Here is a 72,089-nt window from a genome sequence, read left to right as displayed (position 1 = left end):
AAACTGCATACTGAATAATAAACTTTAAGTATAATAAGGCCATTTAAAAGAAAATTATGAAAGCCTGTCTCAAAGCAAAGTACAAAACCTGAAACAGTAATAACAGGACAAAACAGGAAATCTTACATATCATCTTAGGCATAAGAACACAAAAATTAACACAACATTTTTATTCAAAAAAAAATCTGTAAAAAGACTAAGAGAAACAAATATATACAGACCTTTTTAATGCCACCAAACCATTATCTTACAATTTTGCAATGCATAATTAATTATTCTTGATGCCCATAAAGAGAAATGGTAACAATGTATAAACAATTTTTACAGATTTCCTAAAGAAAGGGAAAAAAAATTATATGAAAGAACCATTAAATTTATTACAAATTATATATATCAAAATCATTTCAAAGTTTTCCAAATTCAGATGAACTATTCATATGCTTCAGAATAAGATAAGATTAATAGTGCAAAAATATAAATATGGAACACATATTTTTAATAATAAAACTCACGTGTAATAACATTTAACATGCACACTTTGTTTCCAATCAAAACATTTTTGATTTGAATATTTTCAGAGAATTATCAGCTAGAAATATTTTTCTGTTCCTAATGAAACAAAATGCAGAAAAAATAAACTATGAAAATAAGAAAAAAAATTCATTCTTAATATCACAAAGTGGTTATCAAAATTTAAAATGAAACAAACAGTCCTGCAGCTTAAGAAATTTTTTAAATTTTTAATTTGAAAATTTAAGCAAACAGAAAATTTAGAAGGTAATACTTTCACAAAAATATTTTATTTCAGAATATTAAAATAAACAAACAAAAAAAAACCTAAATAAATTGATAAAATAAATAAAGGACATGGTCAACAAGAAAATTTTAATTGATTTTGATACGAAATCAAAAATAAATAACAATGCTTTTGCATCATTTTTCCCACCTTCTACAAAATTTGAAAAGAATAATAACTCGTAGCTCAAAACAGGTAGTGAAAAAATATATCTAAATTAATAGTACAAAATTTTCAAAATTTAAGGCAAGCACAACAGGTGAAAACAGGAGAAAACAATTAAAAATCATTTAGCATTGTTTTCTGATAGCTTAAAATCATAATTTTGAAATTTAAAACATATTACTCAAGTATAGAAATTTTCCAAAAGAGTTTTTTTTTAAAAATCAGCGCAATAATTTTCATTAAATTTATTTGCTTTTGCATAAAATCCAGTAATATATTTATGATATAAATGAAATGAATTAATAGCTCTTTATGAAGCACACTTACTTTACTTGAATAGAAAAGAAATAAAAAAAATTCATTTGTATGCAATTAAACCTAATAGTCAAAATTAAATCAAACACAGGAAAAATATATGTGTCCAAATAACATTCTGAAGCCAAATTATTTCAAATTTCAGTAAGGCTTCAGAACAAAGTTTAGCTTTTAGCTATGTAAATCAAAATAGAGTACATAGTGGGAGAATTCACAGAAACTTAAATCTTCCATTAATACTAATTTGAGGAACATCCTCATTTTTAAGGAAATACCAGGCGATTCCAAACGTAATATCACAGGGCAATTAATGAAGGTAAAATTTGTATCATCACTCACAATAACATACATGTAATAGATAAAAATAAAAAAAAATATTTAAAATTAAAAATACTACACACAAGTGATATATTCATGAATTAGTTAATAACACTAGAAATATTTTCAAGGAAATAAATTATAAAAATTAGAACAAACCAAATCTCAAATAATTTTCATTTTATTATATGATTTGATTTTGAATATAAATCCAGCTTGTTAACTGGAGGAGATATAGCGACTAACAATGAGTCATTTGCAAAAGAACAGGTCAAAATAAATGGATCATCTAAGTGAATAAAAGGAACCAGTTCTACATTTTCTGGATATGTCATTTGTTCATGAACGGCTGTGTGGATCCAAATGTTCAAGAGCCATTGAGTAGACTTGCTATTCGCCTTTATGAATGACTATGTAGAATTTGCTATTCTTGATCCCAAACCACCAAGAATTGCGGTACATCCACAGGGAGGGTGAGTAGGAAGAGGATGTTTCTGGGACTACAATTCATTCAAAAAAAGGGCAGTTCACCTTGATAGATAAGCAACATCATTGAAAAATTTTTCTCAGTGATTCACGATTCTTACCATCACTTGTCGTGGAACTGAGAAGGATTGGAAGGAGGTGTCCATTCCATTGGGGTTAAAGCATTCTTTTGTTGAAACTATTGTTCCTAAGTAAAGATGTCAGAGTGTCTTGATTGAAAGGCAATTTATTAAAATGGGTACTGGAAAATAATTAGGATTGATTGCATAGACTGATGAAAATACATTTTCAAAATATAGTTGTTGAAAAATGTTTCCAGGAAATACAAAATTATAGGTAAAACGTTATTTGAAAAACTCAAATTTTCTTGTAAATTTATCTTTTAAATAAAACCTTCATGCTTCAGGAATAATTCATATAGCAATCTTATAATAAAATTTATTAAGAAATTATGTAATTTGATTATTCTTAAGTTACAAACATTGTTATCTTGGAACTTAAAGTGATGAGATAAACTAAGCAGAATAAATTACTTAAAATGGCAGGACAAACTATACTTATTGGTAAAACAAACTATACTTTTTCTGCAAATAGAAAATGTCATGGATTGATTTGTTTGTTTTAATAAAATACATGTAAGATTACTTTTCACTGAAATAATACTACAAAAGCATTGCCTTAACAAGCAACTGTACCTTTCAAATAAGTTTTTTTTTTTTAGTTTTTTTTTTAGTTTTTGCCATTTTTATTTCAATACAGAAGTTTGAGAAAGAAAAGAACTAAGGTGTATTTTTCTTCTTTTTCTAGTTGTTTGAATATTTTATAGTAATATTTGCTGAAAATTAAAAAGTTAAATCATTCATAGACACAATATAAACATTACATTGGAAAAAATTTAAAAAAATTTTTTTTATCATACAATCAATCAATTAAATTTTTCAATAAGCTATTCTTAAAAAAAAAGATTCTAAATGCTTATTCATATAAACATGCACTTTAATAATAAATTGTTTTGTACATTCTTCTAATCTACATCTTAATTAAAAGACATTTACATAAAAATTGAAATGTTATACTTTTCGTGATATGCCAAAAAAATCAACTTTACATTTTGAAATATCTTATATTCCAAAAAAGCAATATTTTCAGTTTTTAATTTTATAAGAAGGCTGAGAAAAGAATATACTGGAATGAGAAACATAATCAATCTTAATTGCACACAGAAATGTTCGAATATTTGAAATTAGAAGAAATAGTCTTAGAAGTATTTTTTTAAATATGAACATTTTAACTTAACGGTAAACTATTAAAATGAGAATAATGAGATCTAATATTCTGTTGCAGCAGCAACAAGCATAAGGAATGAAAAACACAAATAGAAAGTGGCAAGAAGTAAAAAAACATTGAATTTATATCATAAGTTCACGACTTGTTGTGTCTAGACACATTTCTTGAATTCATGAACAAAGGTCCAATTTATAATTCATGTTACTTTTTACCGATCTCTTACATTAGAACACATTTAAATATGAACACAAAGTGGTAATTATATAAAAACAACAACTTAAAAATACGAAAGAAAAACAAAAATATACACACCTTATTAATGTCTTAAGATTAGTTTAGCTTCATTGCATTTCAACTAAGTCCCTTCCATAACTTTTTATACCTCTAAAAGGGAATGATAAAATGTTTAAAATCAACATGCAGAATTGTTAAAGAAATGTAAAACAGAAACACTTTAGGTCATAAATAATTATTTTTAAAAATTCAAACAATTAAATATTTACACATCAAATCCCAATCTTAGTGTTTCGAAATACAGATAAATTACTAAGTTTATCATAGTAAAAGCCAATTTCATCCTGCATTGACATTAATATGTAACAGAGATATTAGATATAATTAAAATTCAAATGTAATAACAACTAAGCATATTTTTCGTGCTATGCCAAAAAAAAAAAAAACTTTTACATTTTGAAATACTTTATATCCTAAAAAAGCAATATTTTCAGTTTTTAATTGTATGAAAAGACTGACAAAAGAATGTACTAGAATGAAAAACATAATCCGTCTTAATAACACACAGAAATGTTTGAATATTTCTGTATGTATTTAGATGTATTTTTTTTAATACAAACATTCAAAGTGGACAGTACAATTAGAAGAAATATTAAAATGAGAATAATGAGATCGATCATTCTGTTGCAGTAGCAACAAGCATAAAGAATGAAAAATACATATAGAAAGTGGCAAGAAGCAAAAAAAATTGATTTTATATCATAAGTTCATAATTTGTAGCAACATTTCCTGAATTCATGAACAAAGGTCAAATTTATAATTCATGTTACTTTTTTCTGATCCCTTACATTAGAACACATTTAATATGAACACAAAGTGTAAATTAAATAAAAAAAAATCTTGAAAATATGAAAGAAAAACAAAAATATACACACCTACCTCTTAATGGCTTAAGATTAGTTTAGCTCTGTAGCAATTTGGTTATAGCGTGTAGCAAACTCGCAATGTTTGGCTTTGTAGCCGAGTAACATGACCACAAGACAGAAGTAATTACTCATGTCTTGTAGTTGTTGTCTGGCTTATAAAGCGTCACCACATTACTCCCCCGCGAGTGAGTCGGAGTTGAGACAAACGATATTTTGTCCTGTTTCTTGTTGTTATTAGTGGGGATATTGGCTGTTACACCTTACCCATCTTTATTGTCTGAATATTTATCAGCCTTTTTTGATGCTCAGTTATATATTATTATGAATCATGATTTGTTGTATCATTTGTCGAATTCTGAACACAAAATTGTAATTAAATAAAAATTAAAAAAAACCCTTAAAAATATTAAAGAAAAAAAAAATACACACCTGCCTCTTTATGTCTTGAGATAAATTATTTCGCTCATTCTTTGCATTTCAACTAAGTCCCTATCATAACTTTTCATACCTATAAAAGGAAATCAAAAAAATGTTTATATTGAACATGCAGTATTGTTAAAGAAATGTAAATCACAAACACATTAGGTCATAAAAAATTATTTTTAAAAATTGATAAAATTAAATATTTACACATCAAATCCCAATCTCAGTTTATTCAAAGGCACGCCAAGGTTAAAAAAGTGAGCCCTAAGCGAAAACGCATAAGTCCCAAGTGATTACCAGCATCTTAGAAACGTAAAGTCAGCACAAGTCCAAAGCGTCAAACCACACCTAAGAAACGGATATCCACAACTCCTCCAAGAAAAAAACCCCAAGAACCAGGAAACCATCTAAAAAAGTTGCCAAAATCAAGAATACTGTAAAATTAATAGCTGATAAATAATAAGCCAATAAATAAATCAAGCTGATAAATATTCAACCAAGAAATAAATAAATAAAGCTGATAAATATTCAACCAAGAAATAAATAAATAAAGCTGATAAATATTCAGACAATAAAAATGCGTAAGGCGCAACAGACAATATCACCACTAATAACAGCAAAATAAAGGACAAAATATCGTTCGTTTCACCTCCGATTCACTGGAGGAAGAGTAATGTGGTGATTAACGTTAATCAAAACTTAGTCCAATATCGAAGAACTCATCTTTAAGTCCCCAAATTTAATGGCAAACGATTGCCACAATTGTGGCGAACGTACTCTATTTCGAAAGAAATATTATGGAAATCCAATCTTAATATCACAGAGATATTACTCAGATACAATTTATAACTGTCAGACCTGCAACATGCCCATCTAAGCTAGAAATAAAAATAATTTAAAATTGTAAATGTATACAGGAAATATTTTATTTTTTCAGTTCACTTCGCTATCCTGAAATGAATATATTTCACCACAAATGTGCGTACATTTTTTTTTTTTTTTCAATATTCATCGCTTAGCACCATATACATTTGTATAAATTTACTTATTACTTTTTTAGTTAATTCTCTTAAAGTTGCTGTTTCAAACTTCACCATAAATTATTAGTGCTTATAAGAATATTACATTTATGATGAGTAATAACGAATGTTGTTACTCTTCCCCATATTTCACCATTTCAGGCAAACCATTAAGAATATGAGGGTATTCAGTTATTTCCTTACGCCCCGATTAAACATTTAGATTCCCTTAAGGTTATATAAGTTTCTTGGGCCTTTGATTTGGCAAATTCGAACTTCCTGAAAAGTTAGAGATTAGACCTTCCTAACTGAAATCTAGAGATGCATAATCCACGATTTTTTGAATAACAAATAATTTTACTATTGTTATTTTTAAATTTTTGTTCCAAATATCTGTTATTTCAATCATAATTTTAATTAAAATTTATTAATTAGTATTAAATGCAAAATTTATTAATTGTAATTATTATTTCATTTACTAATTTAAGTAAAGTGTGATTGAATTAATTTATCGATTTCAGCTTACTTCTTGAATATGATTTTTTAAAACTATTTATTTAATTTCTTTATTGGAGTAAACAATTTTCTGAAAAAATTTGAATTATATATACATGTCATTTCTTTAAAATGTTGACTTTAGTTCTCTATTCAACCAGCAGATGGTGCCAGCAGTAAACAGAATATATGTAATCAAAGTCATGTCATAAGCAATTAAAAATGAACTTTACGGAATAGTGCATCGTCAAATGCGAATATCGGAAATTCAAGGTCACTCCCATGAAGTGGAGCGGTGACTTCGCACTTTTCTGTGAAGCCTCACATTTTCCAGCGATGTCAAGGCTCCGATAAATTTCAGTGATACGATAATTCCAAGAATAACCGGTCCGTTCACTTCAGTGGGTAAGGGACTTTTCCTATGCATGATTGAACTCTTGTTAGAGAGCTTCCATTGGACAGATCGTATCGATTGTTACTTTCTAACGAGATCCAAGACCTGTAATCGGAATATCACCAGTAAGATCATATCAAGAAATTTGAATCCGCTTTGAAAAGTATTGATCACTGGTATTTGTCACTTTTTGATATTATTTACGTAATAACCGCTCGTAAAATATTCGTCATTCCTATTAAAATCAGATAATTTTTTTTTTTTAATTATTTGTGTGAGCAGTTATATGTAGCAAATTCCCATAATCTAACAAAACATATTATTATTGATTATATATATAATAATTATATTTAAGTTTATAACCAATAAAACAGTTTGTTAAAATATTAATAAAAGACAATATTATTATATTTAGATCGAAATTATTTTCAGAATTTCGAATTAAATTTTGAAAACGGTTAAATGAAAAATAATTGAAAATGCCCCAATTTGTTAAATTAATTTTAAATTGTTGAAGGTGATTAAGGTTTCAATCTGCTCCACTAATCAATATTATCATGTACTAAGTGTTCCATTCTTCTTTCTATTCAGGTGATAGTAATTGGCTTTTACCGTGGTCTTTCGTGGCGGAGGAAGAAAAGATTTTAGTTCATTTTTTACACAGAAAACAATTAAAGGAGTTCCTTAGAGGAGAAAAAAATGAGAAGGCCCAAGTCACAAATATTCCTATTACTTTCGTTTTTAGATAACATTAAATAGTCATTTAGACCGTACGATATAATTTTCGATTTTAATAAGTTTTCTATGGATTGCGGTGTTCCACAGGTATCGTTCTAATCATTTAATAATGGTTCAAAATTCCTATTTCCATATAAAAACAGACATAGGATAAATTCTAAACGAGATGTCATTTTTACTAAATGAATATGAATGCCTTTTTGAATCACGAAATTTTAATAATCCTGTTCTTATGAAATCGATAATAGAAATCTCTGTGTTATATATTTCTTTGGAGAATTTCTGATTAACAATTTATTGAAATTTCAAGAGGATGATCCATCACTTACGGCAACATATATTTAAATTATTCACTCTAAAATTTGTTATGCCAAGACACCTGGTTTAAAAGTTGAGACCATTGCGAAACTGGGAAATAATTATTTCGCATTTTCATATACTATTTTGTACCATTTGTTTCAGGTTTGCTTTTGTTGTATGAAATTATATCTGTTTTGGCAAAAAAGGAATTAGAAAATTTTGCTATCCTTCTTGATATTTGTATTTATAATTTAATATTCCACATCTAATGAGTTAAAGCTCGGTTTAAATTGAAATAAATAAAAATGCAATCATTATGAAATTCAATTAAAAATATTTTTTTTCTGATCCAAACTATAGTCTGTGTAATTCTGTAAGCGTTTCAAGGACACTCGTTTTCCGTACTATTCTCTCTTTCTCCTTCTCTATTGCCATGGTTTTAACAAAACTTGTTTTTTCCCACGTCAAGTACGTTTCAGTAAGGTCGTTAAGCTGGCAGTACCTTAACAGCTGTGTAAAAAAAAAGATTGACACTGTTATCTGCCTCAGCATTGCGACGCAGACAACCAGTACCGAGGTAGCAAACCTGACCATGTACCGCCCAGAGAAAATACATAGATTATAATAAAAAATGCATTCTATATAGAGAGCGCTAATGCCTGACGGTGACCCTTGAGAAAGTCTTCAGGCCGGATTCCTGATTTATTTCTTTTTGAATGAAACGTAATATTTATTTCTAATTGGATTGAGTGTTCTTAAAATGCGGAGTCATTGAATTCATGGTGTATTTTTTATTAAGATTATATTTATATATAGAAATTTTCACGGAGAAATTAATAGTTAAAATCTTGATGTTTTGTGTAATATGGCATTTTTTGCAATAAATTCTTTTTTTTTTTTTTTTTTTTTTGTCAGTTGAAAGGAATGCTACTCGAAAAAAGAAAATGTTCATTGATTACATTTCTTTCCTTCATTATAATAAATATTCTGTTATTTGACTATGTTTCTTTTCATCATTGTAATATTGTATTACTTTAAGTTGAAAATGTTTGATTTTTCTCTCCTTATTCAGATAATTAAGGATTTTAATTTTACCTAATATTGGGCCCAATTGCAACTTTCTAGACATCGATCGTGTAGTTGTCCCTGAATCTGTTGTAAAAATCCATTGACTGTTTGTATTCTCTATGGATGCCGGTTATTACGTAGAAATAAATTCTACACTGTCGGTCCTAGAATGTTGAGCTTTGGACTGATTATTCATACATTATCATGAGAGTAATTTGAAAAATTAGCCAAAATATAAGTTTAAATGATCCTGCTATTTAATGGGGTCAATTCATGTGACGTAAAAGTCACATGTCATATACTTCTTGCTCATGACATTTAAGTTTCATACTCACTGCTTTCGTTGATTAGTCTGCCATTAACGTTCTCCGCCAAGTAGGAAGCGATTTTTTGTTTACATTTGAAGTTATAATTTTGAGTCATTTTCTTTCCTCTTATTATGTGTTAAAAGAGGAGGTGTTCTGATGGATGCATGCTTTAATCGAAACACAAGAGTGACTGTCATGATAAAATGTTTTCTTATTTTCCTTTCAGCAATCCTGACTTCGGTTGATAGCTTTCGTATAGATTTTTTCAAGCCTTCGAAGTCGGTGATATGCTCCGATCATTTTGAAGAATTCATTCGGTGGGTGTCCATTTATTAAACATGGATGTTCCAGTAATTTGTTAGAAAAACTCTTCGAAGAAAAAGAAATCGGTAAGCGATTTGCCTTCAAAAACAATCAAACAAAATCGTGAGAGCATTTCTAATTTACTTTATTCACATTTGATGAAATTTCTGATGATTTTGAATATGTTTAGAAGTTTTTAAAATGTTTACATGAATATTACATTGCATTTTTCTACAAAATCTTATCTAAATTTAATTAATATAAGTAAACAAACTCCTGTTGCAAAAATAACAACTGCTATAATGCTAAACTTAGGTGGAAGTGAATATTACTAGTTTTCTAATGACATTTGCAGATTTGTGATGGATTCAAAGTGAATTTATATCAAACAACTTTTCTATTGCTTATTGTATTGTATCATAATATCATGTTATACTATTGTGCACCTCAGTGATTTCTGTTTTAATAAATACAGGTCTTGTCATTGAAAATCAATTTCCATATCAGCATTTATTATATAATTTTTATTCCCAACTTCATTGCTACATGCATGTTTCACTTTTTTTTTTCTATTTCTTTAACATATCAATTTTGAATTATAAAATTCTGTGAAAGCAAAGAAGTGTTTCTTTCAACTACTCTTTATATCCTATTTAACTTCTCTCTGTCTCTCTCTCTCTGTATATATATATATATCATGACCTTATAATTGTTTATTAAATTTACTGTATTAAATGTTTTTGTTTTATTTTATGATATTAATTCAATGTAATTTTTATCAATGTAACTTTAGCATTTAAAAGAAATTAATAAATGTTCTGCTTTAAAAGTATATTGTTCAACATTATGTTTTTATTGGTAATAAAAAAAACTGTTTTTTAGTATCCAGGATGTTTTTGTTGAATAAAATTGATTTCATCATTTACATTGACATTCTTGTCATATTGTGTTTATATTATTTCTTAGTGTCTAGAAAAATAAATGTTGATAAAAGTAAATAGTTTTTTGAATTAGTGAGTACATTGAAACATCCATTTGATCATATTTTTTTAAATAATTATCTCTCTAATATATTTATAACAATTATCTCTCTAATTTATCTCTCTAATATCTATCTCTCTCTCTATATATTTTTTGTAATGTGTAAATAAAAATTTTGAAAGCATGATTTTGTTTGTTTTCCTTTAATGATTTCTACAAATTAAAATGAAATTATTAATTCATAAGTTGCATAGATTTAAAAAAAAAGGTATCTATACCTTTAATTTTTCATAATTTGAAATTGTAAACATGATTTATTCAATATATACTAATCTGAGTTTCATGTTCTTTCCTCTGAGCAAACTAAAAACATCAAAGTCCCAATATTTATAAAAGTAATTACATAAGAAAAAAGAACTATATTCATAAGATTCAGCATTCAATAATATGTAAAAAAGAACATTTGTAATTTTTCAAAAACACTGCCATAGTCATTTGTCAAAATGTATCCTATGGATAAAAAAGGAAAAAAAAAGGATATGGGAAAAGAAAGAATAAAACGGCACCAAACGAATTAAAAAGCGATGTTAATTAATTATGTAAAAACAATAATTCCATTGAAAACACTAATTAAAATTTCAATATAAGAAATAAAATTATATAACTAAGAAAATTTGGAGAAAATAATTCAAAATAATATCTTTAAAAAAAAAATCAGAAGTTTTTAATAATTGATCGGCTAGCGTAATATTTACTAAACAATGGTTTCATCATCGTTATCGGCAGACATCACGAAATGCTCAGAACGGCTGAAAATTGAACAGAAGCGGTTTGTTTGGTACCTGACACGTGACCGTGAATTCAACCCATTCCAACTGACCCTGAAAATCAAGTCGAGATGGAAACGGGACAGCCCTTTCAACCAGTTGACAAGAAACACGGAGCAAAAAGAAGAAACTCAATAGATAACACAGCAATAGATACAGCCAACAAATTTCAGATCCTGGAAGACGAGATCCAACATTCAACTAAAGAATCTCCCCCTATCCACCTAAAACTAACTGAAGACTACAATCTAATCCTACAAGAGATCTGCAGAAAATATCCTGGTTACAGATTATAAGCTCACTAATGGATTCATCAAGATAACTACAACTTCAGAGTCGGACAGACTAGGCATCATAGAAATCCTCAATAAAAAGAAAAAAGAATATATATTCTCCGAAGATCCCACCAATAGACCAATTAAAGTTATCATCAAAGGGCTACCAGGAAACCACAACAAAGACGAACTCAAAAGGGAACTAGAAGAACAAAATTTCTCAGTAGTACGGATCTCGCAACTAAAAATCTTTAGAACCCAGACCTTTCACCCCATATTCCTGATTAAGATTTTTTAAAAAGTAGGAAACTACAATAATATATACAACATAAACCACCTGTCCTACATGAGGGTTAGGATTGAAACCTATAGGAAACCAGCCAAAGCCACGATGTGTTTTAGATGTTCTGGCTTTCATCACAGCGCGCGGAATTGCAGGTGCAATCCGCGCTGCATTAAATGCAATGGAAACCACTTGACGGTGGACTGAAGCATTAAAGAAAGAATTCCGGAGCCAGTCTGTATAAATTGCAAAGGGATAGGACATCTAGCTTCGTGGAAGGGGTGTCCTGCCTACCCATCTACAACAGGAACCAGAAGATCATATGCTGAGACCCTCAGAAAAAGAATCCCAGAAAGTAATCCCGAAATAACTCAAACCCCATCTACATACCAACAGTGGCCCAGGAACCAAAGGAAACCATCTGAGTTCAACCCAACAACAGCAGCCCATACCCGGATATCTCAGAAATCCATAGTATAATAGAAGCATTTAAAGAAATCAGGAAACTAGGCCTTCTGACAATAGCAGCCAAATTAAAAGAATCGAAGTCCAAAGAAGAACGGAAACTCATACTCCTCAAAGCACTTCTAGAATAAGCTTCAACACTCCCGCCCACCTGCACTTAGCAAACTCCTGATTCGTTGAACTCGTAAAATAGATAAACCACCACCTGACCCTCGGAACTCGGAAAATCCAGAAAACCTCACCCACTCCTACTCCACAGATTTGCTGCTTTTCCATTGGTCAAGAGAACTCACCCCCTCTCCCACTCCCAGTCTCTGCTCCCTGGTCACTGCGAAGAACCATCTCGACCTCAGTTTGTCACCAGTTCAAGGCATACTAAGACGCAAGGTCTCAACCGTTGTAAGGAAGGGGATAGCCTCACTTCGCGAGGCGGTGCTCCATAATCGCCAAATCTCTGAAGAATCATTCTTTCACTTACTTCTGTGTGTGATGGGAAAGGCTGCGGATCTAAGCGACTTTGATAGAGGGCAGATTGTAATGACTCGGATCAAGTATTTCCAAAACTGCACGACTCGTGGGTTGTGTGCGATCTACAGTTGTTAGTACTTATGCAAAGTGAATGAATGACGGTGAAAGCAGCAGTAGACGACATGGTGTTGGACGTCCACACGCTATCAAAGAAAAAGGTCGTCGGAGACTGCCTCGCATGGTTACGCAAAACCGGAGCCAGACAGTGGCTCAGCTGACAGCCCAATACAATGCAGGGCCAAGTAGAATAGTATCGGAGCACACTGTTGGATATGGGGCTACGCAGAAAACGTCCCACTCGTGTGCCTTTGCTGACTAAGCGTCATCGCCAACTGCGCCTGCGCTAGGCCCGGGAACATTGAGACTGGTCCATGGATCGGTGGGAGACAGTTGCCTGGTCAGATGAATCACGGTTTGTCATGCATCACGCCGATGGCCGTGTCAGGATACGCCGTCTTAAAGGCGAACAGTTGCTCCCTCAATGTACAGTAGGTCATACACAGGCCGGTGGTGGCGGTATTGTGCTTTGGGGGACATTCTCTTGGGCGTCTCTGGGACCCATGGTTGTGGTAGAGCATACCATGAATGCTACAGGGTATTTGAACATCATTGCGGACCAGTTGCACCCTTACATAGCCTCTGTTTTTCCAGCTGGAAAGGGAATGTTCCAACAGGACAACGCCCCGTGTAACAAGGCTAAAATTGTGTTGGAGTGGTTCCAGGAACATGATGCTGAATTCCAGTTAATGTCCTGGCCGTCTAACTCACCGGATATCAATCCGATAGAACACCTTTGGGATGACATGGGACGGCAGCTCAGAGTTCAAAGACCGCCAAATTCGCAATATCTCGGATTTGCATGACCGTTGCTTAAACATTTGGTACAATCTGTCTCCGGCCATCTACCAAGGACTTGTGGCATCCATGCCAAGGCGGGTTGAATCGCCAAAGGTGGGCGCGCCTGTGTTGCGCGCCAAAGGTGGGCCAATTTGTTATTGACAGGTGGTCATAATGTTTTGGCTCTTGAGTGTATATATATATATATATATATATATATATATATATATATATATATATATATATTTGTATACCAAATATAGACAGAAAAAAATTGTTCTTTTCAAAAAATTTAACTCTCTCATTAAAATTTTTTGACTTTGAGAGAGTGCAATTTTATTTTCTCCTCAATAAGATTCTGTCTCTCAGTCTATATACACGGAAAGTAAAAAAATGGGAAGAGCTAGATGAATGAAAATTAGCATGCAACTTTAACATTAAGAGAATGCAAAAATTACTTTTAAATTATGAACTTTTGCTATATTATTTATTAAATTATGTTATTAAAATGTTATTATGTTATTTAATTAAATTTAATTTAATTAATAATTTCATAATTAATAAATAACATAATTTTAAATTATGTTATTTATTAAATTATGTTATTAAAAATTCATGATATATTATTTAGATTTTAAAGTAGTATAAAATAGTTTTGTAAAATAATATGCTAATTATTGACTTAAATCATAAAATTTCAATTAATTTTTATTTCATTAAAGATCTAATTTAAATTTTGAAAAATCCTTTCTTAGCTCCTGTTATTCGAAAACCAAGCATCAATTGAAGGATCTAGTCAAACGGTGCGGGGTTCTTACCTTACTATGGAAGGTCAAGATGTCGCCAATTTGTTTACCTTTCATGTCGGCAAATCAATCTCCTCACGGTTCTTTCTGGTAAACTCTGCGTGAAGTGGTATGCGCAGTAACGTATTCTTTTAAGGCGTACTTGATACATGTATTTATTGTGGAATGTGTTACGACGCAGTACGGAGACGTGCGGAAAGTTAAAATTAATTGGAACTAGTTTGGATGAGCCAATAAAGCTCTAACGTCATTTTAATTAGGTACATATTTTTTTATTATTGCAAATTTTGATATAATTAATTAATTAAAAATAATATTTAGATTATTTATGGGGTAAATATAGAGAATTTTAATGGAATTGCGTTGCAATCGCGGCCTAAGGAAATAACTGAATACCTTCATTTGCCTGAAATGGTGAAATATGGGGAAAAGCAACAAAGGTCGTTATTACTTTTCATAGTTGTAAGGTTCTTATGAGCACTAATAATTTATGGTGAAGTTTGAAACAGCAACTTTAAGAATGTGGTGAATAGCATATAAGCCAGTAACAGCTCTTCTACCCCAGCAGCTGTTTTGGTAGAATGGTTTAGTTACTGGACTGCTAACCACAAGGTGCCAGGTTCTATCCTAGCACATCCCATATCGCTAAAAGAGAATGAACTAAAAAGATAATAAGTAAATTCATACAAATGTATATGGTACAAAACGATGAATAAAATAAAAATGTGACTAACATTTGTGGTGAGATACATTCATTTCAGGATAGCGAAGTGAACTGAAATTATAAAGTATTACTGGTATACAATTTTAAATTATTTTTATTTCTAGCTAAGATGGGCCTGTTGCAGTTCTGATAGTTATAAATTGTATCTGAGTAATATCTCTGTGTTATTAAGATTGGATTTGCTTAATACAGCGTTTCTCAACCTTTCAGTATTTGCGGCCCAGTTTTCAATCATAATTTTCATCGCGCCCCCCTTAATGTATACAACAATAATGTATATTGAGTATTGTGGATTTTGTTTTTAAATTATTTTTAACTAACTGCCAAAACAAGAGTAAAAGCGAGCCAACGTTGGCGAGAAACCACATCTTGCATTTTGGACAAGCCGGCGATAGATGAAGAGAATGAAAGCGGGGAAAATATAAATATTATATTTGAAATGAAAGCCAAACTGGGAGATAACGTTAAAAGAATATGAAAGTAAAAAAATTCGTTAATGAAAGTTAATCTAGATGGGGTGAGCTAAATTTAGAAACTGGGAATACATTTTTTCGAATAATAAAAGAAATAAAAAAGAAGCATGACTAAACAAAAGTGAAAAAAATAAGCAATGTTTGTGGAAGGGAATAAACACGACCTATATCGTCTCGAGCATGCGCGGAGCAAATGTTTTCTTATAGGAAGAAGGAAAATGTTCGATAATGCAAGTTTCAATTCCAGCCAGTCTCATTCGAGTCGATCCTTTTATCACTATCGAATCTACAGTGAATGTGTATGTTATATATATTTTCGTGTTAATTGCAATTCACCATATTAAATATTCACGGCAGTAGATTTATGCAGACTCATGGATAAATTTTTAAGTGGAAGTAAGTAAGTATTAAACGATAGTCAAGCATTAACAAGTACACAGACGAGCGTGGTTCCGAAAATAAAATCAAGAAAATATTCTCAAGAATACTTAAATTTTGTGTTTACCAGTGCTGAAGTAAATGAAGAAGAAAGGCCCCGTGTACCGTTTGCTCAAAAATGGTGGCCGCAGGCAGCATGAAACCTAATAAACTTAAACGACATTTGGAAACGCTTCATAATGAGTACGTCAACAAACCTAGATAATTCTTCGAATTAAAATTAAAATCATATAAAACGCAAAAATCATTTTTAAAGAAACTTTGTCTGTGAATAAACAAGCTTTAATTGCATCTTACGAAGTTCATATAAAATAGCCAGATGTAAAAAAACCTCACACCTTTGATGAAGAGCTTATTTTGCCAGCAGCAATTGAGATTGTAGAAACTATGTTTGGAGATAATTTTTTAAAACAATTGCAGTTCATATCCCTTTGAAATGATACTGTCACTCGTGTTGAATGGGCGATATAGCCGAAGATATACGGTGTCAGCTTTTCTCGAAGTTGCGTGAGACAGAGAAGCTTTGGCTTCGAAAGCTGAGTCCTTGTCTGAATATTGTGTTAACTACGGTTGTAATCGTAGTAAATTATATATAAATGAGACCCCTCAAATCGAGAATCTTTTCCGCACTTTGTAAAGACATGGGTTTCAGTACATTCAGCATTACTATTTTACTGCGAGGCAAGATGGTCATGACATGGGAAATTTTTGCAACGTGTTTATGAATAAAGAGAAGAAATCGCCAATTTCCTTGCAGAAGAAAACAGACCGGAGGCCGAGAATTTTGGCAATGGTTTATTTGTGATGAAATTGAGGTACTTTGTAGACATATTCGAAAAATTAAATAACTTGAATCTTCAACTCCAAGGAGCAAATACACATATGTTGGATACGAGTGATAAAGTTAATGCTTTTTGTAGAAAATTGGAATTGTGGAGCAGAAATTTAAAGCAAAAAACCTAACAATGATTGCAAATGTGGATCATTGTACTAACAAGGCAGAAGAATAACATGTAAAAGTTGTTTTGTAACCATTGAAAATCTTTTAGCCATGCTGGTAAAGAATTTTAAAAAGTATTTTCTTGCTGACGACAAACTGATAGCAAGTTACGAGTGGGTTAGGGATCCATTTCATAAGACTCTCGAAGGACTCTCAATTGATGAGGAAAAAAAAATTCATAGACTTCATGATAAGTGGGGAAACTAAAAGACAATTTAGTAATAAATCGCTATTTGAATTTTGAACAGGAGTAAGGATGACTTTTCTGCACTAAAAAAAAAGGCATTTCACATTCTATTACCATTTTCAACATCCAACTTCTGTGAAACTGGATTTTCTGCTGTGGCTTCTTTGAAGACAAAATTTAAAAGCAGAACTGAGAGTGGGTATTTCTAACACTAAGCCTTCCTTCGAAAAACTTTGCTTCGCAAGACACGCCCAAGAAAGTCACTAATAATTATTAAATTTTTTTTTAATTTAGCATGTTTTGACTGAGCAAGTTGTTTTACTTTAATAAATTATTAAATATGTCAAAATGTATTTTGTTTTGTATGTGTATATGTGCTTTCCTTTCAGTCAGTTAACCAATTTTTTAAAATAATATTTTCTCTTGGATATTCTCGCGCCCCCCTAGGGGGGCGCGATCCACAGGTTGAGAATAGCTGGCTTAATATTTCTTTCGAAATAGAGTATGTTTGCCACAATTGTGGCAATCGTTTGCCATTAAGGTTGGGGACTTAAAGATGAGTTCTTCGATATTGGACTCAGTTTTGATTAACGTTGATCACCACATTACTCTTCCTCCAGTGCAGCGGAGGTGAAAAGAACGATATTTTGTCCTGTATTTTGCTGTTATTAGTGGTGATATTGGCTGTTGCGTTTTACCCATTTTTATTGTCTGAATATTTACCAATTTTTATTGTCTGAATATTTATCAGCTTTATTTATTTATTTTTTGGTTGATTATTTATCAGCTTGATTTATTTATTGGCTTATTATTTATCAGCTTGATTTATTAATTTTACAGTATTCTTGATTTTGGCAACTTTTTTAGATGGTTTCCTGGTTCTTGGTTTTTTTTTCTTGGAAGAGCTGTGGATATCCGTTTCTTAGGTGTGGGTGGACGCTTTGGACTTGTGCTGACTTTACGTTTCTAAGATGCTGGTAATCACTTGGGACTTATGCGTTTTCGCTTAGGACTTAATTTTTTAACCTTGGTGGGCCTTTGAATAAACTGAGATTGGGATTTGATGTGTAAATATTTAATTTTATCAATTTTTAAAAATAATTATTTATGGCCTAATGTGTTTGTGTTTTACATTTCTTTAACAATACCACATGTTGAATATAAACATTTTTTTTTTTTTTTTGTATTTCCTTTTATAGGTATGAAAAGTTATTATAGGGACTTAGTTGAAATGCAAAGAATGAGCTAAATAACTTATCTTACGACATAAAGAGGCAGGTGTGTATTTTTTTGTTTTTCTTTAATATTTTTAAGTTTTTTTAAAAAATTTAATTACCACATTTTGTTCAGAATTCGAGAAATGATACATCAAATCATTATTCGTAATAATATATAACTGAGCATAAAAAAAGCTGATAAATATTCAGACAAAAAAGATGGGTAAGGCGCAACATCCAATATCCCCACTAATATCAGCAAGAAACAGGACAAAATATTGTTTGTCTCAACTCCGACTCTCTCGAGGGGTAGTAATGTGGTGACGCTTTATAAGCCAGACAACAACTACGAAACATGGGTAATTACTTCTGTCTTGTGGTCATATTACTCGGCTACGAAGCCAAACATTGCGTGTTCGGTCCTCGCTATAACCAAATTGCTACACCACTAAGCTAATCTGAAGACATTAAGAGGTAGGTGTGTATATTTTTGTTTTTCTTTCATATTTTCAAGATTTTTTTTTTATTTAATTAACACTTTGTGTTCATATTAAATGTGTTCTAATGTAAGGGATCAGAAAAAAGTAACATGAATTATAAATTGGACCTTTGTTCATGAATTCAGGAAATGTTACAACAAATTATGAACTTATGGTACAAAATCAATTTTTTTTGCTTCTTACCACTTTCTATATGTATTTTTCATTCTTTATGCTTGTTGCTACTGCAACAGAATGATCGATCTCATTATTCTCATTTTAATATTTCTTTTATTTGTACCGTTCACTTTAAATGTTTGTATTGAAGAAAATACATATAAGACTATTTCTTTTCATTAGAAACATTCGAACATTTCTGTGTGTTATTAAGACTGATTATGTTTTTTATTCCAGTGTATTATTTCTTAGTCTTTTTATAAAATTAAAAACTGAAAATATTGCTTTTTTAGTATATAAGGTATTTCAAAATGTAAAGTTTATTTTTTTGGCATATTAAGAAAAGTATGCTCAGTTGTTATTACATTTGAATTTTAATTATATCTACAATCTCTGTTACATACTAATGTCAATGCAGAATGAAATCGGCTTTCTTTCTGATGAAATTAATAATTAATCTGTATTTCGAAAAACTGAGATTGAGATTTGATGTGTAAATATTTAATTGTATTAATTTTAAAAAATAATTATTTATGGCCTAATGTGTTTCTGTTTAACATTTCTTTAACAATACTGCTTGATGAATATAAACATTTTTTGCATTTCCTTTTGTAGGTATGAAAATTTATGATAGGAACTTAGTTGAAATGCAAAAAAGGAGCTAAACTAATCTTAAGACATTAAGAGGCAGGTGTGTATATTTTTATCTTTCATATTTTCAAGTTTTATTTTATTTTATTTTTTTATTTCATTACCACTTTGGGTTCATATTTAAATGTGTTCTAATTTAAGGGATCAGAAAAAAAAATAACATGCATTATAAATTAGACCTTTGCTCATGAATTCAAGAAATGTGTCTTCATACAACAAGTCATGAACTTATGGCATAAAATCAAAGTTTTTTTGCTTCTTGCCACTTTCTATTTGTGTTTTTCATTCTTTATGCTTGATGCTACTGCAACGGAATATTAGATCTCATTTTTCTCGTTTTAATAGTTTACTCCTAATTGTACCGTTCACTTAAAATGTTTGTCTTAAAGAAAATACTTCTAAGACTATGTCTTTTGATTTCAAATATTCGAATTTTTCTGTGTGTTATTAGGACTGATTATGTTTCTCATTCCAGTATATTCATTTCTCAGCCTTTTTATAAAATTAAAAACTGAAAATACTGCTTTTTTAGGATATAAGGTATTTCAAAATGTAAAGTTTATTTTTTTGGCATATCACGAAAAGTATACTGAGTTGTTATTGCATTTCAATTTTAATTATATCTGAAATCTCTGATACATACTAATGTCAGTTCAGAATGAAGTCTGCCTTTTTTCTGATGAACTTAATAATTAATCTGTATTTCGAAAAACTCAGATTGGGATTTTAATGTGTACATTTTTAATTGTATGAATTTTTAAAAATAATTATTTATGGCCTAATGTGTTTGTGGCTTACATTTTTGAACAATACTGCATGTTGAAATTTTTTTTTGCATTTCTTTTTTTAGGTATGAAAAGTTATGAAAGCGGTAATGCAAAGAAAGAGCTAAACTTATCTTAAGGCATTATTCAGGTGTGTATATTTTTGTGTGTCTTTCATATTTTCAGGGGTTTTTTAAATTTCATTACCATTTTTTGTTTATAAATAAATGTGTTCTAATGTGAGGGATCAGAAAAAAGTAACTTAAATTATAAATTGTACCTTTGTTCATGAATTCTAGAAATAAGTCTTGATACAACAAGTCATGAAGTTATGGTATAGAATCAATGTTGATTGCTTCTTTCCATTTACTATTTGTATTTTTCATTCTTTATGCAGCAGCAATTGAATATTGAATCTCATTATTCTCATGTTATACAACTACTAAACTCATGTTATACATTGATACAACTAGTAAATTGTTGTTTGAATACAGTGGGAGTATGCTATTCATATCAATAATTGGAAAACGAAAATGTGAGTTGAACATCAGTTTTTATTCCAAGACCAAATGAATATGTAAACTACATGGTGAGAACACTTCATATTGCAATTGAATAACGCTGCATTTTCAAAGCAGAAATTAAAAACTGAATGAAGTTTAAGCACCATATGAACAATAAATGACGTCATCAAGGATGGGAAAAATAATAACTATGCAAGTTAGTTTAGTTATGTTGGATTATTCAATATGTATAAAAACAAACTTATTGAGCAAAAAATAAATAAATAAATAAAAAATCAAATACTTATTGAATCAAAACTAAATATATTTTTATGATATTAGGTCAATTTGTTGGCTTAGAAGCAAAATAAATCAAATTATTATTAAGCTATAAATGGTATGAATTCCATTTTAATATTCTTGTATCTTATCCTTGGTATCTAATTACAAATAATAACAGAAAATCAAATTGAAAAATGGAGAATGTTTTTAGTAGAAAAATATACAAACCTTAACTTTTATGGAAAACATTTTCCACAGCCTGAAACTACCCAGAATTTTCGTGCTATAAACAAAAGGAAATGATAATCATTTGCAACTGATTACTTAAATGTACAATTATTAATTGCTTTTGTGAATAAAATGGCTGTATGTAATTTAAATCAATAATTGGAAAATGAAAATTTGTATTGAACATGAGTTTTTATTCCAAGATCAAATGCTTATGTAATCTGCATAGAGAGAAATTTTATATTGCAATGGAATGAAGTTGAATTTTAGTGGAATTAAAAACTGAACATGATTTGAAACCAAATGAACAATTTACGAGACATTCACCAAAAATGTGTTATATAACAATTAAGGAAATTATCTTTGATTTGTGGTATCTGTCGAAATGTACCAAAAACACAAACTTATTGTGCAAAAAGTTAATTATTTCAAATTCTTAGTAAATCAAAACTAAAAAGATTTTTAAAATATTAGACCAATCTGTTGACCTAGGAGCAAAATCAATCAGATTGTTTAAGTTATTAGTGGCATAAAATCGAATTTAATATTCATGTAAATCATTTATGATACTTGGTAACATATAAAATGTGACAAATAATCAAATCCATTTAAAAAAGAGAGCAATTCATTCTAAGCATTTAACAACAAAAAATAAAAGCAAACACCTATGAAATTAAAAAAAAAAATGCAGCCAAATAATAAAAATTAGACTCATCAAGCTATAAATAAAATGAAATGATAGTAATTTGTAAATAATTTCTTAAATATTCACACAATTATTAAACAGTTGTGTAAATATAATGCAGAATGTAATTTTTGTCTATAATTGAAAAATGAAAATAAGTTTTGAAAAAAATGAAAATGAGTTTTCAAAAAATTTTAAACACTTGTACGCTCTTAATGATAGTATACTACTCAAATATTTCCAGGATTTAATTATTAATTGATCATTAGATTTAACAACATTTGAATTTCATACGAGGGAAACAATTGTTTGTGAATTTGAGTGGAAAAAATGATTTCCAATTCCATAATACTGATTGTGTTAATTCCTGATTTTTAAGTATGGTCAAATGACGAGGGAAATACCTGAGCTATGCTTCATATCCAAATTTTCACACCACCAAATAGTACGAAGTAAGTGAAGTAGGCAATAATAAAGATTTTCTGAGTTACAGCCGATTCATTTTATTTATAGCAACATGATTTGACAGCAAATGAAGAATTAACGAGACATTAACTGAAAATGCGTTATATAATAATTAAGTAAATTATATTTGATATAAGGTATCTGTCGAAATGTATCAAAGAAACAAACTTATTGTTCAAAAAATTAATTATTCCATATTCTTAGTAAATCAAAATTACACATATTTTTATAATATTAGGCCAATATGTTGACCTAGGAGCAAAATCAATCAGATTGTTTAAGTTATTAGTGGCATAAAGTCCAATTTAATATTCATGTAAATCATTTATGATACTTGGTATCATATAAAATGTGACAAATAATCAAATCCATTTAAAAAAGACAGCAATTCATTCTAAGCATTTAACAAAACAAAATAAAAGTAAACACCTATCAATTAAAAAAAATGCCTCCAAATAATAAAAATTAGACTTATCATGCTATAAATAAAATGAAATGGTAGTAATTTGCAAATAATTTCTTAAATATTCACGCAATTATTAAACAGTTTTGTAAATAAAAGGCAGATAGTAATTTTTTTCAATGATTGAAAAAATGAAAATGTATATTGAACATCAGTTTTTATTTGAAGTTCAAATGAATATGTAATCTCTGTAGAGAGATATCTTTATGTTGCAATAAAATTAAGTTGAATTGTAGCGAAATTACAAACCAAGCACGATTTGACACCAAGTGAACAATAAATGAAAGATTTAGTTACGATGTGTGATATCATAATTATGTTTTGTGGTAATGACAAAATGTAACAAAGAAACAGAATTATAGTGCAAAAAAAAAAAAAAAAAATCCTAATTCTTAGTACATCAAAATTAAACAGATTCTTATAGGAAACCTCTCGTCTTTCAGCTTCTTTTAGAGAAGTACTGAATTCAACTTACTTCAATGCCGATATTCTTCTGGATCTTAATGGTATTCAGATGGAATTTTTATGTATCTTCCTATACGTCTGACTTTGAATTATGGAAGAAGGTATAAACTATATTTTACGCATACGAATTCAATTTTTTTCCTTCTGAAAAATAGAAATCATGATTATGTGGCCAAAGATGGATAGCAACGACATCATTGAGCTGACGGAAGAATATAAAAAGAACTCCGGAAAAATTTATGGAAGTGTGTTCTGTACCGTAGCAAGAAGTTGCAGAGGAGATTTGATCTGGAAAAAAGAAAATAATAGCTTCAACAGAGTAGCAGCATTCCAGTGAAATAAAGGCAATGCTGAAAGCTACTGTCTTATCAGCCTGATAAGGTAGTAGCTATACACACTCTAATTAATTTACTAATAATGCTGTGCTTCATTTTCGCCAAATTTCAAAGTGTATCCTAAGACCAATGTCTTTAGACGGTTTTATTGTAAAAAAAAGGCATGTATTAAAAATAGTAATATATATATATATATATATTGTGTGTGTGTAACGGGAAGGATTGACCTATTTTACATGGTTTTCTCTGGATAGATATTTTTTTTCTGCGTAACGAGGATGTAGCGTTCTTTCGAATAAGATTCTAGAACGAATTACGCTTATTACGCAAGGTACCACTGTACATGTTTCTTTATATATTTCAACAAAATTACACAAAGTATTTGATCAAATAAATGATTTAATAATAATTAAGAAAATGAAGGAAAAAAAGAGACAAGTTAATTAACAAATTCGGATTCTGCTTCTTGAAGTGATGTTAATTTTCACTTTAAAAAGCAATGTCTGGAATTTTTAATCGTCTTGATTTTTTGTCTTTATTTTGCTGTTGTTGTTGTTCTTTGTCTTAATTTATTTTTCACCATCTTGCCTTTGTTAAAGCTATTCATCATCATCCATTGCAGAATTAGAGCAAAGAGACATACTTCTCTTAGCAGTAAGAGAGCAGCGTGAAATAGAAGCAAACATTCTGATGAGAAATTGGATTAACATTGACTAATTATAAATGGCTCCTTCAGCATTTTAAACGAATTCCCTATGAAGACCCGTAATGTAAATATTGTATTTTTACCATTAAAATGTCAAATATTAGAGTAATATTTGAAATTTCAATCGTAATTTGGAAGATATAAAAAATTAAACAATACATTTATTAAATAATTTTGCGCAAAATATAGAAAACATTTTTCAATATTTTTTATTTATCACTTTTTCTTGTGATCAGAAAGCAGATTTCTTATGATTTTAGAAAAAAAAAATTATCATTTATAAACAGGAATATATTACATTCTACACACTTTGAATGCTGTCTTGGCTCAACTTCCCTAAAAGCATTCATTTCATATCTTCCTCTTAATGAGACATTTATTCCAAATAGTGCCGCACACATGTGCTGCCATCCATGAACTGAAAATAAAGCTTTGTGAAACTGGACTATAATGACCCAGAGGGTTTCAAAGTATTTATATTAATGCTGTATGCCAAGAGAAAAATGAGGAGATTTAAGAGTACCCTCAATAAATAAAGGGTTAATATAAAAATGTCTTAGGAGAGTTTCATTCAGCAACATATCCAGACAAAGAATCTGCAAAATATTTCATTTCATTCTTCTAAACACAGTATTTTAAAATAATTCTTTACTTTTAACTTCAATAATTTTAATCCTTAAGTTTCTTTAAAGCTGAAATTGCGTAATACGATTAAGCAGTCTCGGCAGATCAGATCCATGAATCGGGTTTGTGAGCTGAAAATTACTTAAAAAAAAAAACAATCCTTTATATATATATATATATATATATATATATATATATATATATATATATATATATATATATAAAATTATTTATTTATCGAGACGAACTTAAAAGTCAGAATTCATAAACTATTTTTTTAATCCTCTAAATGACGACTTTTCGAAAGTTAGTTGAACATTTTGATTTTTTTGTAAAATTTGCATGTGCGTACATTTATATTTATACACAAATAAATGCAATTTTATAGGAGACCACTGAATACATATATATATATTTAATGATGACCCACGAAAAGTGAAACGAGTTTTATTTCCCTAAATACTAACTCTAGGAGAAAATTAAGATTCTTTCCTTCATCTATCCACGCCCAGTTTCATGTTTTATATGCAAAATTTGCAGAGATATGCTCATTTTTAATTTTAGAGGGACTAATCGCCAATTTCAATGAAAACGTTTGTTTCTGAAATATTTATTCAAGAAATAAAAATTGTCACATTCAATTAATTTTCTAGTAGTACATCATCCAATTATCATAACCTTAAAGAAATTTACTAATAATGCATAAGATTGCTCACTTTAATTAGTCGTCAGTTGCAACTTTGATTCTATAAAATAAAGGTGGAAAAAACTTGAGAAACTGGACATTTAACACATCTAGAAGAAGCACTAGAAAGCCGTCTAAGAAAGTAAAATTATTTGCTTGCTCTCTGAAAAAATGATATATTCAGTAATAAGGAAAGTTTAGATAAGTTGATTTGTTCTGTATATAATCGTAATGCCGTCCTGGTTGTGGAAGAATATAATCATCGTTTTTCGAATCACTAGCATCCTTCTAGTAACTGTATTTACAGAACGAATTAAATAGCAGGATCATTTAAACTTATATTTTGGCTAATTTTTCAAATTACTCTCATGATAATGTACGAATAATCAGGCCAAAGCTCAACATTCTAGGACCGACAGTGTAGAATTTATTTCTACGTAATAACTGGCATCCATAGAGAATACTAATCTGAATATGGTGAGAAAAATCAAACATTTTCAACTTAAAATAATACAATATTACAATGATGAAAAGAAACATATTCAAATAACAGAATATTTATTATAATGAAGGAAAGAAATGTAATCAATGAACATTTTCTTTTTTCGAGTAGCATTACTTTCAATTGGTAAAAAAAAAAAAGGAATTTATTGCAAAAAATGCCATATTACACAAAACAGCAAGGTTTTAACTATTAATTTCTCCGTGAAAATTTATATATATATATAAGTTAATATAATCTTAATCAAAAATACACCTTCGATGACTCCGCATTTTAAGAACACTCAATTCAAACAGGTTAGAAATACATGTTACTTTTCATTCAAAAAGAAAGAAATGATAAATCCGGTCTGAAGACTTTCTGAAAGGTTACCCTCAGGCGTTAGCGCTCTCTATATAGAATGCATCTTTTATTATTATTCCAACACGAACAATCTCTAAATTAAAGGCAAGTAAATGCGCTTACCTTTGTTTTGTTGGTTGGAATCTCTTTTTGTTTACATACTGGTGTTGTTGTCTCCATCTGCAGCTGAAAATCTCAAATATCTAATTAGTGGCAGGTTCAGTGACTGTATGACTCATTAACATGGGGAACTTCTCTTTAAGATATTATTTTAATAGTTACTTGATTATAGGTTACATGATTAAGAATATATTTACAAGTTAGAAGAGTATAAAACGCGTTCGTTGGTTGCCGCCAAATCGAGAGGAAAGGAAGTCAACAAACCCCTGGTGGTGAGAAGGGAAAGTTCTTCACAGTTAAAACTGGTTACAGTTAAGGCCTGGTATCCAACACTCTCCCACCTTTGAGTTTCGTAAAGACTTTAGATACTCAAACCAATGAGTCTAGGAGAGCATTGGGCTTTAAAAGCCGGCCATAACGGGATCTTCTTGGTTGTCTCACATCTGAAACAGCATGAGAGTCACTAGAGGTAGGTGTACCATCAGGAATCATCATTGTGGATGGAGAATCACTCTTTGGGAGACACGGGATAGCAGATTTTTCACTTTGGCTGACCTCAAGAGGAAAAAGTCTCTGGATTGGACGTAGGAAAGACCCAGATTTGGTCTGGACTTCCACGAGACGAACTTTCTTGTCTTTTCCAAGATATAATTTGATGACTCTTCCCAAAGGCCAATTTATTCGCTTGACGTTACTATCACCGATGAGAACAATGTCTCCTTCTTTAATTTTAGATTCATTACGAATCTTTGAAAAGTCTCTAAGATGTCCAAGATATTCGATTCTGAAACGTTTTCTGAGATCTTGACACACTTTTTGCCTGTAGAAGAATCTTTTATTCATTCTCTTAGCATCTATTTGATCTATATCTGGAACTCCTATTTCTTTTACATCTTGTAAAAACATAGCAGGTGTTAATGCTATAAGGTCCTCATTGTCTTCACTTAAGTATGTCAAAGGTCTTGAATTTATAATGCCCTCAGCATCACATAGTACAGTGTACAATTCTTCAAATTGTAAGGAGGCCTTTCCAAGAATTTTTCTTAAGATAGATTTCAACATACCTATAAGCCTTTCCCAAAATCCGCCCCACCATGGGGCTGATGGGGGGTTGAATTTCCATAGGATTTTCTTTACTGAGGCATATTCTTGTATTTTCACCCAATCAACAGATTTCAGCTCATTAGAAGTACCCACTAAGTTGGTTCCATTATCTGAATAAATTGTAGCTGGTCTTCCTCTTCTAGAAATAAACCTTCGTAAAGCTAGAATAAAACTATCTGTTGATAAACTAGTTACCAGCTCGATGTGGACTGCGCGATAGACTGCGCATGTAAAAAGTACAGCCCAACATTTGCTTTTGTTTTTCAAATATAGTGGTCCGCACAAGTCAACTCCTACTACTTCAAAAACATAAGCATCTCTGACGCGATCTTCGGGTAGTGGAGCACTTGCTACTTCTAATGGCCGAGATGAAAAACGTTGACATATTACACAATTCCTTATTACTTGACGTATTGTCTTCCTGCTTTTTAAGATCCAATAATTCTCTCTTAAACTCGACATCAAAATCTGTATCCCAGCATGACTAAGTTCAACATGCTTTTCAAAAATAAGTTTTCCAATAACATCATGCTTTGAAGGCAGCAAAATTGGAAATCTAAATGTTGGTAGATCACTTCTTTGAGAAATTTTGGTCTTTACTCTTAATAAACCATCTGAATCCAGGAATGTCTGTAAGTTCAGTTTTTCATTCCCCAAAAAACATTGACTTTGAACTTGTTTTAAAATGTACTTTTCTGCAGCCTCTACTTCTTCAAAATCTAGGGTACCGAATTTTCTTTCTTTTTTCTGGGTTTTAGCATTTTTATAAAAACGAAAAATCCAAGCCGTGATTCTGGTCATTTTTCGGAAAGAAGATACCTTAGAAAAGTACTCTAATTGCTCTGTCGTGGTGTTAGTGACAGACACAATAGATTTTCTTTTTTCGGAGTTTACAACGTCGAAATCTGGCATAGTTTCCGAAACAGGCCAATCTTCTATAGGCATTCTCAGCCAATTTGGACCCTTCCACCAAAGAGATTTCACAAGTTCCTCTGCATTGGAACCTCGTGATGGAAGGTCAGCTGGGTTTAATGTTCCACTTATGTGCCTCCAGTCTTCAGGATTGGTGAGTTTACGGATTTCCAGTACCCTGTTGTAAACAAACGTGGCCCAATTCTCATTTCTTTTGATCCAATACAAAGCATTCATAGAGTCAGACCAGTAGAAGATTGGTATGTTCTCAAGTCCAAGTTCGGATATGGTTGCTTTTGCCAATCTAGCACCAATAGTACAGGACAAAAGTTCTAGGCGTGGAATAGAGATCTTTTTCAAAGGAGCAACTCTATTTCTAGCTTGTATTAACTGGCACGACGTGCTATCAGCAGATTCAGCTCTCAAGAAGATACATGTAGCGTAGGCACTCTGACTTGCGTCACAAAAAACATGGATGGAAAATTTGGAATCTTCTGCAAAGTCCTCACGTACACATCTTGGTATTTCAAGATCATTCAATTTCGGTAACTTCATCTTCCAGCGTTCGAATCTTTCAGTTATCAGCAGAGGGAGTTCAGCATCCCAGGACAGACCCAATTTCCAGCATTCCTGCAACAAAGATTTGGGCTCTAGAGTCACTGGACAAGAAAATCCTATCGGATCAAAGATTCGATGAACGGTTGACAGGATTTTTCTTTTTGTAATAGGTCCTTTATCTTCTTTCATCAAACTTTTCAAATCTAGAGATATAGTGTCCTTTGGTAAATTCCACAGAAGCCCAAGAACTGGAACCTTTCGGTCTTCTTGCCTTTCTTCAGTTTTGTCATCAGTAGGAGAATGCTCCCACCCTCGAAGTTCAAACTTGGCAGTAGATAATAGTGCTTGTGATTCCGAAATAAATCTAGCGAGTTCTTCTCTTCTGTTGACGCTGAAAACACAATTATCAACGTAGAAGGACCTCATAAGTTGCTGGGCTGTTTCCTTGAGATGATCTGGGGCGTTTTTTAAATGAAGTTCTAATGTAGCTCCTAGAAGGAAAGGACTGGAGGAGATTCCGAACACAACTCTTTTGTGCTGCAGGATCTTGATATTTCCGTCTTTTCTTCTATCCTTCCATAAAAATCTGAGATATGGTCTATCTCGTTCTTGTAATCCAATTTGCAGAAAGGCCTTCTTAATGTCAGATATCACTCCATATTTTTCAACACGAAAGCGATTTATGAGAGATGGAATGAGTTCTACAAGATTTGGTCCCTTTTCGAGGCAGTCATTAATAGAAGGTGTATTCTTTTCTTTAGCTGAACCATCAAAAACGGGTCGAACTTTGGTCGTCGAATTCTCCTTGAAGACAGGATGGTGAGGTAAGAAATGCTGTCCTTCTTTGATTTCTTGCATAGGATCAACTTCTTCAATGATACCCTCATTCTGCCAATCCTGAAAAACATCATCATAATCGGCCAGCTTCTCGACACGTTCTAAGGCTTTAATACAACTGTTAAGTCTTCGTTCAGCTAACTTTCTGCCATCAGGAAGAGGTGGATGATCATGTATCCACGGTAGACTGACAATGTAGCGCCCCTCGTTATCTCGTGTTACACTGCGTTCAAAATGTTCCTTAGCCGCTTCTTCTAGTTCTTTTCTACTTTGAGTTTCCGCAGGGTCATTGATATTCAATGTATCAAGCCTCCAAAGATCGGATATATTTACGTCGTTGACAAGTAGCGACATTAGCGTGCTGGAACTATCATTTTTATTAATTCCTGATCTTCCAATAACTGTCCACCCTAACTTGGTGTTCATCGCAATTAGATCAGGCGAAAGTTTTTTAATTTCTCCTGTAAATAATCTGGCTGCCGTATCTGCCCCTAATAATATGTGAATCTCCTTGGGATCGTTTTCATACAAACAAAGATTTTCATCTAAGCAAATATCACTAACAAATATACCCAATTGTTTTACTTCTTCGATGTTTTTAGAATCTAATTTGGGAAGAGAAGTGCAAATTTTATTCTGATCCATTACTTCTACATTACAACAGAAATTATTTTCTGTATTACGCAATTTAATGGAATACATCTTGTGGTTTTCCCGCCTTTTCAGTCCTCCGAAAAGTCCATGAGTCACCGTTTGTTCCCCAAGACACTTCAATTTCATTACATCCGCTATGTATTTGCTGACATACGACCTCTGGCTCCCGAGGTCAATGATCGATCTAACATAGTGTTTTAAATCATTATTTTCGACGCTAACAATTAAAGTCTGCAGATAAACCTCCCTGTAACATAAATTATTCGCCAACGCGAAATTTTCATTTAAAAGATTATTCTCATCCTTACTTTCATTAAAATGGGTATTATTTTTCGGAACAGAATTATCTTGATTGCATAATATGGATAAATGTTTTTTACCACAGAGAGTACAAACTATTTTTGACCTACAAAATTTAGCAACATGAAATTGCTTTGCACAAATAAAACACGCAGCTTTTTTAGACAGTATACGTTTCCGTTCTCCCAAACTTAAAGTACGTACGTATTCACAATCAACAACATCATGAAATTTATTGCAGAATAAGCATTCCGGTGTTTTTATTTTTACTTCAGAACTAATCAATTCTGAACTGCTAAATCTCTTTGCAGTGGAACATCTAGGATTATTTATTTTTCCGCTCGATGAGTCATAACGCAACGGGTGAAATGAATACTTTTCTTTTTTCGAACTCACGGGAGAAGCATACATTAACGATCGTTCTTTTGCTTTCAGCTGAAGAGACTGGAAGTCGAGCAATTCATCTATTTCATATTTATCCGATTTCATGTTTTTATTATATTCTAAAACGAGATCGGGGGGAAGGCATTTTAACAGGATTGGGCAAAGTAGGTTTTCGTAGGTTTCTTTCAAAACATTAAGAGATTCAAGAGATCGGATTTCTGTCTGTATATTATCAAACATTTTTCTGAATGATACAATATCATCTGAGTTCTTTAATGGGCAGATACGCAGTAAATTATTCAAATGGGTATTAATGAGAACATCTGATCTTCCGAAGCGTTCTTTAAGTAATTTTATGGCGATTTCGTAATTTTCTGGTGTAAATGCAAATCCTTCTATGGTACTAAGGGCAGAACCACCTAGGTGTGCTTTTAAGTAATTAAATTTACTGACTTCACTTAATGAATCATTTTCATGTATGGCTGATTCAAAGGAGTTCCAAAATGAAAGCCATAAACTTGATTGCCCGTAGAATTTAGATATCGCAAGTTTTGGCAATTTAATGTTCGATGATTCTTTATAACAGGAATTTGGAACATTCAAAGAATCAACATTTTTTGTTCGTTCGCGAATTTTTTTGGTCGCTCTAAATTTCCAAGTTATAATTTTTTGGGTGTATTCCGATACTTCTTTTACTTCCTTTTTTTAATTTGTCCTCGGAAACGAATTCTTCAATTTGTGAATCTAGATTCTTTAATTCACTTGACTCAACCGCAAGCTGCTCTAACATTTCTTCTAACATATCGACATTTACATCTGTTTTCGTTAGTTCTGTTTCAATAGTTTTACAAATTTTGGTAACAGATGTTCTCAATACTCCCCGTTTCTTTCTTAACCTGCCACTTTTATCATCCATTTTTAGAATTGAACAGTTCGAAATTTATATTCAGTAAGATTCAATAATATATAAATTCAATAATAATAATAAATCAGTTCAAAATTCTAATATATATTTTTCAGCTCTAAATTGGAATAAACCACACCAATTATCCCGGCAGGGATGCCAAATAATATTCCAACACGAACAATCTCTAAATTAAAGGCAAGTAAATGCGCTTACCTTTGTTTTGTTGGTTGGAATCTCTTTTTGTTTACATACTGGTGTTGTTGTCTCCATCTGCAGCTGAAAATCTCAAATATCTAATTAGTGGCAGGTTCAGTGACTGTATGACTCATTAACATGGGGAACTTCTCTTTAAGATATTATTTTAATAGTTACTTGATTATAGGTTACATGATTAAGAATATATTTACAAGTTAGAAGAGTATAAAACGCGTTCGTTGGTTGCCGCCAAATCGAGAGGAAAGGAAGTCAACAAACCCCTGGTGGTGAGAAGGGAAAGTTCTTCACAGTTAAAACTGGTTACAGTTAAGGCCTGGTATCCAACAATTATAGTCTATATATTTTCTCTGGGTGGTTCCAGGTCGGTTTTTTTACCTAGGTACCGTTGTCTGCGACTCAATGTTGAGGCAGATAACACTGTCAATCTTTTTTTTTTATTGCCCAGCTGTTAAAGTACTGCCAGCTTAACGACCTTACTGAAACGTACTGGAGTGGAAAAAAACAAGCTTTGTCGAAACCATGGCAATAGAGAAGGAGAAAGAGAGAATAGTACGGAAAACGAGTGTCCTTGAAACGCTTACTGAAATTACACAGACTATAGTTTGGTTCAGAAAAAAAAATTATTTTTAATTCAATTTCATAATGATTGCATTGTTGATTAATTTCAAAGGATCGTAAAATTTTCTAATTCCTTTTTTGCCAAAACTGATATAATTTTATACAACAAAAGCAAACCTGAAATGAATGGTACAAAATAGTATATGAAAGTGCGAAATAATTATTTCCCAGTTTCGCAATGGTTTCAACCTTTAAACCAGGTGTCTTGGCATCCCAAATTTTAGAGTGAATAATTTAAATACATGTTGCCGTAAGTGATGGATCATCCTCTTGAAATTTGAATAAATTTTTAATCAGAAATTCTCCAAAGAAAGATATGACACAAAGATTACTATTATCGATTCCACCAGAATAGGACTATTAAAATTTCGTGATTCAAAAAGGGATTCAAATTTATCTAGTAAAAATGACATCTCGTTTAGAATTTATCCTATGTCTGTTTTTATATGGAAATAGGAATTTTGAACCATAATTAAATGATTAGAACGATACCTGAGGAACATCGCAATCCATACAAAACTTATTAATATCGAAAATTATATCGTACGGTCTAAATGACTATTTAATGTTATCTAAAATCGAAAGTAATAGGAATATTTGTGACTTGGGCCTCCTCATTTTTTTTCTCCTCTAAGCAACTCCTTCAATTGTTTTCTGTGTATAAAACGAAATAAAATCTTTTCTTCCTCCGCCACGAAAGATCATGGTAAATGGCAATTACTATCACCTGAATAGAAAGAAGAATGGAACACTTAGTACATAATAATATTGATTATTGGAGCTGATTGAAACCTTAATCACCTTCAACAATTTAAAATTTATTTAACAAAGATGAACATTTTCAATTATTTTTCATTTTAACGTTTTCAAAATTTAATTCGAAATTCTGAAAATAATTTCGATCGAAATATAATAATATTGTCTTTTATTAATATTTTAACAAACTGTTTTATTGGTTATAAACTTAAATATAATTATTATATATATAATCAATAATAATATGTTTTGTTAGATTATGGGAATTTGCTACATATAACTGCTCACACAAATAATTAAAAAAAAAATTATCTGATTTTAATAGGAATGACGAATATTTTACGAGCGGTTATTACGTAAATAATATCAAAAAGTGACAAATACCAGTGATCAATACTTTTCAAAGCGGATTCAAATTTCTTGATACGATCTTACTGGTGATATTCCGATTACAGGTCTTGGATCTCGTTAGAAAGTAACAATCGATACGATCTGTCCAATGGAAGCTCTCTAACAAGAGTTCAATCATGCATAGGGAAAGTCCCTTACCCACTGAAGTGAACGGACCGGTTATTCTTGGAATTATCGTATCATTGAATTGCATATCACTGAAATTTATCGGAGCCTTGACATCGCTGGAAAGTGTGAGGCTTCACAGGAAGTGCGAAGACACCGCTCCACTTCATGGGAATGACCTTGAATTTCCGATATTCGCATTTCACGATGCACTATTCCATAAAGTTCATTTTTAATTGCTTATGACATGACTTTGATTACATATATTCTGTTTACTGCTGGCACCATCTGCTGGTAGAATAGAGAACTAATGTCAACATTTTAAAGAAATGACATGTATATATAATTCAAATTTTTTCAGAAAATTGTTTACTCCAATAAAGAAATTAAATAAATAGTTTTAAAAAATCATATTCAAGAAGTAAGCTGAAATCGATAAATTAATTCAAACACACATTACTTAAATTAGTAAATGAAATAATAATTACAATTAATAAATTTTGCATTTAATACTAATTAATAAATTTTAATTAAAATTATGATTGAAATAACAGATATTTGGAACAAAAATTTAAAAATAACAATAGTAAAATTATTTGTTATTCAAAATATCGTGGATTATACATCTAGATTTCAGTTAGGAAGGTCTAATCTCTAACTTTTCAGGAAGTTCGAATTTGCCAAATCAGAGGCACAAGAAACTTATATTACCTTAATAAAGTAATTATAAAGTAACAAGTAAATTTATACAAATGTATATGGTGCAAAGCGATGAATAAGAAAAAAAAAAAAAATGTAATGCACATTTGTGGTGAAATATATTCATTTCAGGATAGCGAAGTGAACTGAAAAAATAAAATATTTGCTGTATACATTTACAATTTTAAATTATTTTTATTTCTAGCTTAGATGGGCATGTTGCAGGTCTGACAGTTATAAATTGCATCTGAGTAATATGTCTGTGATATTAAGATTGGATTTGCATAATATTACTTTCGAAATAGAGTACGTTCGCCACAATTGTGGCAATCGTTTGCCATTAAGTTTGGGGACTTAAAGATGAGTTCTTCGATATTGGACTCGGTTTTGATTAACGTTAATCACCACATTACTCTTCCTCCAGTGAATCGGAGGTGAAACGAATGATATTTTGCCCTGTATTTTGCTGTTATTAGTGGTGATATTGGCTGTTGCGCCTTACGCATTTTTATTGTCTGAATATTTATCAGCTTTATTTATTTATTTTTTGGTTGATTATTTATCAGCTTGATTTATTTATTGGCTTATTATTTATCAGTTTGATTTATTAATTTTACAGTATTCTTGATTTTGGCAACTTTTTTAGATGGTTTCCTGGTTCTTGGTTTTTTTTTTCTTGGAGGAGTTGTGGATATCCGTTTCTTAGGTGTGGGTGAATGCTTTGGACTTCTGCAGGCTTTACGTTTCTTAGATGCTGGTAATCACTTGGGACTTAAGCGTTTTTGCATAGGGCTCACTTTTTTAACCTTGGTGTGCCTTTGAATAAACTGAGATTGGGATTGGATGTGTAAATATTTAATTTTATCAATTTTTAAAAATAATTTAGTATGGTCTAATGTGTTTGTGCTTTACATTTCTTTAACAATACTGCATGTTGAATATAAACATTTTTTTGATTTCCTTTTATAGGTATGAAAAGTTATGATAGGGACTTAGTTGAAATGCAAAGAATGAGCGAAATAATTTATCTTAAGACATAAAGAGGCAGGTGTGTATTTTTTTGTGTTTCTTTAATATTTTTAAGGGTTTTTTAAATTTTTATTTAATTACAACTTTGTGTTCAGAATTCGAGAAATGATACAACAAATCATGATTCATAATAATATATAACTGAGCATAAAAAAAAGCTGATAAATATTCAGACAATAAAGATGGGTAAGGCGCAACAGCCAATATCCCCATTAATAACAGCAAGAAACAGGACAAAATATCGTTTGTCTCAACTCCGACTCACTCGAGGGGGAGTAATGTGGTGACGCTTTATAAGCCAGACAACAACTATGAGACATGAGTAATTACTTCTGTCTTGTGGTCATGTTACTCGGCTACAAAACCAAACATTTTGAGTTCGGTCCACGCTATAATCAAATTGCTATAGAGCTAAACTAATCTTAAGACATTAAGAGGTAGGTGTGTATATTTTTGTTTTCCTTTCATATTTTCAAGTTTTTTTTTTATGTATTTAATTAACACTTTGTGTTCATATTAAATGTGTTCTAATGTAAGGGATCAGAAAAAAGTAACATGAATTATAAATTGGACCTTTGTTCATGAATTCAGGAAATGTTACAACAAATTATGAACTTATGGTACAAAATCAATTTTTTTTGTTTCTTGCCACTTTCTATATGTATTTTTCATTCTTTATGCTTGTTGCTACTGCAACAGAATGATCGATCTCATTATTCTCATTTTAATATTTCTTCTAATTGTACTGTTCACTTTAAATGTTTGTATTAAAAAAAAATACATCTAAGACTATTTCTTTTCATTAGAAATATTCTAACATTTCTCTGTCTTATTAATACTGATTATATTTCTCATTCCAGTATATTATTTTTCTCACCCCTTTTATAAAATTAAAAACTTAAAATATTGATTTTTTTTTTTGGATATAGGGTATTTGAAAACATCAAGTTTATTTGTTTGGAATATCAAGAAAAGTATGATCAGTTGTTATTACATTTGAATTTTAATTATATCTAAAATCTCTGCTACATACTAATGTCAATGCAGAATGAAATCGGCTTTCTTTCTGATGAAATTAATAATTAATCTGTATTTCGAAAAACTGAGATTGAGATTTGATGTGTAAATATTTAATTGTATTAATTTTAAAAAATAATTATTTATGGCCTAAAGTGTTTGTGTTTTACATTTCTTCGACAATACTGCATGTGGAATTTAAACTTTTTTTCATTCTCTTTTATAGGTATGAAAAGTTATGTAAGGGACTTAGTTGATATGCAATGTAGCTAAACTAATCTAAACATATTAATAAGGTGTGTATATTTTTGTTTTTCTTTTATATTATTTTCAAGTTTTTTAAATTTAATTATCACTTTGTGTTCATAGTGAAATGTGTTGTAATGTAAGGGATCAGAAAAAAGTAGCATGAGTTATAAATTTGACCTTTGTTCCTGAATTCGAGAAATGTGTCTTGATGCAACAAATCATGAACTTATGGTATAAAATCAATGTTTTTTTCTTCACTTTCTATTTGTATTTTTCATTCATTATGCTTGTTGCTGCTGCAACAGAATGTTAGATCTCATTATTCTCATTTAATATTTGACTTCTAATTGTACCGTTTACTTTAAATGTTTGTATTTTAGAAAATACTTCTAAGATTATTTGTTTTGATTTCAAATATTGGATTATTTCTGTGTGTTTTTATGACTGATTATGTTTCTCATTCCAGTATATTCTTTTCTGAGTCTTTTTATAAAATGAAAACTTGAAAATATTGCTTTTTTTATGATATATGGTATTTGAAAATATAATGTCTATTTTTTTTAGCATATCAAGAAAAGTATGATCAGTTGTTATTACATTTGAATTTTAATTATATTTTAAATCTCTGTTACCTACTAATGTCAATGCAGAATGAAATCTGTTTTTTCTTTGAAGAACTTAATATTTAATCTGTATTTCGAAGCACTGAGATTGGGATTTGATATGTAATTTTTGAAATATAGTTATTTGTGGCTTAATGCGTTTATGTATTATGTTTCTTTAACATTACTGCATGTTGAATTTAAACATTTTTTGCATTTCTTTTTATAGGTATGAAAAGTTATGTAAGGGACTTGGTTGAAATGCAAAGAAGGAGCTAAAGTAATCTTAAGACATTAATCAGGTGTGTATATTTTTGTCTTTTATATTTTCAATTTTTTTTCATTTAATTACCTCTTTGTGTTCATATTTAAATGTCTTCTAATGTAAGCGATCAGAAAAAGTAACTTGAATTATAAATTGCACCTTTGTTCATGAATTCAAGAAATGTGTCTTGATACAATAAATCATGAACTTATGGTATAAAATCAATGTTTTTTTCTTCTTGCCACTTTCTATTTGTATTTTTCATTCTTTATTCTTGTTGCTGCTGCAACAGAATATTAGATCTCATTATTCTCACTCTAATATTTTACTTCTAATTCTACCGTCCGTTTAAAATGTTGGCATTAAAGAAAATACTTCTAAATCTATTTGTTTTTATTTCAAATTTTAAATCATTCCTATGTTAAGACAAATTTTTTTTATTCTATGAGTACATTTTTTTCTGAGCTTTTTTTAAATTAAAAACTGTGAATATATCTCTTCTTAGACTACAAAATATTAAAATATGTAAAGTGTTATTGCAAGATTAAGAAAAGCATACAAATTGTTATTACAATTTGAATTTTAATTATTGCTATAATCTCAGTTTCATTCTGGTATTAATATTTAATATTCATTTAATTTATTTATATTTCTTGGTATCGTATAAAATATAACAGGCAAATACATTAAAAAAGAGAATATAAGAATTTAAATACTTGGCAAAGCAAAATTTCAATAAAGCCATATTTGCAGTATTACAAGAATATTTAGTCTCCAAGTATTAAAATCACTCATAATGCTAAAATAAAAGGAAACAATAATAATTTGTCAATAATTTCTTAAATATTCATAGAACTTTTAAACAAATGTTGAAATAAAATGGAAGAATTTAATTTACGTCAATAATTAAAAAATGAAATGTATCTTGAATATCAGTTTTTTGTTCCAACAAGTAAGTGAAATTTGCTTGAATTTGTTTCAATTGAAAAAATTTCAAATGAATATGTTATCTACATAGAGAGAAAACTATATTGCAATTGAATAAAACTCAATTTTCAAAACAGGAAATAAAATCTAATGAAGTTTTGACACCATATGAACAATAAATGAGGTTGTCAATTATATTCGATTTAACAATTGTGCAAATTCGTTTTGTTATCTTTTATCAATCAAAATGTAATAAAGAAACAAGCTTGTTGTGCAAAAAAATCAATATTCTAAATACTTAGTGAATCAAAACTAAATATATTTTTAAAATATTAGTTCAATCTAGTGACCTAGATGCAAAGTCAATCAAATTATTTAGATATCAACAATATAAAGTCCATTTTGATAATTGCTTAAATCATTTATAATCTTTGGTATGAAATAAATTATAGCAAGTAGTCAAATCCATTAAGAGAAAAGAATTTTTTTTTAAAAAATATTTAACAAAATAAAATAAAATACATGAATAATTTCAAGAGAAATTTTGCCTCCAAATAATAAAATGTTGACTCATCTGTGCTGTAAATCACATGAAATCAAACTAATTTGCACATAAATTCTTAAATATTGATACAACTACTAACAAATGGTTGTTTGAATGTAGTGGAAGTATGCTATTTATATCAATAATTGGAAAACTTAATGTGTGTTGAACATCAGTTTTTATTCCAAGATCAGATGAATATGCAAACTACATGGTGATAAAATTTTATATTGCAATTGTATAATGCTGAATTTTCAAAGCAGAAATTAAAAACTGAATGAAGTTTTGGCACCATATGAGCAATAAATGAGTTCATCAAGGATGTGCGAAATAATAATTATGCAAGTTAGTTTTGTTATGTTGTATTATTAAAAATGTAGCCCAAAAAAAAAACAATCAAATACTTATTGAATCAAAACTATATATATTTTTATAATATTAGTTCAGTTTGTTGGCCTAGGAGCAAAATCAATCAAATTATTAAGCTCCCAATGGTATGAATTTCATTTTAATATTCTTGTAAATCATTTATTCTCCTTGGTATCTAATTACAAGTAATAACAGAAAATCAAATATAAATGGAGAATATTTTTTGTAGAAAAATATACAAACCTTAACTTTTATGGAAAACATTTTCTCCAGTCTGAAACTACCCAGAATTTTCGTGCTATAAACAAAAGGAAATGATAATCATTTGCAAGTGATTACTTAAATATTTATACTTAAATATTATTAATAGTAATTACTTAAATATTTATAAGTGATTACTTAAATATTAAAATTGGATTATGAAAATGTGTTTTGAACATGAAATTTTATTCCAAGATCAAATGATTATGTAATCTGCATAGAGAGAAATTTTATATTGCAAATGGAATGAAGTTGAATTTTAGTGGAATTAAAAACTGAACATGATTTGAAACCAAATGAACAATTTACGAGACATTCACCAAAAATGTGTTATATAACAATTAAGGAAATTATCTTTGATTTGTGGTATCTGTCGAAATGTACCAAAAACACAAACTTATTGTGCAAAAAGTTAATTATTTCAAATTCTTAGTAAATCAAAACTAAAAAGATTTTTAAAATATTAGACCAATCTGTTGACCTAGGAGCAAAATCAATCAGATTGTTTAAGTTATTAGTGGCATAAAATCGAATTTAATATTCATGTAAATCATTTATGATACTTGGTAACATATAAAATGTGACAAATAATCAAATCCATTTAAAAAAGAGAGCAATTCATTCTAAGCATTTAACAACAAAAAAATAAAAGCAAACACCTATGAAATTAAAAAAAAAAAATGCAGCCAAATAATAAAAATTAGACTCATCAAGCTATAAATAAAATGAAATGATAGTAATTTGTAAATAATTTCTTAAATATTCACACAATTATTAAACAGTTGTGTAAATATAATGCAGAATGTAATTTTTGTCTATAATTGAAAAATGAAAATAAGTTTTGAAAAAAATGAAAATGAGTTTTCAAAAAATTTTAAACACTTGTACGCTCTTAATGATAGTATACTACTCAAATATTTCCAGGATTTAATTATTAATTGATCATTAGATTTAACTACATTTGAATTTCATACGAGGGAAACAATTGTTTGTGAATTTGAGTGGAAAAAATGATTTCCAATTCCATAATACTGATTGTGTTAATTCCTGATTTTTAAGTATGGTCAAATGACGAGGGAAATACCTGAGCTGTGCTTCATATCCAAATTTTCACACCACCAAATAGTACGAAGTAAGTGAAGTAGGCAATAATAAAGATTTTCTGAGTTACAGCCGATTCATTTTATTTATAGCAACATGATTTGACAGCAAATGAAGAATTAATGAGACATTCACTGAAAATGCGTTATATAATAATTAAGTAAATTATATTTGATATAAGGTATCTGTCGAAATGTATCAAAGAAACAAACTTTTTGTTCAAAAAATTAATTATTCCATATTCTTAGTAAATCAAAATTACACATATTTTTATAATATTAGGCCAATATGTTGACCTAGGAGCAAAATCAATCAGATTGTTTAAGTTATTAGTGGCATAAAGTCCAATTTAATATTCATGTAAATCATTTATGATACTTGGTATCATATAAAATGTGACAAATAATCAAATCCATTTAAAAAAGACAGCAATTCATTCTAAGCATTTAACAAAACAAAATAAAAGTAAACACCTATCAATTAAAAAAAATGCCTCCAAATAATAAAAATTAGACTTATCATGCTATAAATAAAATGAAATGGTAGTAATTTGCAAATAATTTCTTAAATATTCACGCAATTATTAAACAGTTTTGTAAATAAAATGCAGATAGTAATTTTTTTCAATGATTGAAAAAATGAAAATGTATATTGAACATCAGTTTTTATTTGAAGTTCAAATGAATATGTAATCTCTGTAGAGAGATATCTTTATGTTGCAATAAAATTAAGTTGAATTGTAGCGAAATTACAAACCAAGCACGATTTGACACCAAGTGAACAATAAATGAAAGATTTAGTTATGATGTGTGATATCATAATTATGTTTTGTGGTAATGACAAAATGTAACAAAGAAACAGAATTATAGTGCAAAAAAAAAAAAAAAAAAAATCCTAATTCTTAGTACATCAAAATTAAACAGATTCTTATAGGAAACCTCTCGTCTTTCAGCTTCTTTTAGAGAAGTACTGAATTCAACTTACTTCAATGCCGATATTCTTCTGGATCTTAATGGTATTCAGATGGAATTTTTATGTATCTTCCTATACGTCTGACTTTGAATTATGGAAGAAGGTATAAACTATATTTTACGCATACGAATTCAATTTTTTTCCTTCTGAAAAATAGAAATCATGATTATGTGGCCAAAGATGGATAGCAACGACATCATTGAGCTGACGGAAGAATATAAAAAGAACTCCGGAAAAATTTATGGAAGTGTGTTCTGTACCGTAGCAAGAAGTTGCAGAGGAGATTTGATCTGGAAAAAAGAAAATAATAGCTTCAACAGAGTAGCAGCATTCCAGTGAAATAAAGGCAATGCTGAAAGCTACTGTCTTATCAGCCTGATAAGGTAGTAGCTATACACACTCTAATTAATTTACTAATAATGCTGTGCTTCATTTTCGCCAAATTTCAAAGTGTATCCTAAGACCAATGTCTTTAGACGGTTTTATTGTAAAAAAAAGGCATGTATTAAAAATAGTAATATATATATATATATATATATATATATTGTGTGTGTGTAACGAGAAGGATTGACCTATTTTACATGGTTTTCTCTGTATAGATATTTTTTTTCTGCGTAACGAGGATGTAGCGTTCTTTCGAATAAGATTCTAGAACGAATTACGCTTATTACGCAAGGTACCACTGTACATGTTTCTTTATATATTTCAACAAAATTACACAAAGTATTTGATCAAATAAATGATTTAATAATAATTAAGAAAATGAAGGAAAAAAAGAGACAAGTTAATTAACAAATTCGGATTCTGCTTCTTGAAGTGATGTTAATTTTCACTTTAAAAAGCAATGTCTGGAATTTTTAATCGTCTTGATTTTTTGTCTTTATTTTGCTGTTGTTGTTGTTCTTTGTCTTAATTTATTTTTCACCATCTTGCCTTTGTTAAAGCTATTCATCATCATCCATTGCAGAATTAGAGCAAAGAGACATACTTCTCTTAGCAGTAAGAGAGCAGCGTGAAATAGAAGCAAACATTCTGATGAGAAATTGGATTAACATTGACTAATTATAAATGGCTCCTTCAGCATTTTAAACGAATTCCCTATGAAGACCCGTAATGTAAATATTGTATTTTTACCATTAAAATGTCAAATATTAGAGTAATATTTGAAATTTCAATCGTAATTTGGAAGATATAAAAAATTAAACAATACATTTATTAAATAATTTTGCGCAAAATATAGAAAACATTTTTCAATATTTTTTATTTATCACTTTTTCTTGTGATCAGAAAGCAGATTTCTTATGATTTTAGAAAAAAAAATTATCATTTATAAACAGGAATATATTACATTCTACACACTTTGAATGCTGTCTTGGCTCAACTTCCCTAAAAGCATTCATTTCATATCTTCCTCTTAATGAGACATTTATTCCAAATAGTGCCGCACACATGTGCTGCCATCCATGAACTGAAGATAAAGCTTTGTGAAACTGGACTATAATGACCCAGAGGGTTTCAAAGTATTTATATTAATGCTGTATGCCAAGAGAAAAATGAGGAGATTTAAGAGTCCCCTCAATAAATAAAGGGTTAATATAAAAATGTCTTAGGAGAGTTTCATTCAGCAACATATCCAGACAAAGAATCTGCAAAATATTTCATTTCATTCTTCTAAACACAGCATTTTAAAATAATTCTTTACTTTTAACTTCAATAATTTTAATCCTTAAGTTTCTTTAAAGCTGAAATTGCGTTATACGATTAAGCAGTCTCGGCAGATCAGATCCATGAATCGGGTTTGTGAGCTGAAAATTACTTAAAAAAAAAACAATCCTTTATATATATATATATATATATATATATATATATATATATAAAATTATTTATTTATCGAGACGAACTTAAAAGTCAGAATTCATAAACTAATTTTTTTTAATCCTCTAAATGACGACTTTTCGAAAGTTAGTTGAACATTTTGATTTTTTTGTAAAATTTGCATGTGCGTACATTTATATTTATACACAAATAAATGCTATTTTATAGGAGACCACTGAATACATATATATATATTTAATGATGACCCACGAAAAGTGAAACGAGTTTTATTTCCCTAAATACTAACTCTAGGAGAAAATTAAGATTCTTTCCTTCATCTATCCACGCCCAGTTTCATGTTTTATATGCAAAATTTGCAGAGATATGCTCATTTTTAATTTTAGAGGGACTAATCGCCAATTTCAATGAAAACGTTTGTTTCTGAAATATTTATTCAAGAAATAAAAATTGTCACATTCAATTAATTTTCTAGTAGTACATCATCCAATTATCATAACCTTAAAGAAATTTACTAATAATGCATAAGATTGCTCACTTTAATTAGTCGTCAGTTGCAACTTTGATTCTATAAAATAAAGGTGGAAAAAACTTGAGAAACTGGACATTTAACACATCTAGAAGAAGCACTAGAAAGCCGTCTAAGAAAGTAAAATTATTTGCTTGCTCTCTGAAAAAATGATATATTCAGTAATAAGGAAAGTTTAGATAAGTTGATTTGTTCTGTATATAATCGTAATGCCGTCCTGGTTGTGGAAGAATATAATCATCGTTTTTCGAATCACTAGCATCCTTCTAGTAACTGTATTTACAGAACGAATTAAATAGCAGGATCATTTAAATTTATATTTTGGCTAATTTTTCAAATTACTCTCATGATAATGTACGAATAATCAGGCCAAAGCTCAACATTCTAGGACCGACAGTGTAGAATTTATTTCTACGTAATAACTGGCATCCATAGAGAATACTAATCTGAATATGGTGAGAAAAATCAAACATTTTCAACTTAAAATAATACAATATTACAATGATGAAAAGAAACATATTCAAATAACAGAATATTTATTATAATGAAGGAAAGAAATGTAATCAAGGAACATTTTCTTTTTTCGAGTAGCATTACTTTCAATTGGTAAAAAAAAAAGGAATTTATTGCAAAAAATGCCATATTACACAAAACAGCAAGGTTTTAACTATTAATTTCTCCGTGAAAATTTATATATATATAAGTTAATATAATCATAATCAAAAATACACCTTCGATGACTCCGCATTTTAAGAACACTCAATTCAAACAGGTTAGAAATACATGTTACTTTTCATTCAAAAAGAAAGAAATGATAAATCCGGTCTGAAGACTTTCTGAAAGGTTACCCTCAGGCGTTAGCGCTCTCTATATAGAATGCATCTTTTATTATAGTCTATATATTTTCTCTGGGTGGTTCCAGGTCGGTTTTTTTACCTAGGTACCGTTGTCTGCGACTCAATGTTGAGGCGGATAACACTGTCAATCTTTTTTTTTTATTGCCCAGCTGTTAAAGTACTGCCAGCTTAACGACCTTACTGAAACGTACTGGAGTGGAAAAAAACAAGCTTTGTCGAAACCATGGCAATAGAGAAGGAGAAAGAGAGAATAGTACGGAAAACGAGTGTCCTTGAAACGCTTACTGAAATTACACAGACTATAGTTTGGTTCAGAAAAAAAAATTATTTTTAATTCAATTTCATAATGATTGCATTGTTGATTAATTTCAAAGGATCGTAAAATTTTCTAATTCCTTTTTTGCCAAAACTGATATAATTTTATACAACAAAAGCAAACCTGAAATGAATGGTACAAAATAGTATATGAAAGTGCGAAATAATTATTTCCCAGTTTCGCAATGGTTTCAACCTTTAAACCAGGTGTCTTGGCATCCCAAATTTTAGAGTGAATAATTTAAATACATGTTGCCGTAAGTGATGGATCATCCTCTTGAAATTTGAATAAATTTTTAATCAGAAATTCTCCAAAGAAAGATATGACACAAAGATTACTATTATCGATTCCACCAGAATAGGACTATTAAAATTTCGTGATTCAAAAGGGGATTCAAATTTATCTAGTAAAAATGACATCTCGTTTAGAATTTATCCTATGTCTGTTTTTATATGGAAATAGGAATTTTGAACCATAATTAAATGATTAGAACGATACCTGAGGAACATCCCAATCCATACAAAACTTATTAATATCGAAAATTATATCGTACGGTCTAAATGACTATTTAATGTTATCTAAAATCGAAAGTAATAGGAATATTTGTGACTTGGGCCTCCTCATTTTTTTTCTCCTCTAAGCAACTCCTTCAATTGTTTTCTGTGTATAAAACGAAATAAAATCTTCTCTTCCTCCGCCACGAAAGATCATGGTAAATGGCAATTACTATCACCTGAATAGAAAGAAGAATGGAACACTTAGTACATAATTATATTGATTATTGGAGCTGATTGAAACCTTAATCACCTTCAACAATTTAAAATTTATTTAACAAAGATGAACATTTTCAATTATTTTTCATTTTAACGTTTTCAAAATTTAATTCGAAATTCTGAAAATAATTTCGATCTAAATATAATAATATTGTCTTTTATTAATATTTTAACAAACTGTTTTATTGGTTATAAACTTAAATATAATTATTATATATATAATCAATAATAATATGTTTTGTTAGATTATGGGAATTTGCTACATATAACTGCTCACACAAATAATTAAAAAAAAAATTATCTGATTTTAATAGGAATGACGAATATTTTACGAGCGGTTATTACGTAAATAATATCAAAAAGTGACAAATACCAGTGATCAATACTTTTCAAAGCGGATTCAAATTTCTTGATACGATCTTACTGGTGATATTCCGATTACAGGTCTTGGATCTCGTTAGAAAGTAACAATCGATACGATCTGTCCAATGGAAGCTCTCTAACAAGAGTTCAATCATGCATAGGGAAAGTCCCTTACCCACTGAAGTGAACGGACCGGTTATTCTTGGAATTATCGTATCATTGAATTGCATATCACTGAAATTTATCGGAGCCTTGACATCGCTGGAAAGTGTGAGGCTTCACAGGAAGTGCGAAGACACCGCTCCACTTCATGGGAATGACCTTGAATTTCCGATATTCGCATTTCACGATGCACTATTCCATAAAGTTCATTTTTAATTGCTTATGACATGACTTTGATTACATATATTCTGTTTACTGCTGGCACCATCTGCTGGTAGAATAGAGAACTAATGTCAACATTTTAAAGAAATGACATGTATATATAATTCAAATTTTTTCAGAAAATTGTTTACTCCAATAAAGAAATTAAATAAATAGTTTTAAAAAATCATATTCAAGAAGTAAGCTGAAATCGATAAATTAATTCAAACACACATTACTTAAATTAGTAAATGAAATAATAATTACAATTAATAAATTTTGCATTTAATACTAATTAATAAATTTTAATTAAAATTATGATTGAAATAACAGATATTTGGAACAAAAATTTAAAAATAACAATAGTAAAATTATTTGTTATTCAAAATATCGTGGATTATACATCTAGATTTCAGTTAGGAAGGTCTAATCTCTAACTTTTCAGGAAGTTCGAATTTGCCAAATCAGAGGCACAAGAAACTTATATTACCTTAATAAAGTAATTATAAAGTAACAAGTAAATTTATACAAATGTATATGGTGCAAAGCGATGAATAAGAAAAAAAAAAAAAAAATGTAACGCACATTTGTGGTGAAATATATTCATTTCAGGATAGCGAAGTGAACTGAAAAAATAAAATATTTGCTGTATACATTTACAATTTTAAATTATTTTTATTTCTAGCTTAGATGGGCATGTTGCAGGTCTGACAGTTATAAATTGCATCTGAGTAATATGTCTGTGATATTAAGATTGGATTTGCATAATATTACTTTCGAAATAGAGTACGTTCGCCACAATTGTGGCAATCGTTTGCCATTAAGTTTGGGGACTTAAAGATGAGTTCTTCGATATTGGACTCGGTTTTGATTAACGTTAATCACCACATTACTCTTCCTCCAGTGAATCGGAGGTGAAACGAATGATATTTTGCCCTGTATTTTGCTGTTATTAGTGGTGATATTGGCTGTTGCGCCTTACGCATTTTTATTGTCTGAATATTTATCAGCTTTATTTATTTATTTTTTGGTTGATTATTTATCAGCTTGATTTATTTATTGGCTTATTATTTATCAGTTTGATTTATTAATTTTACAGTATTCTTGATTTTGGCAACTTTTTTAGATGGTTTCCTGGTTCTTGGTTTTTTTTTTCTTGGAGGAGTTGTGGATATCCGTTTCTTAGGTGTGGGTGAATGCTTTGGACTTCTGCAGGCTTTACGTTTCTTAGATGCTGGTAATCACTTGGGACTTAAGCGTTTTTGCTTAGGGCTCACTTTTTTAACCTTGGTGTGCCTTTGAATAAACTGAGATTGGGATTGGATGTGTAAATATTTAATTTTATCAATTTTTAAAAATAATTTAGTATGGCCTAATGTGTTTGTGCTTTACATTTCTTTAACAATACTGCATGTTGAATATAAACATTTTTTTGATTTCCTTTTATAGGTATGAAAAGTTATGATAGGGACTTAGTTGAAATGCAAAGAATGAGCGAAATAATTTATCTTAAGACATAAAGAGGCAGGTGTGTATTTTTTTGTGTTTCTTTAATATTTTTAAGGGTTTTTTTAATTTTTATTTAATTACAACTTTGTGTTCAGAATTCGAGAAATGATACAACAAATCATGATTCATAATAATATATAACTGAGCATAAAAAAAGCTGATAAATATTCAGACAATAAAGATGGGTAAGGCGCAACAGCCAATATCCCCATTAATAACAGCAAGAAACAGGACAAAATATCGTTTGTCTCAACTCCGACTCACTCGAGGGGGAGTAATGTGGTGACGCTTTATAAGCCAGACAACAACTATGAGACATGAGTAATTACTTCTGTCTTGTGGTCATGTTACTCGGCTACAAAACCAAACATTGTGAGTTCGGTCCACGCTATAATCAAATTGCTATAGAGCTAAACTAATCTTAAGACATTAAGAGGTAGGTGTGTATATTTTTGTTTTCCTTTCATATTTTCAAGTTTTTTTTTTTATTTAATTAACACTTTGTGTTCATATTAAATGTGTTCTAATGTAAGGGATCAGAAAAAAGTAACATGAATTATAAATTGGACCTTTGTTCATGAATTCAGGAAATGTTACAACAAATTATGAACTTATGGTACAAAATCAATTTTTTTTGTTTCTTGCCACTTTCTATATGTATTTTTCATTCTTTATGCTTGTTGCTACTGCAACAGAATGATCGATCTCATTATTCTCATTTTAATATTTCTTCTAATTGTACTGTTCACTTTAAATGTTTGTATTAAAAAAAAATACATCTAAGACTATTTCTTTTCATTAGAAATATTCTAACATTTCTGTGTCTTATTAATACTGATTATATTTCTCATTCCAGTATATTATTTTTCTCACCCTTTTTATAAAATTAAAAACTTAAAATATTGATTTTTTTTGGATATAGGGTATTTGAAAACATCAAGTTTATTTGTTTGGAATTGATTTTTTTGGATATAGGGTATTTGAAAACATCAAGTTTATTTGTTTGGAATATCAAGAAAAGTATGATCAGTTGTTATTACATTTTAATTATATCTAAAATCTCTGCTACATACTAATGTGAATGCAGAATGAAATCTGTTTCACTATGATAAAATTAATAATTAATCTGTATTTCGAAAAACTGAGATTGGGATTTGATGTGTAAACATTTAATTGTTTGAATTTTTAAAAATGATTATTTATGGCCTAAAGTGTTTGTGTTTTACATTTCTTCGACAATACTGCATGTGGAATTTAAACGTTTTTTCATTCCCTTTTATAGGTATGAAAAGTTATGTAAGGGACTTGGTTGAAATGCAAAGAAGGAGCTAAAGTAATTATAAGACATTAATCAGGTGTGTATATTTTTGTTTGTCTTTTATATTTTCAATTTTTTTTTTCATTTAATTACCTCTTTGTGTTCATATTTAAATGTCTTCTAATGTAAGCGATCAGAAAAAGTAACTTGAATTATAAATTGCACCTTTGTTCATAAATTCAAGAAATGTGTCTTGATACAACAAATCATGAACTTATGGTATAAAATCAATGTTTTTTTCTTCTTGCCACTTTCTATTTGTATTTTTCATTCTTTATTCTTGTTGCTGCTGCAACAGAATATTAGATCTCATTATTCTCACTCTAATATTTTACTTCTAATTCTACCGTCCGTTTAAAATGTTGGCATTAAAGAAAATACTTCTAAATCTATTTGTTTTTATTTCAAATTTTAAATCATTCCTATGTTAAGACAAATTTTTTTTATTCTATGAGTACATTTTTTTCTGAGCTTTTTTTAAATTAAAAACTGTGAATATATCTCTTCTTAGACTACAAAATATTAAAATATGTAAAGTGTTATTGCAAGATTAAGAAAAGCATACAAATTGTTATTACAATTTGAATTTTAATTATTGCTATAATCTCAGTTTCATTCTGGTATTAATATTTAATATTCATTTAATTTATTTATATTTCTTGGTATCGTATAAAATATAACAGGCAAATACATTAAAAAAGAGAATATAAGAATTTAAATACTTGGCAAAGCAAAATTTCAATAAAGCCATATTTGCAGTATTACAAGAATATTTAGTCTCCAAGTATTAAAATCACTCATAATGCTAAAATAAAAGGAAACAATAATAATTTGTAAATAATTTCTTAAATATTCATAGAACTTTTAAACAAATGTTGAAATAAAATGGAAGAATTTAATTTACGTCAATAATTAAAAAATGAAATGTATCTTGAATATCAGTTTTTTGTTCCAACAAGTAAATGAAATTTGCTTGAATTTGTTTCAATTGAAAAAATTTCAAATGAATATGTTATCTACATAGAGAGAAAACTATATTGCAATTGAATAAAACTCAATTTTCAAAACAGGAAATAAAATCTAATGAAGTTTTGACACCATATGAACAATAAATGAGGTTGTCAATTATATTCGATTTAACAATTGTGCAAATTCGTTTTGTTATCTTTTATCAATCAAAATGTAATAAAGAAACAAGCTTGTTGTGCAAAAAAATCAATATTCTAAATACTTAGTGAATCAAAACTAAATATATTTTTAAAATATTAGTTCAATCTAGTGACCTAGATGCAAAGTCAATCAAATTATTTAGATATCAACAATATAAAGTCCATTTTGATAATTGCTTAAATCATTTATAATCTTTGGTATGAAATAAATTATAGCAAGTAGTCAAATCCATTAAGAGAGAAGAATTTTTTTTAAAAAATATTTAACAAAATAAAATAAAATACATGAATAATTTCAAGAGAAATTTTGCCTCCAAATAATAAAATGTTGACTCATCTGTGCTGTAAATCACATGAAATCAAACTAATTTGCACATAAATTCTTAAATATTGATACAACTACTAACAAATGGTTGTTTGAATGTAGTGGAAGTATGCTATTTATATCAATAATTGGAAAACTTAATGTGTGTTGAACATCAGTTTTTATTCCAAGATCAGATGAATATGCAAACTACATGGTGATAAAATTTTATATTGCAATTGTATAATGCTGAATTTTCAAAGCAGAAATTAAAAACTGAATGAAGTTTTGGCACCATATGAGCAATAAATGAGTTCATCAAGGATGTGCGAAATAATAATTATGCAAGTTAGTTTTGTTATGTTGTATTATTAAAAATGTAGCCCCAAAAAAAACAATCAAATACTTATTGAATCAAAACTATATATATTTTTATAATATTAGTTCAGTTTGTTGGCCTAGGAGCAAAATCAATCAAATTATTAAGCTCCCAATGGTATGAATTTCATTTTAATATTCTTGTAAATCATTTATTCTCCTTGGTATCTAATTACAAGTAATAACAGAAAATCAAATATAAATGGAGAATATTTTTTGTAGAAAAATATACAAACCTTAACTTTTATGGAAAACATTTTCTCCAGTCTGAAACTACCCAGAATTTTCGTGCTATAAACAAAAGGAAATGATAATCATTTGCAAGTGATTACTTAAATATTTATACTTAAATATTATTAATAGTAATTACTTAAATATTTATAAGTGATTACTTAAATATTAAAATTGGATTATGAAAATGTGTTTTGAACATGAAATTTTATTCCAAGATCAAATGATTATGTAATCTGCATAGAGAGAAATTTTATATTGCAAATGGAATGAAGTTGAATTTTAGTGGAATTAAAAACTGAACATGATTTGAAACCAAATGAACAATTTACGAGACATTCACCAAAAATGTGTTATATAACAATTAAGGAAATTATCTTTGATTTGTGGTATCTGTCGAAATGTACCAAAAACACAAACTTATTGTGCAAAAAGTTAATTATTTCAAATTCTTAGTAAATCAAAACTAAAAAGATTTTTAAAATATTAGACCAATCTGTTGACCTAGGAGCAAAATCAATCAGATTGTTTAAGTTATTAGTGGCATAAAATCGAATTTAATATTCATGTAAATCATTTATGATACTTGGTAACATATAAAATGTGACAAATAATCAAATCCATTTAAAAAAGAGAGCAATTCATTCTAAGCATTTAACAACAAAAAAATAAAAGCAAACACCTATGAAATTAAAAAAAAAAAATGCAGCCAAATAATAAAAATTAGACTCATCAAGCTATAAATAAAATGAAATGATAGTAATTTGTAAATAATTTCTTAAATATTCACACAATTATTAAACAGTTGTGTAAATATAATGCAGAATGTAATTTTTGTCTATAATTGAAAAATGAAAATAAGTTTTGAAAAAAATGAAAATGAGTTTTCAAAAAATTTTAAACACTTGTACGCTCTTAATGATAGTATACTACTCAAATATTTCCAGGATTTAATTATTAATTGATCATTAGATTTAACTACATTTGAATTTCATACGAGGGAAACAATTGTTTGTGAATTTGAGTGGAAAAAATGATTTCCAATTCCATAATACTGATTGTGTTAATTCCTGATTTTTAAGTATGGTCAAATGACGAGGGAAATACCTGAGCTGTGCTTCATATCCAAATTTTCACACCACCAAATAGTACGAAGTAAGTGAAGTAGGCAATAATAAAGATTTTCTGAGTTACAGCCGATTCATTTTATTTATAGCAACATGATTTGACAGCAAATGAAGAATTAATGAGACATTCACTGAAAATGCGTTATATAATAATTAAGTAAATTATATTTGATATAAGGTATCTGTCGAAATGTATCAAAGAAACAAACTTTTTGTTCAAAAAATTAATTATTCCATATTCTTAGTAAATCAAAATTACACATATTTTTAAAATATTAGGCCAATATGTTGACCTAGGAGCAAAATCAATCAGATTGTTTAAGTTATTAGTGGCATAAAGTCCAATTTAATATTCATGTAAATCATTTATGATACTTGGTATCATATAAAATGTGACAAATAATCAAATCCATTTAAAAAAGACAGCAATTCATTCTAAGCATTTAACAAAACAAAATAAAAGTAAACACCTATCAATTAAAAAAAATGCCTCCAAATAATAAAAATTAGACTTATCATGCTATAAATAAAATGAAATGGTAGTAATTTGCAAATAATTTCTTAAATATTCACGCAATTATTAAACAGTTTTGTAAATAAAATGCAGATAGTAATTTTTTTCAATGATTGAAAAAATGAAAATGTATATTGAACATCAGTTTTTATTTGAAGTTCAAATGAATATGTAATCTCTGTAGAGAGATATCTTTATGTTGCAATAAAATTAAGTTGAATTGTAGCGAAATTACAAACCAAGCACGATTTGACACCAAGTGAACAATAAATGAAAGATTTAGTTATGATGTGTGATATCATAATTATGTTTTGTGGTAATGACAAAATGTAACAAAGAAACAGAATTATAGTGCAAAAAAAAAAAAAAAAAAAAAATCCTAATTCTTAGTACATCAAAATTAAACAGATTCTTATAGGAAACCTCTCGTCTTTCAGCTTCTTTTAGAGAAGTACTGAATTCAACTTACTTCAATGCCGATATTCTTCTGGATCTTAATGGTATTCAGATGGAATTTTTATGTATCTTCCTATACGTCTGACTTTGAATTATGGAAGAAGGTATAAACTATATTTTACGCATACGAATTCAATTTTTTTCCTTCTGAAAAATAGAAATCATGATTATGTGGCCAAAGATGGATAGCAACGACATCATTGAGCTGACGGAAGAATATAAAAAGAACTCCGGAAAAATTTATGGAAGTGTGTTCTGTACCGTAGCAAGAAGTTGCAGAGGAGATTTGATCTGGAAAAAAGAAAATAATAGCTTCAACAGAGTAGCAGCATTCCAGTGAAATAAGGGCAATGCTGAAAGCTACTGTCTTATCAGCCTGATAAGGTAGTAGCTATGCACACTCTAATTAATTTACTAATAATGCTGTGCTTCATTTTCGCCAAATTTCAAAGTGTATCCTAAGACCAATGTCTTTAGACGGTTTTATTGTAAAAAAAAGGCATGTATTAAAAATAGTAATATATATATATATTGTGTGTGTGTAACGGGAAGGATTGACCTATTTTACATGGTTTTCTCTGGATAGATATTTTTTTTCTGCGTAACGAGGATGTAGCGTTCTTTCGAATAAGATTCTAGAACGAATTACGCTTATTACGCAAGGTACCACTGTACATGTTTCTTTATATATTTCAACAAAATTACACAAAGTATTTGATCAAATAAATGATTTAATAATAATTAAGAAAATGAAGGAAAAAAAGAGACAAGTTAATTAACAAATTCGGATTCTGCTTCTTGAAGTGATGTTAATTTTCACTTCAAAAAGCAATGTCTGGAATTTTTAATCGTCTTGATTTTTTGTCTTTATTTTGCTGTTGTTGTTGTTCTTTGTCTTAATTTATTTTTCACCATCTTGCCTTTGTTAAAGCTATTCATCATCATCCATTGCAGAATTAGAGCAAAGAGACATACTTCTCTTAGCAGTAAGAGAGCAGCGTGAAATAGAAGCAAACATTCTGATGAGAAATTGGATTAACATTGACTAATTATAAATGGCTCCTTCAGCATTTTAAACGAATTCCCTATGAAGACCCTTAATGTAAATATTGTATTTTTACCATTAAAATGTCAAATATTAGAGTAATATTTGAAATTTCAATCGTAATTTGGAAGATATAAAAAATTAAACAATACATTTATTAAATAATTTTGCGCAAAATATAGAAAACATTTTTCAATATTTTTTATTTATCACTTTTTCTTGTGATCAGAAAGCAGATTTCTTATGATTTTAGAAAAAAAAAATTATCATTTATAAACAGGAATATATTACATTCTACACACTTTGAATGCTGTCTTGGCTCAACTTCCCTAAAAGCATTCATTTCATATCTTCCTCTTAATGAGACATTTATTCCAAATAGTGCCGCACACATGTGCTGCCATCCATGAACTGAAAATAAAGCTTTGTGAAACTGGACTATAATGACCCAGAGGGTTTCAAAGTATTTATATTAATGCTGTATGCCAAGAGAAAAATGAGGAGATTTAAGAGTCCCCTCAATAAATAAAGGGTTAATATAAAAATGTCTTAGGAGAGTTTCATTCAGCAACATATCCAGACAAAGAATCTGCAAAATATTTCATTTCATTCTTCTAAACACAGCATTTTAAAATAATTCTTTACTTTTAACTTCAATAATTTTAATCCTTAAGTTTCTTTAAAGCTGAAATTGCGTAATACGATTAAGCAGTCTCGGCAGATCAGATCCATGAATCGGGTTTGTGAGCTGAAAATTACTTAAAAAAACAAAACAATCCTTTATATATATATATATATATATATATATATATATATATATATATATATATATATATATATATATATATATATATAAAATTATTTATTTATCGAGACGAACTTAAAAGTCAGAATTCATAAACTATTTTTTTAATCCTCTAAATGACGACTTTTCGAAAGTTAGTTGAACATTTTGATTTTTTTGTAAAATTTGCATGTGCGTACATTTATATTTATACACAAATAAATGCAATTTTATAGGAGACCACTGAATACATATATATATATTTAATGATGACCCACGAAAAGTGAAACGAGTTTTATTTCCCTAAATACTAACTCTAGGAGAAAATTAATTTTCTTTCCTTCATCTATCCGCGCCCAGTTTCATGTTTTATATGCAAAATTTGCAGAGATATGCTCATTTTTAATTTTAGAGGGACTAATCGCCAATTTCAATGAAAACGTTTGTTTCTGAAATATTTATTCAAGAAATAAAAATTGTCACATTCAATTAATTTTCTAGTAGTACATCATCCAATTATCATAACCTTAAAGAAATTTACTAATAATGCATAAGATTGCTCACTTTAATTAGTCGTCAGTTGCAACTTTGATTCTATAAAATAAAGGTGGAAAAAACTTGAGAAACTGGACATTTAACACATCTAGAAGAAGCACTAGAAAGCCGTCTAAGAAAGTAAAATTATTTGCTTGCTCTCTGAAAAAATGATATATTCAGTAATAAGGAAAGTTTAGATAAGTTGAATATTTGTTCTGTATATAATCGTAATGCCGTCCTGGTTGTGGAAGAATATAATCATCGTTTTTCGAATCACTAGCATCCTTCTAGTAACTGTATTTACAGAACGAATTAAATAGCAGGATCATTTAAACTTATATTTTGGCTAATTTTTCAAATTACTCTCATGATAATGTACGAATAATCAGGCCAAAGCTCAACATTCTAGGACCGACAGTGTAGAATTTATTTCTACGTAATAACTGGCATCCATAGAGAATACTAATCTGAATATGGTGAGAAAAATCAAACATTTTCAACTTAAAATAATACAATATTACAATGATGAAAAGAAACATATTCAAATAACAGAATATTTATTATAATGAAGGAAAGAAGTGTAATCAATGAACATTTTCTTTTTTCGAGTAGCATTACTTTCAATTGGTAAAAAAAAAAGGAATTTATTGCAAAAAATGCCATATTACACAAAACAGCAAGCTTTTAACTATTAATTTCTCCGTGAAAATTTATATATATATAAGTTAATATAATCTTAATCAAAAATACACCTTCGATGACTCCGCATTTTAAGAACACTCAATTCAAACAGGTTAGAAATACATGTTACTTTTCATTCAAAAAGAAAGAAATGATAAATCCGGTCTGAAGACTTTCTGAAAGGTTACCCTCAGGCGTTAGCGCTCTCTATATAGAATGCATCTTTTATTATAGTCTATATATTTTCTCTGGGTGGTTCCAGGTCGGTTTTTTTACCTAGGTACCGTTGTCTGCGACTCAATGTTGAGGCAGATAACACTGTCAATCTTTTTTTTTTATTGCCCAGCTGTTAAAGTACTGCCAGCTTAACGACCTTACTGAAACGTACTGGCGTGGAAAAAAACAAGCTTTGTCGAAACCATGGCAATAGAGAAGGAGAAAGAGAGAATAGTACGGAAAACGAGTGTCCTTGAAACGCTTACTGAAATTACACAGACTATAGTTTGGTTCAGAAAAAAAAATTATTTTTAATTCAATTTCATAATGATTGCATTGTTGATTAATTTCAAAGGATCGTAAAATTTTCTAATTCCTTTTTTGCCAAAACTGATATAATTTTATACAACAAAAGCAAACCTGAAATGAATGGTACAAAATAGTATATGAAAGTGCGAAATAATTATTTCCCAGTTTCGCAATGGTTTCAACCTTTAAACCAGGTGTCTTGGCATCCCAAATTTTAGAGTGAATAATTTAAATACATGTTGCCGTAAGTAATGGATCATCCTCTTGAAATTTGAATAAATTTTTAATCAGAAATTCTCCAAAGAAAGATATGACACAAAGATTACTATTATCGATTCCACCAGAATAGGACTATTAAAATTTCGTGATTCAAAAAGGGATTCAAATTTATCTAGTAAAAATGACATCTCGTTTAGAATTTATCCTATGTCTGTTTTTATATGGAAATAGGAATTTTGAACCATAATTAAATGATTAGAACGATACCTGAGGAACATCGCAATCCATACAAAACTTATTAATATCGAAAATTATATCGTACGGTCTAAATGACTATTTAATGTTATCTAAAATCGAAAGTAATAGGAATATTTGTGACTTGGGCCTCCTCATTTTTTTTCTCCTCTAAGCAACTCCTTCAATTGTTTTCTGTGTATAAAACGAAATAAAATCTTTTCTTCCTCCGCCACGAAAGATCATGGTAAATGGCAATTACTATCACCTGAATAGAAAGAAGAATGGAACACTTAGTACATAATAATATTGATTATTGGAGCTGATTGAAACCTTAATCACCTTCAACAATTTAAAATTTATTTAACAAAGATGAACATTTTCAATTATTTTTCATTTTAACGTTTTCAAAATTTAATTCGAAATTCTGAAAATAATTTCGATCTAAATATAATAATATTGTCTTTTATTAATATTTTAACAAACTGTTTTATTGGTTATAAACTTAAATATAATTATTATATATATAATCAATAATAATATGTTTTGTTAGATTATGGGAATTTGCTACATATAACTGCTCACACAAATAATTAAAAAAAAAAAATTATCTAATTTTAATAGGAATGACGAATATTTTACGAGCGGTTATTACGTAAATAATATCAAAAAGTGACAAATACCAGTGATCAATACTTTTCAAAGCGGATTCAAATTTCTTGATACGATCTTACTGGTGATATTCCGATTACAGGTCTTGGATCTCGTTAGAAAGTAACAATCGATACGATCTGTCCAATGGAAGCTCTCTAACAAGAGTTCAATCATGCATAGGGAAAGTCCCTTACCCACTGAAGTGAACGGACCGGTTATTCTTGGAATTATCGTATCATTGAATTGCATATCACTGAAATTTATCGGAGCCTTGACATCGCTGGAAAGTGTGAGGCTTCACAGGAAATGCGAAGACACCGCTCCACTTCATGGGAATGACCTTGAATTGCCGATATTCGCATTTCACGATGCACTATTCCATAAAGTTCATTTTTAATTGCTTATGACATGACTTTGATTACATATATTCTGTTTACTGCTGGCACCATCTGCTGGTAGAATAGAGAACTAATGTCAACATTTTAAAGAAATGACATGTATATATAATTCAAATTTTTTCAGAAAATTGTTTACTCCAATAAAGAAATTAAATAAATAGTTTTAAAAAATCATATTCAAGAAGTAAGCTGAAATCGATAAATTAATTCAAACACACATTACTTAAATTAGTAAATGAAATAATAATTACAATTAATAAATTTTGCATTTAATACTAATTAATAAATTTTAATTAAAATTATGATTGAAATAACAGATATTTGGAACAAAAATTTAAAAATAACAATAGTAAAATTATTTGTTATTCAAAATATCGTGGATTATACATCTCTAGATTTCAGTTAGGAAGGTCTAATCTCTAACTTTTCAGGAAGTTCGAATTTGCCAAATCAGAGGCCCAAGACACTTATATTACCTTAATAAAGTAATTATAAAGTAACAAGTAAATTTATACAAATGTATATGGTGCAAAGCGATGAATAAGAAAAAAAAAAAAAAATGTAACGCACATTTGTGGTGAAATATATTCATTTCAGGATAGCTAAGTGAACTGAAAAAATAAAATATTTGCTGTATACATTTACAATTTTAAATTATTTTTATTTCTAGCTTAGATGGGCATGTTGCAGGTGTGACAGTTATAAATTGTATCTGAGTAATATGTCTGTGATATTAAGATTGGATTTGCATAATATTACTTTCGAAATAGAGTACGTTCGCCACAATTGTGGCAATCGTTTGCCATTAAGTTTGGGGACTTAAAGATGAGTTCTTCGATATTGGACTCGGTTTTGATTAACGTTAATCACCACATTACTCTTCCTCCAGTGAATCGGAGGTGAAACGAATGATATTTTGCCCTGTATTTTGCTGTTATTAGTGGTGATATTGGCTGTTGCGCCTTACGCATTTTTATTGTCTGAATATTTATCAGCTTTATTTATTTATTTTTTGGTTGATTATTTATCAGCTTGATTTATTTATTGGCTTATTATTTATCAGCTTGATTTATTAATTTTACAGTATTCTTGATTTTGGCAACTTTTTTAGATGGTTTCCTGGTTCTTGGTTTTTTTTTTTTCTTGGAGGAGTTGTGGATATCCGTTTCTTAGGTGTGGGTGAATGCTTTGGACTTCTGCAGGCTTTACGTTTCTTAGATGCTGGTAATCACTTGGGACTTAAGCGTTTTTGCTTAGGGCTCACTTTTTTAACCTTGGTGTGCCTTTGAATAAACTGAGATTGGGATTGGATGTGTAAATATTTAATTTTATCAATTTTTAAAAATAATTTAGTATGGCCTAATGTGTTTGTGCTTTACATTTCTTTAACAATACTGCATGTTGAATATAAACATTTTTTTGATTTCCTTTTATAGGTATGAAAAGTTATGATAGGGACTTAGTTGAAATGCAAAGAATGAGCGAAATAATTTATCTTAAGACATAAAGAGGCAGGTGTGTATTTTTTTGTGTTTCTTTAATATTTTTAAGGGTTTTTTTAATTTTTATTTAATTACAACTTTGTGTTCAGAATTCGAGAAATGATACAACAAATCATGATTCATAATAATATATAACTGAGCATAAAAAAAAGCTGATAAATATTCAGACAATAAAGATGGGTAAGGCGCAACAGCCAATATCCCCATTAATAACAGCAAGAAACAGGACAAAATATCGTTTGTCTCAACTCCGACTCACTCGAGGGGGAGTAATGTGGTGACGCTTTATAAGCCAGACAACAACTATGAGACATGAGTAATTACTTCTGTCTTGTGGTCATGTTACTCGGCTACAAAACCAAACATTGTGAGTTCGGTCCACGCTATAATCAAATTGCTATAGAGCTAAACTAATCTTAAGACATTAAGAGGTTGGTGTGTATATTTTTGTTTTCCTTTCATATTTTCAAGTTTTTTTTTTATGTATTTAATTAACACTTTGTGTTCATATTAAATGTGTTCTAATGTAAGGGATCAGAAAAAAGTAACATGAATTATAAATTGGACCTTTGTTCATGAATTCAGGAAATGTTACAACAAATTATGAACTTATGGTACAAAATCAATTTTTTTTGTTTCTTGCCACTTTCTATATGTATTTTTCATTCTTTATGCTTGTTGCTACTGCAACAGAATGATCGATCTCATTATTCTCATTTTAATATTTCTTCTAATTGTACTGTTCACTTTAAATGTTTGTATTAAAAAAAAATACATCTAAGACTATTTCTTTTCATTAGAAATATTCTAACATTTCTGTGTCTTATTAATACTGATTATATTTCTCATTCCAGTATATTATTTTTCTCACCCTTTTTATAAAATTAAAAACTTAAAATATTGATTTTTTTTGGATATAGGGTATTTGAAAACATCAAGTTTATTTGTTTGGAATTGATTTTTTTGGATATAGGGTATTTGAAAACATCAAGTTTATTTGTTTGGAATATCAAGAAAAGTATGATCAGTTGTTATTACATTTTAATTATATCTAAAATCTCTGCTACATACTAATGTGAATGCAGAATGAAATCTGTTTCACTATGATAAAATTAATAATTAATCTGTATTTCGAAAAACTGAGATTGGGATTTGATGTGTAAACATTTAATTGTTTGAATTTTTAAAAATGATTATTTATGGCCTAAAGTGTTTGTGTTTTACATTTCTTCGACAATACTGCATGTGGAATTTAAACGTTTTTTCATTCCCTTTTATAGGTATGAAAAGTTATGTAAGGGACTTGGTTGAAATGCAAAGAAGGAGCTAAAGTAATCTTAAGACATTAATCAGGTGTGTATATTTTTGTTTGTCTTTTATATTTTCAATTTTTTTTCATTTAATTACCTCTTTGTGTTCATATTTAAATGTCTTCTAATGTAAGCGATCAGAAAAAGTAACTTGAATTATAAATTGCACCTTTGTTCATGAATTCAAGAAATGTGTCTTGATGCAACAAATCATGAACTTATGGTATAAAATCAATGTTTTTTGCTTCTTCACTTTCTATTTGTATTTTTCATTCATTATGCTTGTTGCTGCTGCAACAGAATGTTAGATCTCATTATTCTCATTTAATATTTGACTTCTAATTGTACCGTTTACTTTAAATGTTTGTATTTTAGAAAATACTTCTAAGATTATTTGTTTTGATTTCAAATATTGGATTATTTCTGTGTGTTTTTATGACTGATTATGTTTCTCATTCCAGTATATTCTTTTCTGAGTCTTTTTATAAAATGAAAACTTGAAAATATTTTTTTTTATGATATATGGTATTTGAAAATATAATGTCTATTTTTTTTAGCATATCAAGAAAAGTATGATCAGTTGTTATTACATTTGAATTTTAATTATATTTTAAATCTCTGTTACCTACTAATGTCAATGCAGAATGAAATCTGCTTTTTCTTTGAAGAACTTAATATTTAATCTGTATTTCGAAGCATTGAGATTGGGATTTGATATGTAATTTTTGAAATATAGTTATTTGTGGCTTAATGCGTTTATGTATTATGTTTCTTTAACATTACTGCATGTTGAATTTAAACATTTTTTGCATTTCTTTTTATAGGTATGAAAAGTTATGTAAGGGACTTGGTTGAAATGCAAAGAAGGAGCTAAAGTAATCTTAAGACATTAATCAGGTGTGTATATTTTTGTTTGTCTTTTATATTTTCAATTTTTTTTTTCATTTAATTACCTCTTTGTGTTCATATTTAAATGTCTTCTAATGTAAGCGATCAGAAAAAGTAACTTGAATTATAAATTGCACCTTTGTTCATGAATTCAAGAAATGTGTCTTGATACAACAAATCATGAACTTATGGTATAAAATCAATGTTTTTTTCTTCTTGCCACTTTCTATTTGTATTTTTCATTCTTTATTCTTGTTGCTGCTGCAACAGAATATTAGATCTCATTATTCTCACTCTAATATTTTACTTCTAATTCTACCGTCCGTTTAAAATGTTGGCATTAAAGAAAATACTTCTAAATCTATTTGTTTTTATTTCAAATTTTAAATCATTCCTATGTTAAGACAAATTTTTTTTATTCTATGAGTACATTTTTTTCTGAGCTTTTTTTAAATTAAAAACTGTGAATATATCTCTTCTTAGACTACAAAATATTAAAATATGTAAAGTGTTATTGCAAGATTAAGAAAAGCATACAAATTGTTATTACAATTTGAATTTTAATTATTGCTATAATCTCAGTTTCATTCTGGTACAGTAGACTCCCGATTATCCGCGGGAAGGTTATCCGCGCCTGCCACACAAAGTTTTTTTTTTTTTTTTTTTTTTTTTGACTGATTTTTTTCAAAAAGGTGCAGTTTTACAGTGATGCTTTTGTCACTACATAATACATTACAGTATTAAAACAGTACATATGTATTCATTTTTCTGTGTATCCTTGACGCCTCTCGTAAATACAAAGCACTTTTCTGTTTTCATTAACAAAATGCATTTTAGGTTAGTTCTGAGTGATATAAGTAGTATAGAGATGATGGCTCTCATATAAAAAGTACCTTTCACTAGATGATGGCTCTCATATAAAAAGTACCTTTCACTAGATGATGGCTCTCATATAAAAAGTACCTTTCACTAGATGATGGCTCTCATATAAAAAGTACCTTTCACTAAATGATGGCTCTCATATAAAAACTTTTTATATGAAAACCATCATCTCTATACTACTAAAAGAGCGAGCAATGTTTTCTGCAAGGTTATAAATTTTATTCCCACTCAAAAAAAAGAGGCACAGACTGATAATTGTTGAACGATTTTTATTGTATATATAAGAAAGAAATATATGTATAAAGAAAGGATATGAATACAAATTATTTTCATTTCATTCGAAAAAGCAGTGCAAACAATTAATACAATATTAAGTAAGACAAAACAACAACTTGAATCATATATATATGTACATGCAAAAATAGTATAAAAATTGATTACATTAAAAAATAAAATGTTCTTGGCATTTATTAATAATATCTCATGGAAGATCTTATATTGGTTCGCATTTGCGTTATAGACTGAGAAAACCATGAAAAAACTCAGTCCAACCAGTCGATCTGAGTAAACATTTGATTCACTTACAAAGCATGTGAAATAAAATTGAACTAAGAGACAATTTTCCCCTTAACAGAAGGTAGCTATTAAATGCTTAATAGTTTTTCAAAAAAATTTTTTTTTGAAGAACATAAAAATAAACGAAAATTATACTACCATTATTCTTCAAGCAAGGAATAGTGGCCAAAGCATTTTCCGGTCACACCATCCTCATTCAAAAATATTTTATCGTAAAACGGAGATAAAGAAATTTTGTTTGATATGGTTGTAGAAAGAATATGTGATTTTGACTGTATAGAATATTGCTCGTGACGATGAATCGTTTCATTAAGTAAAGAGGTTTTAAAATGCTCATGTGTTATGTTTCTTAAACAACTCTGTTTTACACCTTTTGCCTTTTTCGTTTCAGTATTTTCACATTTGTAGCTGTACATTTTGCATCGTAAACCGATAAATTCTGAAATAGGTTTAGATTTCGTTTCGTCTTTTAAAAACCCTAACTTATTTTGGTTCTCCGAATTAAAAAATTCACTTGAAGATGGATAGTTGCTTAGATCCATGATATCAAAAAATTCGTTTTTAAAATCTTTGTAAACATTATTTGTAAATATTTGCATGAATAGAGAATCAGTATCTGTGTATAAGAGTTTGCAATTTTCTTTAAAATATTTTTTGAACTTAGAGTAGTATAAAGTATACATGTGTAATTTAGCTAACTCAAGCACGCAAAATCCTACATAAATTGGTTTGTCGAGAACTAGATTAATTTTTTTCATCTTAAAGACAGCGAAGTCTTCGTTTATGCTCTCAAAGTATTCAAGTAAAGGACTTGCTAAATGCTTTCTACATTCAGCGGGTGTAAGAGCAGTCTTTAAGTTAATTCTTTTTCTGACGTTTTGGCATGTTTTGCCGAAAAAAGCATTATTCATTTTTTTAAAGAAAGATTTTTCAAACTCGCTTTTGGCTTGTTGGCGTTTTTCATTATTAAAATTTATATAGCTTCGCAACCAGTCTGATTGTGAAAAAGCCAAGATCCGATAAATTTTTTTTAAAGACATCCCATGCTTTAAATAGTATTTTAAGTTCCTGTAGTGTAAAATGTAGCGTTTCTTTGGATAAAAATTTGGTGTTAACTTTTTACACTCGGTGAATGGAATATTTTTTTCAGACAATATTTTTTTTTGATAATCTGATAACATTTGTTTATTTATATTTAAGTGTTCTGCTGCTAAGGGAAAATCATGGAAATCATGAGCTGATTTATCATATAGTAAATCTACCTCTAATAAATATCCCGTTTCTGAGTATCGAGATACATTTGCTAAATCAAAAACAGCTATTTCTTCAGGTGAAAGCCAACGAAAATCCCCCACAGGTAGATATTCAGACATGCAATGTCCGTAAAGATTGTTAACATCTAAATTCACAATATAATTTGTAGGTTCATCGGGGTTATAACAAGAAAGATATGGATTATTTGCCTGGGCATATCTTTGACCGAGAAAGCAAATTCCACCTCTCATTTGAGTCTCAAGTAAGACATAGTCTTCTACATTCGATAACAATTTTAATTCCTGACCTGTGAATTTTAAACCAGAATGCCACGTTAAATCAGCAATAGTTAGGAAATGAGCAGGGTCCAAATGATAGTGCATCATGCTTGTTTGTCGAAACGATTGAAATACTTCAGCTAAAAGAATTGTATCTGTATTTTGATACAATTCAAGGTAATCTTGAAAATTTTTACAATGAAATTCTTGGTAAACCCTCAGTGCGTGTTTGTATTCTTTTTTTGTTATGTTCGAATTCGTCAAAATGTTAAAAAAGGCTTCGTGAGGTGGAAATGTTTTTTGTTTTAAAATATCTTTTGATGAAAAATAGCTATAAGGAAAAAATCCTTTTTGTTTGAGTAAGTTTCTATTTGTTTTATTTTGGAAAAAAGAATCAAAAATGTCAAACCGATGTTCAGAAATTTTCAAAATTTCTACAAGAGAAGATAAGGAAGAATCAAGAAATGCGTACGAATCAATAAATTTAATGTAATTATCGAGGGTGAAACTAGTAAATTTTTGACTATTCGTCGGAATTATATCAATCTGATGCGCGAATTCTGGAGACATATGTTTTAACAATAAGTGGGAATCGTACCCCTTAAGGTTGTGAATGACTACAGGAATGAAATTACTTCTTTTTAAATTTAAATTGCATGAATTGTGACAGAAACCTCTAAATATGCCTAAAACATGGCAATGATCTCTGACAATGCGATCACTCGGTTCAAATTTTAATTTGCATATGTAACATGTGCTAGGCTTTCCCGTTGGTATATTTTCCTCGATCATTGGTTTATTGCATGATAGTCTTTTAAATAAAGATTTTGCTAATTTTTTTATTGTTTTTAAAAATATTTGTACTGGATTTTCTCCGCAATAGAATTTGTGATATATTATTTCATTTTTTATATTAATTGCTATTAATGCGAAACTGATTGGTTCGTGATGCTCTAGGTTGGCTGAAAAACTCTGAGATGTATTTGGTAAAACAGTAGATATATTTTTCGTTATGCATTCAAAATCCGCATACAAAATAAAAGGATGGAACAACATTTTGTAAATGCTAGTAAATTTTACAGTGTTTATTTTAGGCGGTGATAGTTTTTGGGGGGCATTTTGGCAACACACTCGCTTATGATCTACAAGACTATTTCGCCTCTGAAATCCAATCAGGCATCGCGAGCAATAATGATGAATCCCTTTTTTGGAGTTTAATAAACGATTTAGATTTTTAATTAAGAAGTAATGCTCTTTATACAGAAGTAAATTTATTTCCGAACCCAACTTTTTATTACTGATATATATGGGGAAAACTTCTTTGTCATAAGTAAAAATATTTATCTTTAAGCTGTTGATACTTTCAAAATGCTTTATGTTAGAGAGTTTCATGGGGAAGGTTACATTTTTCAATTTTAAGTATTTTAGTTTATTTTGGTAACTGCTTGGAGCATTAGGATTTTTTTCAGGAGGAAAGAGATGAGCTAAGCAACTATATATGAAGCATTTGTGATCATCGCAACGTATATTTAGAAGAGTTCTTTTTTTTTTTAAACAGTCAGGTAATTTTATATTACCGCAACCTCCCCGCGGTTCTCTGTACTGTCCGATATTAACATCTAAAAAGTTAATTTTATTAATAACCCAACCACTACCGTTTTGGATATATGTTTCAATGGAATTGAATATTTTCTGAAAACAGCTTTTAACTTTACTTTTTACTTGGTTATATGATATTATGCGTTCAGCAAATGAACAGAAGTAAGCGTTTTGCAGTAAATTGTCAGGATGAGTATCTTTAATAAATTCAATGCTTATGCATATTAAAAGACGGAAAGGTAGGTTTTGCTCTAATAAGAGTAAGAAAATGTTTTCTCGAATTTCGTTATATAAGTTGTAGGGATCAGAGTGTATCGGAGAGTGTCGGTAAGCTGAAATATAACCTCTAAAACTTGATTCTATTCTATTAAACGACATTCTAAGAAGATGAATATAGGGAAAATTGTCAAGTTAGTTCAATTTTTTTACAAAATTTTCATTTAACTCGTGAATGTCAATTTTTCTTTATATGTTCTGCAAACACATTTATAGCTTTTTTTAAAGCTCCCAATTGGTCAAGATTCATGTTGAATCTGTTCTTTGTTTCATCTCCAACATTCTTTTGGAAAGCAAGATAATAGGACTTTCTGTATTCCTTGATGCTGATGTTAATCCCTTTTCCTAGGTAAGCGCTTATTGGGGGTATGAGCTTTTTCTCTTCTGTCGGATCAGAAAAATTATACTCGAAATTCTTTGCTCTTTTGGTGGACTCCTCTTTTTTCTCATCGTTTGATTTTCTTTTAGCTATCAGAAAAGGGATAATATTTTGAAATTAAATCTAAAGATACAAAATGTAAAATGATTTTACATTTTACCGTCATGTTTTTTCTTTGGGAATTTAAAAATCTAAAGTCTAAATTGACTTATAAAATCAAATCTAATTTACCGCTTGTATGCTTTTCCTTGGAAGGAAGGGGAAATAACTGCTCGCCGTCTGAATCGCTATCAGTTAAGCCTATTAGGAAGTGTGAAAACTTAACGTTATTTTTAAAAAATTATGTTACACATGCTTAGCAATCTAAAAAGAATATGAAAATGCAATCACTTACTGACGCTCGCTTTGTGACTGTCCATGATAGCTGAGTAGTACTTAGATACACGCACTCTGAGGAAGACGGAGACAGAGATGAAGATGAAGTCTTCAACAAGATCGGTAGTATATGTACAAAGGCTGATGTAGCTTATATTTATACCCCTGTTTATGTAAGTGGCAATGGAATAATTGTTTATTATCTGTAGAATTTCCCAGGAACGCCTTGTTCTCCCTGAACTGGTGACCTTAAAGTAATTTTAAAATAACTTTATGTGCATTTTCCTACCTTAACCCACTTTCACCACCTTGAGAATAAAACAACGTAATTTTACGGTGATATAGGATATTACAAAAAACATACTGATGTAGCGAAGCAAAATAAGACAGACGCAATTATACAGTTAAATTATATTTTTATTCAGGGATTGTTAAAATATTACATCGAGTGGTACAATCAGTTTCTTCGTGTTGCTTATGCATGTAGAACATCGATTCATTGATGATGTTACATTAAATGACAGTTAGTGCTGCTTAGTATTACAATTTTATATAGAGTTTACAATGCTGAGCTATTCTCAGTATCTTAGCTGTATAGTTTAGTATTTACATTTATTTTCTTTGAAGTTGTCAACAATTCCATTGCAGATCTTTGAATCATGAGTAATTGATTCGCCGAAGTTCGCTTTGTATTACGTTTTACAATCAAATGTCTGTCGATAATTCATAGCAGAACCGTTATGGAGTTCTCTGACAATATCATTATTGTTGAGAACCTTGAAATAGGCAATCTTCAATCTGCAGTCTGAATCGACTGTATCCATTTGATAGGAGTTCGCAGCTTGAACACAGGATATCATATTTTCGTAAAGGGAATCGGTGAAGCAATGAATCATATAAGCTGATCCAGTACGCTTCAAGTACATAAAGCCATATCTCAGTTCGGAAGTCATCGTTTCTGCTGAATCAGTTGAAGCACAATGAGAATTCCACAGTTAGTGTATCTCTTTTATATGCTCTGTATGAAAAGTGACCTCCAAAAAAATATGTTAAATTTATAGAGAGAGCATATATAATTATATTCTGTTGAAACATGTCTAAAGACGTCTATTTCTGAAATCACGAGCTTCACAAATTTGATTTGAATATGGAGAAAAGCAGCAATTTTGTAAACGAAATTTGCTAGCTACAAATTTTTTAATAAACTTCTCGTTATTTTCAATTTTATTAGAATCTAGAGGTGACAAAGTTTGCTTTCTCACAAAATTGTACAAGAAATGAAGGCAAAAATGACCACAAGTATACGACACTAAGCTTTGATATCTACATTTGTTCCAAGCAAATTTTGCAGCGTTATTTTCTATGAACTTTAAAATATATTTGTTATTCGGCACAGAAGCATAACTACAAAAATAGTAACATTTGTTATTCCGAAATGCTATTGCAACCCAATGACTTCCCGGTTTTGTTTTAGGATCTAAATTTACAATAAAACATGAATAACTATCTATTGTCTTAGGCAATTCATCTGAAGCGTATACGCCTCCAAATTTAGAACGTAGACGGAAGTCGCTGCATGCAAGTCTGCACAAAGTTGTGCTATCCATTTTCAAAAATCTGAAAAAATACTGCGACTTTTGTCGATTTCTATAGTATTTCGATACTCTGAAAAAACTATTAAATTTACAGTTTCAGATAATGCTTTGCTGAATTTTATATCAATAGTTAAATTACCATTGCGTGAAATACTTTCGTGCATTCCGTCCGCGTTGAGATCGGGCGTCAAATCTACAGCGAACAGCGTATACCCATCTTTATATTCAGTGTAACTTATATTAATGTCTTGATCTTTATGATATCTACCCAAATCAGTAAATAGACTCATATAACATCTGCTGTAACTGTTAGAATTATCAAATTTTGGTTGAAAGGGCTTTGACGGAATCATACGATTGCCATCTAATATACAAAGATATGATAAATCATAATGCTTGAAATTGAATGGATTTTTTGAAAAATCCCCATTAAATGCAGCATTAGATACCATACCCATTATAAGTCGTGTCGGTAATTGTCCAATGAACGCATTAGGGATAGTTATTGATTGCATTCCTGAAGAAAGTGCGAATGATTTCACTTCTGTTCTGCGAATAGGCATTTTTATAACTCCCTTGCTTAAAGCTAATTCATGGGCAATCACGACTGAGGGAGCGACTTTAATTTTCCTAACAAATAATGATGCGTGATATATAACTACTTTAAAATCTTGCGTGGCTGACATCAGAGCAAAAGAATCCTTATTTCTTTCTAATTTGATCCGAAGATTCACCGAATTTATAAGACATTTGCTCTGATTGCCTAGATCGAAATGTAATGGACCTATCATATCTATAAGTTTACTATCTTTGCAGATGTTATATCTAGTTTGGTAACCGGAATTTGCATTATCACCAACATTAGCTAGTTCTACTGATTCATGCTTAGAAGCAGCGTCTTTGTAGAAAAGACCCGATGTTAGCATTGATTCTTGAACAGCTCGAGGTGAAAGCAAAGCATCGAAAATACATCTATATGCGTAGTTAGCTTGCGAAGAAACCTGCTTGTCATTTAATGTAACTGAACATTCAGAAAATAGCGTATTAAGGAGATAATTGATAGGAGCCACTTGATCAGGCGTTCCAATTACTGCTCCATTTCTCTTTTTAATTTTCACTTGTAGATGCAGAAGTGTATGGGATAAGTCCAGATAATGTTCACCACTTCC

The 72,089-nt window shown here is 29.5% G+C and overlaps 2 protein-coding genes and 2 long non-coding RNA genes across 12 annotated transcripts in view; 2 read left to right on the top strand and 2 right to left on the bottom strand.

Moving 5' to 3' along the window:
• Positions 1 to 18,946: 18,946 nt before the first annotated feature.
• Positions 18,947 to 24,012, top strand: LOC129960545 (uncharacterized). Its single transcript, XR_008783620.1, has 4 exons — positions 18,947 to 19,090; positions 19,888 to 19,963; positions 20,774 to 20,838; positions 23,934 to 24,012. It is a non-coding gene; the product is annotated as an uncharacterized LOC129960545 (long non-coding RNA).
• Positions 24,013 to 27,461: 3,449 nt separating this feature from the next.
• On the bottom strand, positions 27,462 to 31,283 carry LOC129959711 (uncharacterized). The gene is made up of 2 exons (XM_056072601.1): positions 29,016 to 31,283; positions 27,462 to 28,826 (listed from the first exon to the last, which is right to left on the bottom strand). Exons 1-2 carry the CDS (start codon positions 31,281 to 31,283, stop codon positions 27,462 to 27,464), a joined length of 3,633 nt encoding a protein of 1,210 aa, XP_055928576.1.
• A 4,424-nt stretch (positions 31,284 to 35,707) lies between these two features.
• LOC129960543 (uncharacterized) lies at positions 35,708 to 55,711 on the top strand. Of its 7 annotated transcripts, none has more exons than XR_008783614.1 (6): positions 35,708 to 36,400; positions 36,523 to 36,601; positions 49,050 to 49,250; positions 49,373 to 49,451; positions 50,715 to 50,787; positions 55,088 to 55,711. It is a non-coding gene; the product is annotated as an uncharacterized LOC129960543 (long non-coding RNA). The 7 variants fall into 7 exon arrangements; XR_008783617.1 differs by lacking the exons at positions 49,050 to 49,250; positions 49,373 to 49,451 and adding exons at positions 37,826 to 37,895; positions 38,680 to 38,752; XR_008783615.1 differs by having other exon boundaries at positions 49,050 to 49,451.
• Positions 55,712 to 68,900: 13,189 nt separating this feature from the next.
• LOC129960541 (uncharacterized protein F54H12.2-like) overlaps positions 68,901 to 72,089 on the bottom strand; it is a 5,465-nt gene continuing 2,276 nt past the window's right edge. For 2 of the 3 annotated variants that reach the window (XM_056074031.1, XM_056074033.1), the window contains exons 1-3: positions 69,345 to 72,089; positions 69,182 to 69,250; positions 68,901 to 69,039 (exon numbers count right to left, since the gene is read on the bottom strand). The exon at positions 69,345 to 72,089 is cut by the window's right edge and continues 2,276 nt beyond it. Coding sequence is in view for 1 of the 3 variants with exons in the window: in XM_056074033.1 (XP_055930008.1) it covers positions 70,935 to 72,089 (1,155 nt within the window). In the remaining 2 variants the exon portion in view is untranslated. Of the gene's footprint in view, positions 69,040 to 69,176; positions 69,251 to 69,344 lie in introns of those variants that run through there. The other variant, XM_056074032.1, reaches the window with a different exon arrangement.

Source organism: Argiope bruennichi, chromosome X2, assembly GCF_947563725.1.
Source record: "Argiope bruennichi chromosome X2, qqArgBrue1.1, whole genome shotgun sequence".
Classification (NCBI taxonomy): Eukaryota; Metazoa; Arthropoda; class Arachnida; order Araneae; family Araneidae; genus Argiope; species Argiope bruennichi.
Note: the sequence above shows the minus strand (reverse complement) of the source record. Positions and strands in the feature narration are given on the sequence as shown.

Excerpts from the sequence above, each read along its gene's own strand:
- LOC129959711 (XM_056072601.1), bottom strand. The coding sequence starts at position 31,283 with ATGAAATTGAAGTGTCTTGGGGAACAAACGGTGACTCATGGACTTTTC. Across the intron at positions 28,827-29,015 it reads AATTAGAGTACTTTTCTAAG|ACATTCCTGGATTCAGATGG; the intron begins GTATCTTCTTTC and ends CTGAACTTACAG.